The sequence below is a fragment of the Xenopus laevis genome, chromosome 1S (assembly GCF_017654675.1).
Source record: "Xenopus laevis strain J_2021 chromosome 1S, Xenopus_laevis_v10.1, whole genome shotgun sequence".
NCBI classification, from domain to species: domain Eukaryota; kingdom Metazoa; phylum Chordata; class Amphibia; order Anura; family Pipidae; genus Xenopus; species Xenopus laevis.
In genome coordinates, this window is record NC_054372.1 from 172,374,656 (window position 1) to 172,437,291 (window position 62,636).

Sequence of the window (62,636 nt, forward strand, 5' to 3'; positions counted from 1 at the left end):
CACTTAGTGAATTTGCCCCTATGATGGAGCATAGTGGGCTCAAGATGGTGCAACATGCTGCAGAGAAACACTACTGGCTACAAGGGTAAACAAAAATTTAAGCTTGTTTCATTTTATCCTTAAAGGAGAAGGAAAGCTGCCAAAGTAGATTATTGACAATAGATTAGCCACAATAGTGAAAGCTATAACACTATATTTATTCTGCAAAATGCTTTACCATACCTCAATAAACATCACTAGAAGCCCTCTCTCTGTTTGTTTAGGATAGCAGCTGCAATATTAGCTTGGTGTGACATCACTTCCTGCCTGAGTATCTCCCTGCTCACACATAGCTTTGCGATTACAGCAGGGAAGAGAGGAGGGAGGGGGGAAAAGGGAAGGGGGAGAGAGGAGCAAACTGAGCATGCTCAAGCCCTAGCCCTGGAGGTTTATGCTGAAAACATGGTCTGATACAGAAACCCATGTGTACACAATAGAAGGAAAGAAATGCAGTGTTCCTTTTGACAGAGGACTCAGAGCAGCATTAATTTGAGGGTTTACTGATGTATTTACTGTATATAGACCTTTCTCATAAAGCTTACTTAAAGTGGACCCATCACCCAGACATAAAATTCTGTATAATAAAAGTCCTTTTTAAATTAAATATGAAATCCAATTTCTTTTTTTTATTAAAGCATTCATAGCTGTTGTAAACGCATTTAAAAATATCAGCTGTCAATCAAATATTGTCTGCCCCTCCTCTATGCCAGTGGCATAGAGGCGGGGCAGACAATTACTTTCACTTTCCATTCAGCACTTCCTAGATGTCACTGCTCTCCCTGCATTCCCCCAGCTCTCTTAACGATTTAATTGTGTAACCAGGGCATGGGGATGGACATTGGGTCCCTGTCCCCTCGTGCACAAACAAGATTCTGAGATGATACAAGGCTTCTCTTAATAACAAGTTCCACAAAATGGCTCCTTCCTGGTTGCTATATTTATGAGTTCCCAGACTGATGGAAACAATATTCAAATAATTTATACAGTGTAATTAAAGTTCATTTTGCTTGACTAACATGATAAAATAGGATTTGGAATAATTTTGTTTGGGTGACGGGTCCCCTTTAATTCGAACCTTTCTTTCTCCTTCTAAGAATACAATTCTATTTATAAATGCAATACAGAACACTACGCTATATCTTTATCTTAAAAGGTCACTACCTGTATTTTGAACTCTAAGACGTTTTCTCCTGGCTTCAATGTTCCAGCATTTATAAGCTTTTTTAAGTGAATTTTTCTAATCCTTCCTTTTGATGCTCCCCTTGCATGACTGCTTGCAGCTGATAGGTTCTCAGATCTCTGAGAAGGAGTGTTTTGGATAGATGCAACATGGCTTGTGGGTGCTTTATCCATCATCCTTTGATGCGGTTTCCCTATGCTTGTTAAGTTGTCCACAGAAGACACTGATGTATTTTCTTTCTGCTGGGAGACCATGTCAGTATAATAAATCTTTGAATGTTGGCCTGCATGAGGCATCTGGCAACTATCTCTGACTGAAGGAGGATCATTGTTTTGGACAACAGTTCTGCCTGTGCTGGTTAAAGGTCCAGGATTAGGAGACATGGATACTGTATTTGTAAAATCTAAATGCTCATTTGTCTCATTCTGCGGGTTGGCAGTGTTGTGGTTAGAAGATGAGTACTCTAGACCTAAAAAGGCTGGCTTTTCTTTGAATGCTAATTTTGAAATGCAGTTTTCTGTTCTTCTTTCTGCAGTGAAAACATTGGCAGGATTGCCTCCTGCATCACTTATCTCTGGATTCCCAGTGAATCTCATAAATATGTCTTGGACTGTGCTATTTTCCAAGTCTGGTGATCCAGATATAGCTGGTACCACACTAGTCATGGAGCTTCCATTAGCAATGTTGGCTTTCGGCCCTGCACTAACTGAACATACTGCAGGGATCTGATTCCTTCCAGGAGACAGATTACAGGAATGCAGACATGAGCTTTCCTCTGATCTATATACAACTGATTTCTTACTTTGCTTATGGGCAGTTATTTTTTGATCCACTTCCTTTTGCTGGCAAACAACTTGCTGAAGTATCTTCTGCCTCCCTGCCAGATTTGTTACCTTCTCTGTTAAGATCCCTTGTTTAAATGAATCAACAGAAGCCCTTATGGAGAGAAAAACAGATGCCAATATTAATAGAGTGTTGTTACTATCTTTTTCATACATCTATGACAATATCCTTTTCTGTCTAAAGTAAAATATTTACTTCAAAATGTACTGTATGTGTTTTTCTGCATAATCCGCATAATATTTAATAATACCCAATCCCTACACCTTTCAGTTGATCAACATATATGTCCATTAATATTTTACTAATGTAACATCCTACCTGGATTTGAACCAGCGACCTGCTGGTTACTACGCAGTCTGTTGTACCTCTGCACTATAGTAATAGAAAAGAAGCCTTTGGTATCCTTGCATTTTCCATGGCTGATTTCATCTGCTGTTAATTTGGCAACAGTTGCTTAGTGTTTACCATCAACCAGCCTATATAACCCCTGCTCTGTACTCACCCACTGCCTGTTATAAGTCAAGCTTGCTTGTTTATAGGTGCTCTGAATCCTGTTGTTGTTTCCTGCTTCCCTGGTCCTGTTCGCTGTGTTGTTTCTTGGTTTTAACCCTGAGTTGTTCCTGACTTAAAATTTTTAACAATTCTGTCTAACTATGCGGTAGATTTATCAAAGAGTGAAGTTAGAGATTTCCACAGTCCGCAGAGTGAAATACCGCCTCTCTCCATTCATTTCTATGGGATTTTTAAAGGCGTATTTATCCAATGGTGAACTTTCACTATCACCTTTTGATAAATACGCTGGTTTATTAAAATTTCTTTAGAAAGTGAGAACATCCTTCATTCTGAATTCTAACAATTAAAAGGCAAAAATGAATGGTAATAGTTGCTTAGAATAGTCCCATCGATACTATTCCATTCCAAGACATAATGAATTAATTTAAACATAAACTTTAATTACCTAAATTTCTTGATGTAGCTTATTATCAGACATGAATGAGACAAATATTTCAGGGTCCCATTCTAAAGAATGGTTTACTTAGAGCAGCGATCCCCAACCTTTTGGACCCGCGGGCAACATTCAGAAGTAAAAGGAGTTGGGGAGCAACACTAGCATGAAAAATGTTCTTGGGGTGCCAAAGAAAGTGCTGTGATTGGCCATTTGGTAGCCCCTATGTGGATTGTCAACCTACATTGAGGCTCTGTTTGGCAGTACACCTGGTATTTATACAACCAAAACTTGCCTCCAAGCCTGGAATTCAAAAATAAGCACCTGCTTTGAGGCCAGTGTTAGCAACATCCAAGGGGTTGGAGAGCAACATGTTGCTCATGAGCTACTGCTTGGGGATCACTGTACTGTATGTACAAGTGGCACATATTGGTGTTTACTGTCAGATCTCTTCATCAAACACCAAAAAGAATCTTCATGTTAATTCACTAAAAGGAATAATTCCTGGTTTTTAATAGCACGGGTGACCATGCTATTAACACAAATGTGTTAATACAAATTAACACAAATGTCTTCTCCAATGGTTTTCACCCTGTACTATACAATTGCATGTTTTCCTTTTACAGTTAGTAGGAATGCACCTAATTTAAGAATCGGTTTGGGGTTTGGCCTTTTTCAGCAGGATTAGGATTCAGAAGAATCAAAGTGCTGGGCTGAATCCTTAGAATCGCGTGACTTTCTGCCACACAAACAAGCACATGCTTCTCTTTAACCCTTCCTAGTCTTGATTTGCATATTCAAATTAGGGTTCAGATTTGGTGCAGTATTTGGCTGAATCTTTCATGAAGTATTCAGGATTTGTACCAGAAATGTGTATTCAGTGCATCCCTAGCACAGAAGACGCAGATGTTTTGTGTTGACCTTTAAGTAAGAATAAATTAAATTAAAAGTGACCACCAAAGATGGTTTACCTGTACTTTTTTGCAAGAATATCCCTTTCATCCTTCTGCATGGTAACTACATCATTCAAAATATCTTGAATAAGGCACATTTCTTCTGTAAATAGATAGCAGAATTCATTATTATTGTGCTCATTGTTTTAATTCCACCGGATCTAGCCAGTTTGAATTCTGGCAAAAGTATAGGTATTATTAAATCCAATGTCATTATCATGTAGTCAAGTATTGTAAATACATTATCACTACTATCTATCACTACTAGGAACACTATCACTATTTCTTATTTAAGTACAGTTAGTTGTATCCTTTATTTCACATATATTTGAAAACTTTACACATAGCACTCAAGCATTAAATTTATATTGGATATCAACTCCAACTATAAAGCCAATAACAAATTACCTTTCTATAGAAATAAAGAGCCAATGTAATAATACTGGAGGGGACAAAACAACCAGTGGGAAACCTAGTTGGGGAACCACAGATGAGCTATACAAACAGTGAAGTGGAAAATCTGGACAACCCATAGTCACATATTTCTTGAGCCTAAAACATAGACTGACTCAGTCTATGACTGGGTGCATTGCCATCTAGACTAGATAGTTATTGCATAACATTAGGTTATGTATACCAGTCAACAAAATATGAATGAAAAATTTAACCATCAGATAATTTATATGAGAATAATGTTCCTATTAAAGAATTGTACCCAATTGTCATATACAGATCAATAAAAATATTGCCCTTTTACATCTTTTTCACCATTATGTGATGTTCACTCACTGATACTTGGACAAACTAAAAGAAAAAGACAGAAATCTGTCCCAACGTTGGTTGGTGTAACCCAGGGGTCCCCAAACTTTATTAACTATGAGCAACATTCTGATGTAAAAAGAGTTGGGGAGCAACATGAAAAATGTTCCTGGGGTGCCAAACAAGGACTGTGATTGGTTATTTGGTAGCCCCTATGTGGACTGGCAGCCTACAGGAGGCTCTATTTGGCAGTACACATCATTTTTTATGCAACTAAAACTTGCCTTCACGCCTGGAATTCAGAAATGATCACCTGCTTTGGGGCCACTGGGAGCAACATCCTAGGGGTTGGTGAGCAACATGTTGCTCACAAACTGCTGGTTGGGGACCACTGGTGTAACCTACCTTGTATTTGTGTGTGTGCGTATATCAGTAAATGGATTTACCAAATCAGTAGAAAATTATTTGTGCCCTAATAAAGTAATCAAGAGTCATGGTTGGGCAAAATACGACAAAGAAAAAGTTTGTTTTTGAGTTGGTCAGATCTGCTAGGTCTATCGCCCTTCCTGTTTTTTCATATCCCTGTCAATGATAAATCCCATGAGATCCTGGTAAATTAGGGGGAAACCAGGTTATCCACTTGTGTTATTGGTAGTTAATATAGCTATTGGACTATAAGTAATGAAGAATTGGAGATCTTTACCATCCTTTTGTATTAATGTTACACGCAAATTGAATATTGATTGGGGGCTCTTTCAAGAATCTTGTTAAAAACATTGATAATAATTTACAGGAGTTTTCATGTATAAAGAAGAGGCATTTGTTTAAACAGTCTGATGCTCCACTTGACTTAATTTATCAGTTTAGTGGAGAGTCATGTCAGACTGTGGTAGCCATGTCAGAGTGTTCGACCTTTAAGCGCTGCTAGGATGGCGGGATTAAAAAAATAATGCACCCCTTCTTTACTAGGGGTCATACTAGGACACAATGCTAAAAGTGAGGGACAACACGAGACTCCATAAATGTTTTATAATAGAGGTATATAAGGCCATCGGGCCCAAAGCATTTGGACCTGATAAAAAACATTTACAGCACTTCTTCCGCCTCAATCTAGTTAGGAAGTCTCTTTTCTCCAGCAACTGAGAGGGTAGATGATGAAATAAAGTTGCATCTCAGTATTAGAGCTGCTTATGTGTAAAAGCTGCTGTAATAATTTTAAAACACTCATCTCCTTCTCAAAAAACAATATTAACTTCAAATATGATAAAATAACATATTTATTGCACTTAAAGAGTATTAGGCCACATTCGATGAGATAACTTTATTTTATGGTTTATCACGTGAAAACTTAAAGGGGTGGTTCATCTTTAAGGTAACTTTTATTATGTTATAGAATGGTAAATTTGATGCATCTTTTCAATCCGTTTTCATTTTTTTTATAGTTTAATAGTTATTTGCCTTTTTCTTCTAACTCTTTGCAGCTTTCAAATGCCAAAAGCCTTATAAAAACAAATGCTCTCTAAAGCTACAAATGTAGTTATTGTTACTTTTTATTACTGATCCTTCGATTCAGGCCTCTCCTATTCATATTCCAGTCTTTTATTCAAATCAATGCATGGTTGCTAGGGTAATTTAGACCCTAGTTACCAGATTGATTAAGATGCAAATTGAAGAGCTGCTGAATAAAAAGCTAAATAACTCAAAAACCAATTGCAAATTGTCTCAGAATATCACTCTCTACATCATACTTAAAGTTATCCCAAAGGTGAACAACCCCTTTAAGGCAGAGATCCAATTTGAGGAAAAATGTTTTCCAAATTAAGTTCCATTTTTTCCCCATAAACTTTAATAGAATTTTCATATGAGCTTTTCTTATTAAATTAATTCTGGCCCAGTATGTACTAAGTATTTTAGTTCATATTTGGACCAAGCAACCTCCTTGTGCACAAAGTTGTGTGAAATCTCTCAAAAAAGATTGTGTAGCTAAATAAGGAATTAAATGCAAGGTGATATTGATGCACCTCCAGGACATTTCCTTCCATTAATTCATAATATCTGGGTAACATTTTCCAAGATTCTTGGTACCATAATTCTACTACTGAGCAGGAACAATAACTAAAGAGGGGTACAGTGGCCAAGATCTATGTGAATTCCACTTTACCTGCATCTAATGGTGTCATACTTTCTTTCAACAAGAGTTTTCTTTGTCTGTTTTTTGTGTCTTCTAAAGTGTCCAGGACAGACTGCTACTAAAAAAAAGAGCAAACATTCTGTATATACCATAACAATATGGCTCTGCTTGCTAACACACTAAAACAAATTTTTTTGGACTTTATGTAGCAAATAATATTGATTAATTGACAAAAAAAAATCATACCCATATTTTAGCCTAACCATGCTGACTAAAATAAGTGTGCACTCTACAAATGTGTGTGTTTGTAAGGCAGGAAAAAGGAATAGCACTTTAAATATATATATTAAAATATCTGACCATCAGATAGATTATAACATGATAACTCTATAAAGCTTCTGATTTTTTGGTTTATACAAATCAGTGTGATATGAGTACAGCATACCTTTAAGGGGCACATTTACTAAGGGTCGAATATCAAGGGTTAATTAACCCTCGATATTCGACCGTTGAAGTAAAATCCTTCAACTTTGAATATCGAAGTCAAAGGATTTACCGCAATTCCTGCGAAGGATCGAAATCCATCGAACAAATGATTTTCCTTTGATCCCAAATTAGCTAGAAAGCCTATGGGGACCTTCCCCATAGGCTAACATTGATGTTCGGTAGATTTTAGATGGCGAAGTAGGTGGTCAAAGTTTTTTTTTAAAGAGACAGTACTTCGACTATAGAATGGTCGAATAGTCGAACGATTTTTAGTTCGAATTGTTCGATTCGAAGTCGTAGTTGAAGGTCGAAGTAGCCAATTTGATGGTCGAAGTAGCCAAAAAAATACTTTGAAATTCGAAGTATTTTTTATTCTATTCCTTCACTCGAGCTAAGTAAATGTGCCCCTTAATGTATAATACAATTATAACTTATTGATAAATAATGAAAATAAACACCATAGTTGTTAGTCCTTTTTTAAAATTGTTAAACTTTAATTACTAAATACTATGAGATATTGAGATAAGTTGTACTTTGAAAAAAAATCAAAACAAATTGTGATAAATAACAAAATACACAATTATTCTATACCTTTGCACAGTTTTCTCTAGTTGGAGAGGTAACTGAAGAAGCATTAGAGTTTGCTTTATGTTGTATATTATCTTCATCTGGAAGAAATCACAGGACAGATCAGTTTTATACTTCTGAGCTTGTTTACGCTAGCTGTTGTAACAGTTGTATAGGTGCTCTAAAACATCTCCCATTTATCACATGAAATAGGTTCCTTTTTTATGACATTTGATCCAGTGCTACAAATATAAGTATACTTGGGCACATTTACAAATGAAGGGCTTCTCCATCTTTTTTGACAGTTTACCCACATGCTGGACTCTGGTGAGGCCACTATAGAGAAACACATAACTGTGGTATGCCACCACACTAGTGTCTTATCCACTATGGGCCTAGGGTCAATAGAAGTCACTATACAGGTCCATCCTAAAAATAATTTTCCATGTTAGACACGGGGCACAGGGATAAGTGTCACAGGGAACATTAAAGTATTTGTAAAAACACCTTATGTCATGCTTGCCAATACTGTGTTCAAAGGTGCAGCTGTAACCCGTTAAAATGTCTTACTTAATAATTATTTGTATTATTAAAATAATAAAATCATATAAGGATATTAGAATTCACCAAGGAGTTCCATAGCCATATGCAAGGACAAGTGTTTATATACAAGTTGTGGAAAGCCGAAGTGCCGATATCCTCATATTTACACAACAGGTGTACATTATACTCCATAGTTGAAAGTAAACAACTATAATCAGTGAGGGTGACAGTAAGAACACCCCCAAGCCAACAGGTATATTTTAAAGGGGAACTATCGTGAAAATGAAAATTTAATATAAGCTTCATCATACTGACATAAGAAACTTTCTAAATATGATCAACTAAAAATTCTATACTGTTTCTGAAATAATCAAGTTCATGTTCACTATCCCTCTCTCAGCATCTGTTTCTCTTCAGTCTCTCTTCATTCAGGAGTTGGGTGTCAGATATTCATTGACCGTTAGATCCAATATATCTTATAGGGGGCTCCTTTTGCCCTATAAGATGTATTAGAGCTGACTCTATTAAAATCACCAGACATCATGTCTCTCTACATGCAGAATTTGTGCAAAAGGCAGTTATTTTTTTAGATTTTGTTTGTACAGGAATCAGTTTGAGTGAGCTCTAAAACATCTGCTAGGAAAGGAAGCCCCCCTATAAGATACATTGGATCTAACTGTCAATGATTATCTGACACCCAACTACTGCATAAAGACAGAATGACGAGAAACAGATGCTGAGAGAGGGATTGTGAACATAACTTTATGCAGAATATTAAATTGATTGTATTTAGAAAGATTCTTATTTCAGTATGCTAAAGCTTATATTAAATTTTCATTTTCGCAATAGTTCCCCTTTAAGTAAGGGCACAGGGAAATACATCACACAGAGCAATTCTGGATATATTTCCTATGGTAAATCTCTGTTGTATAGCTGTGGTAGATCTATGGTATGGTATAAAAATGTGGGTAGCAAAGATTTCCCAGCTCTGCACAATTTGTTTTCCCATCAATGGCCCAATTTAAATGGTAATTTTGAGAGATATGCAGCAACATTCTTATCACCCATTTGAAATATTTTAAGTTTTAGAATTTATGTTCAATCTAAACATTATAATAAAAGACAACAGTGCAATAGGTTCAATCCTAATCCAAGTCCTTCACATACCAGATATCATTTCTTGGAAGGAGTCCTGCAGTTTACGGCTGTAAGATGTTAACAGTTTGGTCATTCTGGTATTGCAGGATTTGTCAAAAGCATTTTTGTGATTTTCATCTTTCTCAAAAGGATCTGCCCCAAAGTCAAGTAAAATCTTTGCAGCCTAGAAACAAACACAAACAGAAAACCTGACTTTTGTAAAGCATTTGACCAGATTAACTAACACAAAGTAACTATTTAGTGCTGTTGATTTTATTATAATACACAAAAGCCATGAACATCTTGTAAATTATATCCTTATGTTGCAAAATATGAGAATATTAGAAGCTACCTCGGAGTTCCATGACCTGTATAAAAATATGGTCATGAAACTCCTCGACAACATATAATATCCTTATAATTTACAAGAGGGGGTACTTTATTCAATATATAATACACAAAAGCCATGAATATCTTGTCAATTATATCCTTATAAACGTTGACTAGTGATGTCATCAGTTATAAATGGTAAGTAGTGATGTCATTTTGTCACATGACTCACTAAAACTTGTGTATTATAATAAATAAAGTACCCCTTGTTGAAAATATGAGGATATTAGAAGTAACCTCGGAGTTCCATGACCTGTATAAAAGCACTCGGCCTTCGTCCTCTTGCTTTTATATGGTCACGGAACTCTGCGTTGACTTATAATATCCTTATATTTTACAATAGGGGATACTTTAGAAAAAATGAAATGTAAAAAAAAAACTTTGGCTAAAAAAACCACTGTCACAGAAAAATGCAATTGAAACAAAGGGGCACATTTATTTAGGGTCGAATATCGAGGGTTAATTAACTGTCTAAGTAAAATCCTTCGGCTTCGAATATCGAAGTCGAAGGATTTACAGCATTTCCTACGATCGATCGGTCGAAGGAAAAATCGTTAGATCGAAATCAAACGATTTTCCTTCGATCAGAAAATTGTTAACATTGATGTTCGGTAGGTTTTAGGTGGCAAAGTACTTGGTCGAAGTTTTTTTTAAAGAGACAGTACTTCGACTATCGAATGGTCTAATAGTCAAATGATTTTTAGTTTGAATTGTTCGATTCGAAGTGGTAGTCGAAGGTCGAAGTAGCCAATTCGATGGTCGAAGTAGCCAAAAAAAACAATTCGAAATTAGACATTTTTTTTCTTCTATTCCTTCACTCGAGCTAAGTAAATGTGCCCCAAAATGTGATTGCGATTTACAGGTTACTGATAAGATACTGTAAGGATTATTCCTCATTTTGCTATACTGATTGACTTACTGGCCAGTATCCTATGATTGGATGGAAGAAGAATAAAATATAGCTCCAAATGTACCTTTAAAAAAGTATTCTCTATTAATGCTACATTTTCATCTTTAGAAAATACACAGAAATCTTTAGAAATACACAATAATGCATAGATCAATGACTTTCATTGCTCCATAAACAGAAAATTCACCTTGTAATGGTTTCCTACGACTGCATCATGAATGGGCAAAATTCCATCTGTTGCTTTACTGTTTACATCAGCACCTGCATGAAGTAACTCAAGGATAATATCTGTAAACCCTTTACATGAAGCCTCGTGTATTGCTGTCCAGCCTATAAGAAGTAACAAGACAATAACATGACATATGTCCAAATAACAGCATTGACAAGATTAAATAAATACGGTTTATTCAGCAATTATTTATTTATATTTTAATTGTTACATTAAAAAAGTGAAAATATAGAATTTTGATTCAGTTATCTGCAATGATATTTTTATGTAATTTTTATCCTGTCTTAAAATTTGCTATGGTTAAACCAGATCTTCCACAGCTCAACTTCATTTGAAGGCAACATCGGCTGTTATATCATAAAACTGGTTTGTAAATTGATGGGGCACTGTCTCTTTATCACTGCTAGTAAGAGTTACTTCAATTCATATACTGTATATAAACAGTCATGAAAAAGTTTCGGAACCCCTCTCAGCCTGCATAATAATTTACTCCACTTTCAACAAAAAAGATAACAGTGGTATGTCTTTCATTTCCCAGGAACATCTGAATACTGGGGTGTTTTCTGAACAAAGATTTTTAGTGAAGCAGTATTCAGTTGTATGCAATTAAATCAAATGTGAAAAACTGGCTATGCAAAAATTTGGGTACCCTGGTAATTTTGTTAATTTGAATGCATGTAACTGCTGAATACTGATTATTGGCAACACCAAATTGGTTGGATCAGCTCATTAAGCCTTGAACTTCATAGGCAGGTGTGTCCAATCATGGGAAAAGGTATTTAAGGTGGCCAATTGCAAGTTGACTCTCCTCTGAAGAGTGACAGCATGGGATCCTCAAAGCAACTCACAAAACAAAGATTGTTCAGTATCATGGTTTAGGGGAAGGCAACAAAGCTATCTCAGAGGTTTAAACTGTCCGTTTCAACTGTAAGGAATGTAATCAGGAAATGGAAGGCCACAGGCACAGTTGCTGTAAAACCCTGGTCTGGCAGGCCAAGATAAATACAGGAGCAGCATATGCGGAGGATTGTGAGAATGGTTACAGACAACCCAAAGATCACCTCCAAAGACCTGCAAGTACTGCAGATGGTGTATCTGTACATCGTTCTACAATTCAGCGCAATTTGCACAAAGAACATCTGTATGGCAGGGTGATGAGAAAGAAGCCCTTTCTGCACTCACACCACAAATAGAGAAGCTTGTTGTATGCAAAATCTCCATTAGACAAGTCACAGTCATTTTGGAACAAAGTTCTTTGGACTGATGAGACATTAAATTGAGTTACTTGGTCATAACAAAAAGCCTTTGCATGGCGGAAGAAGAACACCGCATTAAAAGAAAAACACCTGCTACCTTTGGTGGAGGTTCCATCTTGCTGGACTGTGTGGCAAGTTCAGGGAATGGGGCCCTTGTTAAAGTCGAGGGTCGGATTAATTCAACCTAATATCAACAAATTCTTCAGGATAATGTTCAAGCATCAGTCACAAAGTTTAAGTTACGCAGGGGTTGGTTATTTCAACAAGACTATGACCCTAAACTTCAATTCATTAATATATATACTGTATAACGCAGCCTATAACCTAATATACAGTACATATTAATATTGCACCTTATGGCTGGAGTTCAAAACACATGAGCAAAACTATTAAAGGAAAACTATACCCCCCAAACAATGTAGGTCTCTATAAAAAGATATTGCATAAAACAGCTCTTATGTAAAATCCTGCTTCATGTAAATAGACCATTTTCATAATAATATACTTTTCTAGTAGTATGTGCCATTGGGTAATCATAAATAGAAAATTGCCATTTAAAAAAAATAAGGGTCGCCCCCTGGGATCGTAGGATTCACTGTACTCACAAACATACCAACAAACCATACATGTTAGGTCACATGAGCCAATTAACAGACAGAGTTGTGTCTTTTGCTTCCACACTTCTTCCTGTTACAGTTAGAGTTGAAGTATTTCTGGTCAGGTGATCTCTGAGACAGCACACAGACCATCATGAAATGGTGGCTCAAGGCAAGAGATGTAAAAGGGCAAGATTTACTTAAATATATATTCCAGTTTGGTAAGCTTCTTTAATATGCCACTTAATATGATATGAATTATTGTTGCCTAAGTGTTCATTTTGGGGGTATAGTTTTCCTTTAAGGCATTTACTTCACTTTTGATATGCGAATACAAAAAATACTCAAAAGTGAATATGAGAAAATAACTTGAGGTTAGTAAATCCATCCATATGTGTAAATATGCTGTACTTTTAGAGTATTTTGATTTGTCTTCCTGGGTCTTTGAGATGGAGTCTTCTGAACATCATCATTTATTTATCTAGTACTAGTAAGTAATTCTATCCTATACTTTCATTTAACAAACTAGGGTTACAGAATAAAAAGAGATCAGAGAGCTCTGCAAGATCAGAGAGCCCGCACAAGAGCTTACAATCTAGATGTTTATGGATGATGAAAACTATTGGTGTTTTTGATCAGATACATTGAATTTACTTCATTAACATGTGTGTCTTTAGGGAGAATTTGAGCATTTTAAATTTCTAATCTGTGAGTCTCCTCTTGTTCTTCAAGTGCACACCGCATTAAAGGGGATCCATTCATTTTCAAATTTTAGCAGATAATTGCAGTTTTAGACTGCTAATACCACATCACTTTGGCTCCAGTGTCAGGCTGGGATTCCTGGGTCCACTGAAGAGCACACCCAAACTCCTCACATGAAAACAGAGCAACCACATGGCAGGAGAAGACAGGTATAATGGCAAAAGTACTCAGATACCCAGTCTAAATATGTTTACATTGATTAATTTTGGGGGGTTTAGATAACCTTTAAGTACAGTGTGACAAAAAGCAGAGGGATGTGACAGATGAACCAGGATGATAAGTAATGGAAGGGGGGGGGTGCTGCTCAGGAGTGCAGGCCTTTTGGAGAATCACAGTAGCATCTAAAAGTTTTCCTCAGCCCTTTAGAACTTAAATGCAGAGAAAAGTACATCCTACCTGCATTATCTTTTTGGTTTACATTTATACCAGCTTTAAGAAGAATTTTCACAGAGGCTAAATCTCCTTTTTGGGCTGACTTATGGAGCTGCGTCTCTCCCATATGGTTTCTTTTGTGTATATTACGGCTGGTCTTATTGAATATACGGTGTCCAGTAGATACTGGGAAAAAAAAGAAATTGGAAAGGTAAGTTCCAACACAGCACATAAAGATCATTATTACAGGTATACATCATTATTATAAATCACTGCTGACACCTTATGGCTGAAAATAGAACTTCAAGTATGGTTAGGAACAATATTTCAACGTAAAGGCAAATTAACATAAAAGGAAATGGCTTGATATACTGAAAGCTTCGTATGATATTCGGTGCATGTATGGCGGGAGATGAGCCGACTGATATCGTAAAAGACTTGGATATCATTCAGCTTGCTGATTGGCCAGGTCTGAAAATTTTTATTGGTGCCTTTGAAGTTGCCTAAACATCAGGCAGTGTTTATTGCTAAATTGTAAGATACAGATAGAATTCTATTGTTTCTATCTGTATTTCTGACTATTCAGGTCTAAAGTGTCTGTATTCATAATCGTTACGTCTATGGCCACCTTAATGTGTAGAAAAGTCGAATTTTTCGGGATTTATTATACCCCGAGGATGGAAAAAGTCCTTATCCAAAAATCCATCTTCTCAGACCTACCGAGGCTGTATATAAGTCAATGGGCAAAAATCCGAAAAAATCTGGGTTTTTGGACCGAAAATTTGTACAATTCTAATTTTCGTACCATTTTCACAATTTTTTCAATTATTTTCCCGCACTGCAATTTTTCGCGAAAAAGGTATTGCTAAATAAGTGCGGATTTGGTAGGAGTGTATTTCAGTAAATAGTGAGATAAATTCGGAATTTAATAAATAACCCTCTCAGTGTTCAATTGAAGAGGTGGGGCCGGTTCATACCAAACAGATGAGTGTTATAGACCCCATATTTTCCAAAACTGAATTTGTCTGCAAAATAAGTTTTTTGTTAATTAAAATCCAATTAAATGTATTTTTAAGTTGTTGAATTGTAACTATAAAGAATTCCCTAGTTTGCTTTTGAATCTGAGCTGAGTGCTGGGGATAAATTACAAACTCACTGAACAGTTATGTCCCATGTGGCCCCTACTTAAAGTCACTGACTAACTCTTAAAATTTGCTATGGTTAAACCAGATCTTCCACAGCTCAACTTCATTTGAAGGCAACATCGGCTGTTATATCATAAAACTGGTTTGTAAATTGATGGGGCACTGTCTCTTTATCACTGCTAGTAAGAGTTACTTCAATTCATATACTGTATATAAACAGTCATGAAAACATTTCGGAACCCCTCTCAGCCTGCATAATAATTTACTCCACTTTCAACAAAAAAGATAACAGTGGTATGTCTTTCATTTCCCAGGAACATCTGAATACTGGGGTGTTTTCTGAACAAAGATTTTTTAGTGAAGCAGTATTCAGTTGTATGCAATTAAATCAAATGTGAAAATTTGTACAATTCTAATTTTCGTACCATTTTCACAATTTTTTCAATTATTTTCCCGCACTGCAATTTTTCGCGAAAAGGTATTGCTAAATAAGTGCGGATTTGGTAGGAGTGTATTTCAGTAAATAGTGAGATAAATTCGGAATTTAATAAATAACCCTCTCAGTGTTCAATTGAAGAGGTGGGGCCGGTTCATACCAAACAGATGAGTGTTATAGAACCCATATTTTCCAAAACTGAATTTGTCTGCAAAATAAGTTTTTTGTTAATTAAAATCCAATTAAATGTATTTTTAAGTTGTTGAATTGTAACTATAAAGAATTCCCTAGTTTGCTTTTGAATCTGAGCTGAGTGCTGGGGATAAATTACAAACTCACTGAACAGTTATGTCCCATGTGGCCCCTACTTAAAGTCACTGACTAACTCAGAGTTATAGAGCTGAAAAGCAGGAAGTAGTGTTCTGGCTATTATGTTACACATCCAATCACTCCAGCCTTTATACATTACATTTTTACCTAACCATATTAGAAACATTTTTTATTTTGCACAGTCTTTCTATTTATCCAGTTTTAATTTTTACACTGAACTGTAATGTAATTTAAGCTTTAAAAGGACCATAGTATTGACAAATGATTCTGTAAACAACATCATGCTCATTATCTAAGGTGGATTCAAAAATACAATGATTAGTAACATGGAATGAATGATTTGCATGTATTGGTGCACTTACCTATTCAGAAATACATTGTCTATTTGCACTTACCTATTCAGAAGTACATTGTCTATTTAAAGATACAAAATACATTGGTTGCTGGTGTCAGGGCTGCTAGCCTTGGGAAGTAAGGACTGAGGAGGAAGCAGGTACTGGCACATACACAAAGTGCTAGACAGGCACTGAAGCAAGCAGGACAGTCAGGATATACAAGATATCAGAAAGATTTATATATATATATATATATATATATGCGTCCTGTGGGTATCAGCACTCGATACTTGTATGAGTTTGAGGTGCAGGATCAAATTAATGATACAGATAATGCAAGGATCAGCACACTCGTTTGTAGAAAAGCAAAGTGTATTTTATTTCAACACAGCATTGTGTCCAACGTTTCGGTTCCTCCTGGGAACCTTTATCAAGGATGCAGTGCCTTACAGTGCAAAGGTTTAAATACCCACCCCCACATGTGGATTTTGGCGCCCTGGTGACGTCATTAGTCCATATACAGATGTTGTTTACCAAAAAACAAAGTCTTTCCTGTGTATAGAGTGTCCTTTTGTTCCTACACCACTAGGTGTCAGCATAGTGCCTTGTGTCAAATCTTCTGTGCGCATGTGTCCAATTGGTAACATGGTTACACGATTAAAACAGTGTTACAATAAAGCAAAAAAAGGAAAAACAAATTACTTACAGATCAAAGGAAGAATACTTTGTATGCATTTCAGATCAAGAGGAGAATATTTTGTATGCATTTCCTGAGGAGCAAAAAAAAGTTTCAATCAATATTAGGTGTATATTAAGAAAGTTATTTAACATGTATATTGTTCATGCCAGGAAACAATTCAATGCTAACTGTCCATTGAGTCCCTTGGGTGTAACGCAGTCCAGTTCATGTATCCAATACGCCTCACGTTTCAGCAACAAATTGTCAATATCACCGCCTCTGGGCGGTTTCTGTATACAATCTATGGGCATACATTTAAACGTGGTAGGGTCATGTCTGGCCTCTTTCCAATGTTTGGCAACTGGCTGTTGCGCTATGTCCTGTTTATTGGCATCGACCTTTCTGTCCGTATCCAATGCTGCCCTTATAGTGGCCCTGTGCATATTTATCCTCTCTTTCAATTGTCTAGTGGTTTTACCACAGTAAATTAGTCCACAGGGGCACTTAATCACGTATATTACTCTGGTTGAGGTGCAAGTGAGCCTATGTTTGATCTCATATCTCTTTCCAGTTCTAGGGTGTCTAAATTCTTTTCCTAGTATGAGAGTGTTGCACATCACGCATCCCGTGCATTTATATACCCCGGGCGGTTGGATAAAAAATGTTGGACCTTGGGTTGCGAATATTTACTTACTGGGTCGGCGGGACTCAAGTGTTCTTTTAAGTTGGTGTTCCTCGCGAAACTGAATTTCGGTCTTTTGGGAATCCTAGGGGCTAGCGCTTCATCTTTGGCCACTATATCCCAATGTTTGAGTACAGCTTCTTTGGTGGCCTTACTGTGGGGATTAAATTTACTGACGTAATAAATGTCATTGATATCGTTGTCTTTACTGTTCGTGGTGGCCGTGGTGCTTTGTAACAATTGTTCCCGTGACATAGCTGCTACTACTTTTGTAGTGTCTTTGATCAAATTAGTTGGATAGCCCCTGGCCAGGAATTTTTTCCCCATTATTGTTAAATTCCTCCTTACACTGTGCTGGATCGCTGTCGATTCTAATGACTCGCATCATTTGCGATTTGGGAAGTGATTCTAGGAGATGCCTGGGGTGATTACTTTTGTAGTGTAGCAGGGTATTTCTGTCAGTGGTTTTTGTATATATTCTTGTGTGTAAGGCCCCATTTGCTTTGTAGACTTGAACGTCCAGAAATTTATTTGTTGTACGCTGTAACTCAAGGTTAGCCTGATTGGAGAGTCTAGAGAATTTAGACTATTCACATATCCCTCCAGTGATTCTGATGTACCTGTCCATATGAAGAACAGGTCATCTATATAGCCCTGTAAAAACTGCAGAATTTTTGAAAAAGTTTATTGCCATAGATATGCTTATTCTCATAGCTGTGCATGTATGCATTGGCATATACTGGTGCCACTTTAGAGCCCATGGCGGTGCCCGTACGCTGTAGGTAGAATTGGGTCTCAAATTTGAAATAGTTGTTGGTTAATATGAAGCCCAGTAGCTGCTTCATATATTCAATAGGTGGGCCAGTGTATAGGAGGTTGTTTGTTAGTAATTGCTCCATTGCCTGTAAACCTGCCTCATGGGGTATACAGGTATAGAGGCTTTGGACATCCATCGTAACTAGTATTAAGCTGTCCACTGGCATCTTCACACTCCCAATTACTTTTAGGAAATCTGTGGTGTCTTTTAAATAACTACTGGTGGCTACTATACTGGGCTGTAACAACATGTCCAAATATTGTGCCGCTTTTTCATTTAGTGAGCCCGTAGATGAGATTATTGGCCTTCCTGGTGGTCTCTCAGGGTTCTTGTGTATTTTAGGTAATGTGTATATCACGGGCACTACTGGGTGTTTGGGTACAAGGTAACCCGCCAGTTCCTTGTTTAGCCAACCCTGTGTTACCCCCATCTGTATTAGTGTCATTAATTCTCTTTTAAACTTCTCAGTTGGGTCATATGTAAGTTTACAGTAGTTGTTGGTGTCCGATAATTGGGATAAAATTTCCATTTTGTAGTATGAGTAGTCCATTATTACTATGGCCCCACCTTTATCCGCATTCTTGATAATAATATCAGTATTGTCTTTAAGGCTTTTTATGGCCGATTTCTCTTCGGGGGTCAGGTTACTACGCCATGTATGCCTATCTGGTGCATCATGTGTGGTATTGCTATTGAGTAAGCGATGGTATATTTTAATTGAGGCGCTATTGCTGGGGGGGTCATATGTGCTTTTGGGTTTTAGGGCTCGGATGTGTGGGTCTCCTTCTCCTTTTGTGGACCAGTTACTCTCTTCGGTGTTCCCACTAACTGCAGCAATGGCCATGTCTCCCTCACTATACTTCTCTTTAATCTTAAGAAGGCGCGTGAATTTAAAATTGTCAATTATACTTTCAAAGGGTGATTACTCACTGTGGGGACATAGCTCAGTCCTTTGCGCAGTAATGATGTCTCCGCTGGAGTGAGCTGGTATGCTGAGAGATTGAAAATCATCTCTTCCTGGTCTGTCGCTTCTCCGTGCTGTAGGATCTTGTTTTGGCTGGAGTGCTTCCTGCCGGCCCTGCGGGTGGTTTTCCGGGGTCTTTGGGGGATGAAGCCCGTCCTAAAAAAGGAGTGGAGAGTGTGGCAGTCGAGGCTGAAGATGTGGAAGCCGGGTCTGTTGGTTCCGCTCCTCCGGCAGCGCGGATCTCGCGGTCACTGTCGGAGCCTTCGCTGCTTGAGTGGTATCCCAGCGGTCTTTGCGGTCGGCGCGTCACAGGTCTTCTCTTAAAGGAACCTCCGCCCTGTAGCCAGCGATATACTCTGGTTTCTTTGTAATCTTGGGAAACCCTCAATCGCTTGGAGTTTTTGAAGGCAAGTATATCGGCTTTGTATTTCGATACTTGCTCTTGTAATCTATTTAGCCAGTCAGTTTCTTTGTCAGCATAGATCGTTGGCAGGTTTGCAGATTCAAATGCTTCTAGATCGCTGCGAAGTACTTTCAGCTCCCTTCCCACTTCTTCGGTTACCAGTAAGATTAGATCTAAGGAGCACCGATCTAAAATCTTACACCAGCGTTTGCAGAAGTCTGGGTTGGCTCTGCCTATGGTCGGTATATTGTTTATACGGAATCCCCTTGGGATTTTCTGCTCACGGTAATAGTCAGATAATGAAATACCATGCAGAAGTAGCTCAACCTCCTTCTTCTTTAGCCGCAAAAGCTCATAGTATGCCTCCTTAGCACCGAGGCTCCCAAAAGTATCTGTGAATGTTTCCTTGAACAGTATACTCTGTATTTCCTCAGGAGTGAAGTTTTCCTTTGTGTCTGTCTGTACTGAACCTTGACTGCCGTTATCCATATCCACGATGTGGGCAGAAGTAATTCACATCAGTATGACAATCTTGCGGTGCAGGATACCAATCTGTGGTTATATATGCGTCCTGTGGGTATCAGCACTCGATACTTGTATGAGTTTGAGGTGCAGGATCAAATTAATGATACAGATAATGCAAGGATCAGCACACTCGTTTGTAGAAAAGCAAAGTGTATTTTATTTCAACACAGCATTGTGTCCAACGTTTCGGTTCCTCCTGGGAACCTTTATCAAGGATGCAGTGCCTTACAGTGCAAAGGTTTAAATACCCACCCCCACATGTGGATTTTGGCGCCCTGGTGACGTCATTAGTCCATATACAGATGTTGTTTACCAAAAAACAAAGTCTTTCCTGTGTATAGAGTGTCCTTTTGTTCCTACACCACTAGACAATTGAAAGAGAGGATAAATATGCACAGGGCCACTATAAGGGCAGCATTGGATACGGACAGAAAGGTCGATGCCAATAAACAGGACATAGCGCAACAGCCAGTTGCCAAACATTGGAAAGAGGCCAGACATGACCCTACCACGTTTAAATGTATGCCCATAGATTGTATACAGAAACCGCCCAGAGGCGGTGATATTGACAATTTGTTGCTGAAACGTGAGGCGTATTGGATACATGAACTGGACTGCGTTACACCCAAGGGACTCAATGGACAGTTAGCATTGAATTGTTTCCTGGCATGAACAATATACATGTTAAATAACTTTCTTAATATACACCTAATATTGATTGAAACTTTTTTTTGCTCCTCAGGAAATGCATACAAAATATTCTCCTCTTGATCTGAAATGCATACAAAGTATTCTTCCTTTGATCTGTAAGTAATTTGTTTTTCCTTTTTTTGCTTTATTGTAACACTGTTTTAATCGTGTAACCATGTTACCAATTGGACACATGCGCACAGAAGATTTGACACAAGGCACTATGCTGACACCTAGTGGTGTAGGAACAAAAGGACACTCTATACACAGGAAAGACTTTGTTTTTTGGTAAACAACATCTGTATATGGACTAATGACGTCACCAGGGCGCCAAAATCCACATGTGGGGGTGGGTATTTAAACCTTTGCACTGTAAGGCACTGCATCCTTGATAAAGGTTCCCAGGAGGAACCGAAACGTTGGACACAATGCTGTGTTGAAATAAAATACACTTTGCTTTTCTACAAACGAGTGTGCTGATCCTTGCATTATCTGTATCATTAATTTGATCCTGCACCTCAAACTCATACAAGTATCGAGTGCTGATACCCACAGGACGCATATATAACCACAGATTGGTATCCTGCACCGCAAGATTGTCATACTGATGTGAATTACTTCTGCCCACATCGTGGATATGGATAACGGCAGTCAAGGTTCAGTACAGACAGACACAAAGGAAAACTTCACTCCTGAGGAAATACAGAGTATACTGTTCAAGGAAACATTCACAGATACTTTTGGGAGCCTCGGTGCTAAGGAGGCATACTATGAGCTTTTGCGGCTAAAGAAGAAGGAGGTTGAGCTACTTCTGCATGGTATTTCATTATCTGACTATTACCGTGAGCAGAAAATCCCAAGGGGATTCCGTATAAACAATATACCGACCATAGGCAGAGCCAACCCAGACTTCTGCAAACGCTGGTGTAAGATTTTAGATCGGTGCTCCTTAGATCTAATCTTACTGGTAACCGAAGAAGTGGGAAGGGAGCTGAAAGTACTTCGCAGCGATCTAGAAGCATTTGAATCTGCAAACCTGCCAACGATCTATGCTGACAAAGAAACTGACTGGCTAAATAGATTACAAGAGCAAGTATCGAAATACAAAGCCGATATACTTGCCTTCAAAAACTCCAAGCGATTGAGGGTTTCCCAAGATTACAAAGAAACCAGAGTATATCGCTGGCTACAGGGCGGAGGTTCCTTTAAGAGAAGACCTGTGACGCGCCGACCGCAAAGACCGCTGGGATACCACTCAAGCAGCGAAGGCTCCGACAGTGACCGCGAGATCCGCGCTGCCGGAGGAGCGGAACCAACAGACCCGGCTTCCACATCTTCAGCCTCGACTGCCACACTCTCCACTCCTTTTTTAGGACGGGCTTCATCCCCCAAAGACCCCGGAAAACCACCCGCAGGGCCGGCAGGAAGCACTCCAGCCAAAACAAGATCCTACAGCACGGAGAAGCGACAGACCAGGAAGAGATGATTTTCAATCTCTCAGCATACCAGCTCACTCCAGCGGAGACATCATTACTGCGCAAAGGACTGAGCTATGTCCCCACAGTGAGTAATCACCCTTTTGAAAGTATAATTGACAATTTTAAATTCACGCGCCTTCTTAAGATTAAAGAGAAGTATAGTGAGGGAGACATGGCCATTGCTGCAGTTAGTGGGAACACCGAAGAGAGTAACTGGTCCACAAAAGGAGAAGGAGACCCACACATCCGAGCCCTAAAACCCAAAAGCACATATGACCCCCCCAGCAATAGCGCCTCAATTAAAATATACCATCGCTTACTCAATAGCAATACCACACATGATGCACCAGATAGGCATACATGGCGTAGTAACCTGACCCCCGAAGAGAAATCGGCCATAAAAAGCCTTAAAGACAATACTGATATTATTATCAAGAATGCGGATAAAGGTGGGGCCATAGTAATAATGGACTACTCATACTACAAAATGGAAATTTTATCCCAATTATCGGACACCAACAACTACTGTAAACTTACATATGACCCAACTGAGAAGTTTAAAAGAGAATTAATGACACTAATACAGATGGGGGTAACACAGGGTTGGCTAAACAAGGAACTGGCGGGTTACCTTGTACCCAAACACCCAGTAGTGCCCGTGATATACACATTACCTAAAATACACAAGAACCCTGAGAGACCACCAGGAAGGCCAATAATCTCATCTACGGGCTCACTAAATGAAAAAGCGGCACAATATTTGGACATGTTGTTACAGCCCAGTATAGTAGCCACCAGTAGTTATTTAAAAGACACCACAGATTTCCTAAAAGTAATTGGGAGTGTGAAGATGCCAGTGGACAGCTTAATACTAGTTACGATGGATGTCCAAAGCCTCTATACCTGTATACCCCATGAGGCAGGTTTACAGGCAATGGAGCAATTACTAACAAACAACCTCCTATACACTGGCCCACCTATTGAATATATGAAGCAGCTACTGGGCTTCATATTAACCAACAACTATTTCAAATTTGAGACCCAATTCTACCTACAGCGTACGGGCACCGCCATGGGCTCTAAAGTGGCACCAGTATATGCCAATGCATACATGCACAGCTATGAGAATAAGCATATCTATGGCAATAAACTTTTTCAAAAATTCGGCAGTTTTTACAGGCGCTATATAGAGGACCTGTTCTTCATATGGACAGGTACATCAGAATCACTGGAGGGATATGTGAATAGTCTAAATTCTCTAGACTCTCCAATCAGGCTAACCTTGAGTTACAGCGTACAACAAATAAATTTTCTGGACGTTCAAGTCTACAAAGCAAATGGGGCCTTACACACAAGAATATATACAAAAACCACTGACAGAAATACCCTGCTACACTACAAAAGTAATCACCCCAGGCATCTCCTAGAATCACTTCCCAAATCGCAAATGATGCGAGTCATTAGAATCGACAGCGATCCAGCACAGTGTAAGGAGGATTTAACAATAATGGGGAAAAAATTCCTGGCCAGGGGCTATCCAACTAATTTGATCAAAGACACTACAAAAGTAGTAGCAGCTATGTCACGGGAACAATTGTTACAAAGCACCACGGCCACCACGAACAGTAAAGACAACGATATCAATGACATTTATTACGTCAGTAAATTTAATCCCCACAGTAAGGCCACCAAAGAAGCTGTACTCAAACATTGGGATATAGTGGCCAAAGATGAAGCGCTAGCCCCTAGGATTCCCAAAAGACCGAAATTCAGTTTCGCGAGGAACACCAACTTAAAAGAACACTTGAGTCCCGCCGACCCAGTAAGTAAATATTCGCAACCCAAGGTCCAACATTTTTTATCCAACCGCCCGGGGGTATATAAATGCACGGGATGCGTGATGTGCAACACTCTCATACTAGGAAAAGAATTTAGACACCCTAGAACTGGAAAGAGATATGAGATCAAACATAGGCTCACTTGCACCTCAACCAGAGTAATATACGTGATTAAGTGCCCCTGTGGACTAATTTACTGTGGTAAAACCACTAGACAATTGAAAGAGAGGATAAATATGCACAGGGCCACTATAAGGGCAGCATTGGATACGGACAGAAAGGTCGATGCCAATAAACAGGACATAGCGCAACAGCCAGTTGCCAAACATTGGAAAGAGGCCAGACATGACCCTACCACGTTTAAATGTATGCCCATAGATTGTATACAGAAACCGCCCAGAGGCGGTGATATTGACAATTTGTTGCTGAAACGTGAGGCGTATTGGATACATGAACTGGACTGCGTTACACCCAAGGGACTCAATGGACAGTTAGCATTGAATTGTTTCCTGGCATGAACAATATACATGTTAAATAACTTTCTTAATATACACCTAATATTGATTGAAACTTTTTTTTGCTCCTCAGGAAATGCATACAAAATATTCTCCTCTTGATCTGAAATGCATACAAAGTATTCTTCCTTTGATCTGTAAGTAATTTGTTTTTCCTTTTTTTGCTTTATTGTAACACTGTTTTAATCGTGTAACCATGTTACCAATTGGACACATGCGCACAGAAGATTTGACACAAGGCACTATGCTGACACCTAGTGGTGTAGGAACAAAAGGACACTCTATACACAGGAAAGACTTTGTTTTTTGGTAAACAACATCTGTATATGGACTAATGACGTCACCAGGGCGCCAAAATCCACATGTGGGGGTGGGTATTTAAACCTTTGCACTGTAAGGCACTGCATCCTTGATAAAGGTTCCCAGGAGGAACCGAAACGTTGGACACAATGCTGTGTTGAAATAAAATACACTTTGCTTTTCTACAAACGAGTGTGCTGATCCTTGCATTATCTATATATATATATATATATATATATATATATATATATATATATATATCAAAACATTGTTGTTTGTTATTGTCCCACTTTCCAAATAATTTGTCATTTTCAAACAATAGCCCAAAATTTAGTTACTTACTTCTGCTCTTAGACATTCTTTGGCCTTTTCTTGTACTTATAGGGTAGCATATTCTACCTTTTCTTGGCAAAGTATTGTCATTTGTTTTGGTGCTGTCATGCACATTCCATTTCTCTGGTCTTGCATCCATAGTTTGCATGTCTTCTTCACTGTGTGTAGGCATCTTCCTGCATGATAAATATATATATATATATTATCTAGTTTCTCTATTTACAGACATAAACATTTTGTATCTCAGTACAGAAATTGAATCTATTACCTAGAATTACTACTAAATTAGGGATTGACCTGGGCCAGCAAGTCTCTAATTTTAAAAACTATTCGTCTGGGGTACTTTCCTAAAGAGTATGGCCTCCAAGAGTAAAGTTGTAGGAGTGCCACCACAAGAGTTCTGGGTCCATGAAAAATGTATCCACATACCATCTGTGTGTGGATCTTTCCATAATTTGGATCAGCATACCATAAGTCTACTTGAAAATCATATAAACATTAAATAACCCCAATAGGCTGGTTTTGCCTACATTAAGGATTAATTATATCTTAGTTTGGATCAAGTACAAGGTACTGTTTTATTATTACAGAGAAAATGGAAATCATTTTTAAAAATTTGTATTATTTGGATAAAATGGAGTCTATGGGAGACGGCTTTCCTGTAATTCTGAGCTTTCTGGATAACAGATCCCATACACATTGGCATACATTAATACAATAGTTGCCAATTCTCCACAGATGCTTCTGAGAAATGTATCAACTAAATGTAGCAAATTGCAACAGTTCAGATGCTCCTGGATCACTGAGCTGCCAAACTCAAAATTTTGGGAAAACAGCAAAATATTAAAGATGGAAAACAATAGGAAAAAGTCTTTGTTTATGGTGAATAATCTGAAAACAACTCAACATAAGTGTTTGGAAGGTGAACAACCCCTTTAAGGAATTAAAGTGATGTATTTTTAACTTTTTGGGTCCAAACCCTCTTACTTTGCTCCAACAATTGGGTAAGAACCTCTTTAACATGAACCATATTTGATATTTCTAAAAGAGGTATCATTATATAATTTATTCCTAGAATGTCTAAAAGAACAAATATGCAATCGCCAAAGAAGTTCACTCGAACGTACTTCACCCATTTCTCTGGGTTGCAACAGCGCAGACTTTGGAAACCATGTACCTGTGTTCTTGCTCACAGAGCCCTCTCTTCCTTTTGAATGTTACTGTTTGTATTTCTCTGCTCCCACTAATAAGCATCGCTATTAGAAAATCCCTGGTAATTTTTCAATACTATTTATAATTGCTTTTGCATTCATACTGCTTAAAGGGCATGTAAAGTCTAAAATGGAATAAGGCTAGAAATGCTGTATTTTGTATACTAAATATAAACATGAACTTACTGCACCACAAGCCTAATCAAACAAATAATTTATGCTTTCAAAGTTGGCTACAGGGGGTCACCATCTTGTAACATTGTTAAACATATTTGCAAGACTAAGACTGTGCACATGCTCAGTGTGGTCTGGGCTGCTTAGGGATCGTCATAAACAAAGCTGCTTGAGTTCTGCATGGCTGGGAAGTAAGGCGGGGGCTCCCCCTGCTGTTCATAAGTATGATTGTTTCCCTGCTCAGCAGTTAGGGACTGTCTGACAATTACTATCCACAGCAGTAAATGAAGGGAGAATTTCACTGCATACAGTCAGGTTTCTTATAAAAACGGTACACATATTTTTTAATTAAAGTATATTGGAGATGGGTTACTTTTTCATTATAGAAAGTAAAAAATGGGATTTTATTTTTTTGCCTTTACATGCCCTTTAATAGAAATTATACATATATTTAAAATATTTTAGCAACATTTTTGCCCTGCCAACCTGGCATAGTCTGATGGAATATGGGTCCGTAAGGACTTCTCTCCTTTAATCTCTGAATTTAAAATGTTACTTTCTGTGCATGGCGCTTGCCCCACAGCATTACTTTTTTCTTCCTCTGGAACGCTTTTTAAATACTTTTGTACATTGTTATCAGATTTTAGGTTTTCTGAAACCTGCAAAACAGAATAAAAATGTATTGCACATGCATGTACAGTATACTTGTTGATTCCAGTGCACTGTATTATGTACCAAATAAACTTTCTTTGGAGTATTCTACATTAAAACATTACATATATTTATATTTTGGAATTGGATGAATGTCTTGTTGAACTGTTCAATACCTTCTTCCTGTTGGTGTTAGTTACCAAGTTCCACAGAGGGTCTGAAAAGTTACTTGTCTCTTCTTCTGTAAGAAGAACAATATAGCTATATACCAGCAGAGAAATGCATCCTACATTATGGGGGTTCTTTACTAAACTCATGCAAAAATCACAAAAAAAAGTGATTTTTTTTTATATAAAATCGAACTTTTAAAAAATCACGAATTTTTAGGAATTTTTTTAACCCCGAGGATGGAAAAGTCTGAATCAGAAAATCCGGCATCTCAGACCTGTTAAGGCTGCATATAAGTCAATGGGAGAAGTCTCAATGATTTTTTTTTTGTGTGGTGGTTTTAGTGCAATACCCTGAATTTTTCAGCGTTTTCGGGCAAAAAAACATAAGAAATCTGAGTTTTCGGGTGAAGAATCTGAAAAAATCTTAAAAATCTGATGAAAGGTCCAAAAAAAACGTGGAAATCGGATTTTTCACAATTTTTTCGGATTTTTCCCTGGAAAGCGTATTAATAAATAAGCCGAAAACATTTGGTGAGAGTTTTTTTCAGAAAATATTGAGATAAATTCGGACTTTGATAAATAACCCCCTACATGTGTTATTCACAAGAAGCATACTGCCATCTTGTGTCTGTATATTATGCAGCAAAATGTGTCTTATTGGTTCTGATTCTACAGCATACCCTAATGCCTGCCTGATGTTTGCTGTCTTCCCAGACCCCACTATGTTGTCTTCTCTAACCCTGACCCATAAGCAACATCTGACAGCAAGAACTCTTCTTCCAACTATACCTGTGTATTGGTTTCCAGCCATAATCACTAACAAGATTTAAAGGGGCATTATCTGGAAAAGTAAAATGTAATATAGGCTTCAGCATACTGAAATAAGAAACTTTCTCGATTCGGTTATTTGAGTGAGTTCTAATTCAGGAAAGGAAACTCCCCCTATAAGATATATTGGATCTAACTGTCAATAAATATCCTAACTGCTGCATGAAGACAGAATGAAGAGAAACAGTTGCTGAGAGAGGGATAGTGAAGATAAACTTGATTATTTCAGAAACGATGCAGAATATTTAATTGATTGTAATTAGAAAGTTTCTTATTTCAGTATGCTGAAGATTTCTTGAAACACATTTACAAGGACAGTGTTTTGGGTCTCATTTAATAAGGCAAATGCAAAAGCGGGGCTTTAGGTTTTCTTGCACCCAACACCATTGCTCCATTTGCACATATTCATACAAATAGAGTAAAAAGAGTTGTAAAGTACAGCACCTCTTGTTCTTTAGTCCTACGTTTTTGCATCCACAATTTCAACCAAATATTTTTTCTGATTTTTGTAACCAATAACTATATTCAAAATCTACAGGAAAAAAACTATTTTTGACAATTTGTTGAATTTTTCATCTGCTGATGAGTCCCAGGGCTTGATTTCAAAGTCATGTTTAGCTATGTGCAATAAAGGATGAAAGCAACTATTTTTTTGCCAGCAGCATTTTGTGTTTCCAAGAAATCCAATTATCACCAAAATGAATAGGCAAATAGGACTAATAACGCAAGGCTCAGTGCCTTTATTTAACTTAGGCCTACAAAGTATGGTGGTAGTGTTATGGAACAGAGCCCTGTACTTACTGTATCTTCTATTGAACCCACCAGTGTTATGCTCTACACCTACGACAGTGCAGTGCAAGGTACAAAGGGGGTTGTGTAATAAAAGGCACTAAGTTTGCCCTGGGGCAGTAACCAATAGCAACCAATAAGCAGGTAGAATATACTGGTCACCTATTTAAATGCAAACATCTTATTGGTTGCTATGGGTTACTGCTCCTGGGCAAACTTATATTACATATGGGGGAAAGTGTGAAACTGCATTTTGCACCCATTTATTGTACTTTATATCCAGCCCAATACATATTGGCTTTCCTAGTTTATACATGAAACATAATAGATTGCAACTAGGGTTGCCACGTTTCCAGAAAATTTTTACTGGTTAGTGGTGGGGGTGGGAATAAAAGGGGCAGACCATGATGTAAAGGGGTGGTCGTGATACAAAAGGGGTCGAGCCACGGGGTGACTGTGCCACAAAAGGGGCGGAGCCACATTGCGCAATGTTCAGAAGATGGAGAAAAGGTATGTTTCCAGCGGAGGGCCAAAGGCTTTTGTTAAGGGAATTACAAATTTACTGGCAACTACATTGCCAGTAAATTTGTAATACCGGCACCGAACTTGCCAGGTGTTTTACCGGCTAGACCAGGTGGCAACCCTAATTGCAACTTGTGACTTATTTGGCTATATTCCTCAGCATGCCCATTATGTATCTAATAAGGGGATGCCATTTGTTTATTTTTATTAGGTATGCACCGAATCCAATATTTGGGATTCGGCCGAATCCCCAAATCCTTTGTGAATTTGCATATGCAGTAAAGGAAAAAAAATATTTTGTGATGAAAAATCACGTGATTTCCCTACCTGCCCCTAATTTACATATGCAAATTAGGATTCGGTTCGGCCAGACACAAGGATTCGGCCGAATCTGAATCCTGCTGAAAAAGCCAGAAGCTGAATCCCGAACCGAATCCTGGATTCGGTGCATCCCTAATTTTTATAGCTCTCCTTACTTACTTCTTGGCTACTTTTACAGTTATGATCCCATAAAAGACTGTTGATTTCTATAAAGGCTTCATCCAGTTTACCCAGTACCGCAGGGTTTGCCTTGTCCACCTCAGGCCCTTCTGGCCAATGATCTGTACATGCTTCAGTTTCTAACAAGTTTATAGCTGCCATAAGTTCGGAAGCAGCATTACTGTCCTCTGTTGCAGTATTGATACATGAGAGGTAATGTTCGATCTCCATTTCTGTCAGTAGGGTTAATTCACTTCCTCCAGGGGATTTGAGCAAATCAGAAATATGTAATTCCTCAAAAGAACTGGGGGTTAAGGTGCTGGTTTGTGGGACTGTTTTGTCTCTCACTGCTTCTTCTTTAGCAGTTTCATCAGTATTATGACGCAGATATGCCTTCTCCAGTGTCACTATCATTTCCTTTTCTTTATTTATATATGTTGTGACATTGCTACAAGGAAAATTCAACCCCAAGGATATAGTGTCAGGGCTGGCCTCCTGCATCCAATACAAAGTAACAGAAATAATGTTATTTTATACATCTGACAGACAACTGAATCGATTAGAATTTACTAGTAAACAGTTGTTGCTATAAAGTGAGGATTTTATCTTGAAATCAGTTCATTCACACGTTAGTGTGCTTCTCATGTCTACAACCCATGTTAACAAAGACTGGATCATATTAGAATGTACAAAGTTCTTTGTCTCTCTTAGAGACACCCTGAACTATCCTTTAGTTCTTTAACTTAAAGGACTTGTTCAGTATAAAAATAAAAACTGGGTAAATTGATAGGCTATGCAAAATAAAAAAATGTTTTCAATATAGTTAGTTAGCCAAAAATGTAATGTATAAAGGCTGGAGTGACTGGATGTCTAACATAATAGCCAGAACACTACTTCCTGCTTTTAAGCTCTCCAGGCAGTAACCAATCAGTTACTTGAGGGGGGTCACATGGGTCATAACTGTTGCTTTTGAATCTGAGCTGAATGCTGAGGATCAATTACAAACTCACTAAACAGTTATGTCCCATGTGACCCCCCTTCAAGTCGCTGACTGACTCAGAGTTAGAGTTGGGTTCTATTATGTTAGACATCCAGTCACTCCAGGCTTTATACATTACATTTTTGGCTAAATATATAAAAAAAAAATATTTTGCACAACCTATCTATTTATCTAGTTTTTATTTTTACACTGAACTGTTCCTTTAACATGGAAATCAATACCTGCAGTCTATGGGTTGTTAATTTACAGGCTTTATTTGGACTATAATTTGGACTGGAAGTGACTTTGGACAAAAAAATATTAACATCTTAATAATATCATCTTAAAGGAATTGTTCAGTATAAAAAATGTAATATATAAAGGCTGGAGTGACTGAATGTCTAACATAACAGCCAGAACACTACTTCCTGCTTTGCAGCTCACTTGGTTTTCACTTATTGGTTACCAGGCAGTAACCAATCAGTGACTTGAGAGGGGCCACATGGGTCATAACTGTTGCTTTTGAATCTCAGCTAAATGCTTAGGATCAATTGCAACTGAACAGATATGTCCCTTGTGGCCCCCCCATAAAGTCACTGACTAACTCAGAGTTAGAGAGCTGCAAAGCAGGAAGTAGTGTTCTGGCTATTATGTAACACATCCAATCACTCCAGCCTTTATACATTACATTATTGCCTATCTAACTATATTAGAAACATTTTGCACAGCCTATCTATTTGGCCAGTTTTCATTTTTACATGAACTGTTCCTTTAATAACGTCTTAATAATGATGGAGTATTACAGAAATGTATATGAATTACTCACGTCATAGGTGGGTAGTGATAAATGTTCAACATCTTTTGCATTAAAACCTAGAGAAATGTAAACTTTATTTAGAACGTACAATAATGTATTTGGCCTGCACTGTTGAACTCATCCAGCAAGTGTTTAAAATGCGGGGTTAGAAGCACATGTATGTAATGGATTCAACTTTATACTATAATGCCAATAGCATTAGAGCTTAAAGGTATATACATAGAAAATGGTACAGTAGCCCTATGCATAACTGCTAACTAATACAAGTTATGTTGCCCAAATTTACCCTTGCATATATGTTATTTGTATTATTATTATTATGTTATTCAGTTGCTGGGTGTGCTGATCTATAATAGGGGGCTCTCACCCCCTATAATAGATCAGAGAAACGGCGTTGATGCATTACAAGAGTGCTATAGGGGAGAAACCAAGCATATCCATGACAGTAGATTGCTAGGGGGAGAGTTGTTTTGAGCTGATCCATTAGAGGGCTTCTAAGAAAGAAGCTATGTGATCTACTACAGGTGGTGCAGAGAACACATGAAGCTTTGGACATGGACAAACATGCTATGTGGATTTATTTTTAATGGAGAACTAAAGCCTAAAAATAAATAATGCAGTTTACTTCTGCACCAGCCTAAAGGTTAATCAGCTCTATAACAACAATAATTCAAGCCTTCATGTATATTATTAAGAGACATATCTTGTCTGCAAGAAAATATGAAAAATTATTTTGTTTGGAGACTCATTTTCTTGTGCCTATGGAGCAAAACAGGTACATCCCTGTACTTTAATAATCTTCAGAGCCTTCTCCACCAATTCTATACCCAGCAAAGCCAAAGGAATAGAAAACGGCACACTAAATGCTATTGTCAGTGATATCTTTGCAAAAATCCTTAATTATTGTAGCTGAAATATTCTGTGAAATAGTGATTCTGACATAGGAGTCTGTAACTTGAATCAAAATTGGGCTGAGGTTATGTAAACATGCAACATGCTGGATTGAATATCTATTGCCCTTTAGGTCTTTGCCCTTGTTCCACGCTCTATTTGGTTCCAGTGTGGGTGTATAACGAAGGGCTCTGGAGAGGGCAAGGGCACCAAGATGGGAATGTCTGTAAGCAATACTAAACTATTTATTTTAAGCACTTTTTGTGGCTAATAAGAGGGGTTAAACCCCCTTTTCACTTCACAGTGTGAACAGCTCCTGTGTTAATATTTACTCACAATTGACAGAAAGTCATTGATCAGCATTTATACTTACTGCTGCTTAGCTGTCTAAAGCTCCCCATAGACGCAAAGATTTCTCTTGCCAAACGACCGATTTTTGGCGAAGTCCGACCAATCCGTCAAATTATCATGCGGTTAGTGGGATTCGAACTATCGTTCATCTTACGATTTTTCATCCGACATCTGTCCGAAAATTGATCGGCCAGGTTAAAAAATCTTTATAGGTCCCAGTGCAATCTATCTATGTTTGCAGGGACAAGCATGCAGCTCCCCTTTGTTTTCCTGGCAAATGGTCTTTTTAGTTGATGGACAATTCGTACAACCGTTTCGAGATTATCGTGGTCTCACGATGACGATCGGATCTTTTAAAAATCTTTACATCTATGGCCAGCTTTAGGCTAGTGGATCTCGGCCTGCTTTTCTCCACAGGCCGAGAATCCACTTTTTGCTCGATATGCCTGCACCCGGATAAATTACCTCTGCTCGGGTGCAGGCACTAGCCTTAAGTACTGATACCCATAGAAAATAAATGTGTTCAAATGATTAAAGCAGTTGCAATTATCCATTTTCAGCGACAGATTAACTCACCTTGATTTGTTTCCAACCAAAGTAACAGCACGGTCACCCAATTGTTATTTACCCACCACCACTGAAATGAATCAGAATTTCACAAAAATAAGCTGTGCAGGGAACATGGTTGGGGGCATGTCTGTGGTGGAACAGGGGTGTTTCTATGGACTGAAAGGATATGGCTTGGGGGGGATAGGGCATGGCTAAGATGTACCTGGTTATCAATACAACTGTGTTGCCATGTCTGTACTCAAAAGCTAAACCTGTATAATCATGAGGTATTAGAGTATTTCCATATAAAATCTGTGCCATGGACATGCCATCGACTTTAGATTTTTGCTTCCCATCAAAGTCTCTTGAATGGAAGTATAAAATGATACAAGCAGGGTTGCTACATAAAAATATCCATATACTGGTATGGGACCTGGGGTCTTCCGGATAACGGATCTTTCTGTAATTTGGATCTTTATACCTTAAGTCTACTATAAAATCCTTCAAACATTAAATAAACCCATTAGGCTGGTTTTGCTTTCAATAAGGATTAATTATATCTTAGTTTGGATCAAGTACAAGGTACTGATTTATTATTACAGAGAAAAAGAAAATAATTTTTAAAATTTGGATTATTTGGATAAAATGGAGTCTACGGGAGACGACCGATCTGTAATTCGGAGCTTTCTGGATAACGGGTTTCCGGATAATTGATACCATACCTGTATTAACAATGTCTTTTTATACCTGTTTTTGGTGTCAGCAAACCGTCGTCCTTATAACATAACCTTTAAAAGATAGAGAGAATCAGTTTACTTTTAGTCAGAGTGACCTTGTTTCTGGAAGTCTGAGCTCAACATGTTATTTTTATAGGGTAACCACAAAATAAAAAAAAGCAGTGGCCCAAGACTGGATCAAATAATTAATATGACAGAGATTACGGTGTTTAGTTTACTTGTCCTTTCACATGGGGCACTTTATTGCCTGGGGGAAGATCATCTCTCCCAAAAATATCAGGCCCTTTATATTAGTTGGAATCAACACACATCAAACATATTACATGTGGCAATCCTGGGTAATCAACCGAAACTGCCCAAAAAACCATTTTTAAGTGATTACCCAGGATCGCCGCATGTAATATGTAAGTGGGCAGGTATTGGCTGATGTGTCAATTTTCCACAACAACTGTATATGAGGAAGGGTGTAGCAGCCCATTAAAAGATACCGATTATTACTTTCTATAGATATATTTTATAACGAAAATTCAATGATATGAAGGGTATTACCTATTGGGATATGCATCTTCTTTATCATCATTTCCAGAAATGTAACCATCTATGAGAGTTTCATCACTGTCATAGCTTTCAGGCTCATGCCTCTCCACTGAATGACAAGAACTTTGCTCTATTTGCTGTGGAATGTTCAGAGACATTTTCATCTATAACAACAAAACATTTTGAGGTTTACTGTGTAAATGGTAAACATTTAATTGAATAAAGAACATTTTGGATACATATCATTTACAATACAATATGGCAGAGATTCCATAGCAAATGCTTATCCTGTGCACTCCCCCGACAGTCAGGAGTGGCAGTTCCTGCTTCTTCTGCAATCTGGCAACTTTCTGATAGGTAACCATTGCTTAAGCCACTATTCCCGTTGTGAATATACATGGAATTGTCCTTGTTGTCTTGGGTGTGGGGGCACCACATTGAGAATGGGGAGGCCGAAGAAGGTCTAAAGACAAAAATATTATCCCCCAACGAAAGAGTTGGAGGAGTGTTTAAACTAGGCAAGCGGGGTGGGTGAGATAAAGAATTATGGGGAAGCTAGGGTAGATGGGGCAGTGGGATTAGTAAGGGGTCATGGAGGAGGAGTGAGGGAGGCATACCATTTACCAGCTAAGGAGGTCCCTCTGTTACAAGGAAAACAAACTAATACTAACTTAAGATATCATTTTCCACTAAGTAATGTAAATTTCAAAAGAAAAAGTAGTAACCTCCGCTGTATGCAGACAAATGCAAAATTTTATTGTCATGTAAAATGGGAAAGTTAATTGCATGCTCCAAAAACTATGATATAATTGGTATCGCTGAGACCTGGTGGGATGAAACAAATGACTGAATTTTTAGGAGGATGAGAGGGATTAAAAAATGTGGAGGAGTGTGTTTGTATGTAAAGCCAAGAAATAACTATTGCTGGCACTGGTGAGGGAGTGGAATCCTTCTGGGTAGAGATTTTGACTGGGCAAAAGGTTACAAAGAAAATTATCATTGGTGTGTGCTATAAACCACCTCATATAAGTGAAGAGTATGAAGCCCAGCTAGTCTTACAAATAGAAGCGGCTTTACAACTAGGTCAAGTTATTACTATGGGTGACTTCAATTATCGGGGGGTTGCCAAGACAGAAAAAGATAGTAGGTTTGTAAATATGCTGAATGACAACTTTTTATTCCTGCACGTTCAAGAACCTACTAGGAATAACTCTCTTTTGGATCTTGTAATATCTTCTAAACTGAACTCAACTCTAGCATTTGTGTGGGTGAGCATTTAGGGAATAGTGATCATAACATGGTCTCCTTTGAGATTCTGTTGCAGAAGCAATTCTATAAGGGAGTAACTAAATCACTAAATTTCGTGCAAAAACGTGCAAACTTTGACAGTATAAGGACATCTCTCAAAGAGTGGTGGTAAATGGAACATTTTCTAATTGGACCAGTGTTGTTAGTGGAGTACCGCAGGGCTCTGGACTAGGTCCCTTGCTTTTCAACTTGTTTATTAATGACCTGGAGGTGGGCATTGAAAGTACTGTTTCTATTTTTGCAGATTATACTAAATTGTGCAGAACTATAGGTTCCATGCAGGATGCTGCCACAGTGCAGAGTGATTTGTCTAAGTTGGAAAACTGGGCAGCAAACTGGAAAATGAGGTTCAATGTTGATAAATGCAGGTTATGCACTTTTTCAAAAATAATATAAATGCAAGTTATACACTAGATGGCAGTGTGTTGGGAGTTTCCTTAAATGAGAAGGATCTAGGGGTTTTTTGTAGATAACACGTTGTCTAATTCTGGGCAGTGTCATTCTGTGGCTACTAAAGCAAATAAAGTTCTGTCTTGCATAAAAAAAGGGCATTAACTCAAGGAATGAAAACATAATTATGCCTCTTTATAGGTCCCTGGTAAGGCCTCATCTGGAGTATGCAGTGCAGTTTTGGACTCCAGTCCTTAAGAGGGATATAAATGAGCTGGAGAGAGTGCAGAGACTAAGTGCAACTAAACTGGTTAGAGGGATGGAAACCTTAAATTATGAGGGGAGACTGTCAAGGTTGGGGTTGTTTTCTCTGGAAAAAAGGCGCTTGCGAGGGGACATGATTACACTTTACAAGTACATTAGAGGACATTATAGACAAATAGCAGGGGACCTTTTTACCCATAAAGTGGATCACCGTACCAGAGGCCACCCCTTTAGACTAGAAGAAAAGAACTTTCATTTGAAGCAACGTAGTTGGTTCTTCACAGTCAGGACAGTGAGGTTGTGGAATGCACTGCCGGATGATGTTGTGATGGCAATTAGATTCATATATTTTTTTATTATTTGTGGTTTTTGAGTTAATTAGCTTTTATTTCAACAGCTCTCCAGTTTGCAATTTCAGCAATCTGGTTGCTAGGGTCTAAATAACCATAGCAACCATGCACTGATTTGAATAAGAGACTGGAATATGAGAAGTCTGAATAGAAAGATGAGTAATAAAAAGTAGCAATAATATTATTCCTTTGTAGCCTTGCAGAGCTTTCGTTTTTTAGATGGGGTCAGTGACCCCCATTTGAAAGCTGGAAAGAGTCAAAAGATAAAAGGCAAATAATTAAAAAAAACTCTAAAAAATAAATAATGATAACCAGTTCTAAAGTTGCTTATAATTGCCCATTCTATAACATACTAAATGTTAACTTAAAGGTGAACCACCCCTTTAAGTTATCCAGCAGATGGCAGCAAACCATATGGTTGGTCCTGTAATAGATTTCACTATTTTGGGTTTAGGAAGACCCTCTTTCTCATGAACATCTGGCGACAGTACAGACCTATAATAAAGCAGGTGTTTCCTCAGCTCATGCCCAAGTGGGTACACTGTTCTTGGTATATGTGGTAGCTATAGGTTAGGACACAATCCAATAGCCTGATTCAGCTTTATTAGCCATCAAGGTTGGCTTGTAGCCCCACTGGAGGCTATTATTCAGTACTTGATATTATTTAGTACTTGATATTAATGTTTAGGTTTATGTTAGTGAGAAAGAACCTACGGGAACTGCCAGTAAGGACAGCTGGGAGCAAAGACTGGGAGGTCTAGGGCCCACAAAGACTGGGGGGTCTACATCTAGGATCCCCCACACACCCCCCCTCTACATCCCCCTTCTGGCACTCTGCCCCAACTCAGGAGGCAGCAGGTCTGGGCCCATTGGGTTGTTCCCCGGTGTCCAGTAAGCCAAGTCTGACCCTGGCTGGAAGTAGTTGCAGTGCTGGACACAACAGAGGAGTAGGGAGAATAGTACTTATCAGATGGCACCCTCTAATGATTCTATGAACTCTGTCTGTGTATTCCCATGCTGCACCACTGTAAGATCCAAGATAAGAGGATGTGTTTGTGTGTCTCTCAGGAGTGTAACATTTGCCAGTAAGGTCCATCAGTGATAGTGTGTGAGGCTGTACTGCAGTTCACTCATATTGTGCTGTGATGAGTGATGGACACATTTATTCACCAGGCATGGATATGCAGCAAATTTCCACAGTTTGTGTGTCAAAATTGCCGCGCGTCAAAATGATTCAGACGCCCATTGACTTTAATGCATTTGGACAAAAGAGTCGCGCATGTAAAATTGTCAATAGGCAATTTTTTCACCGTTTCGCGAATGTTTTCGGAGTTTCGCTAATTTTTTGGTGAAGCGAAACGGGACAGATTCGCTCATCACTAGCTGTGACAAATAAAAGATCTTCCTTGGTTCATTGCACATCTCTGTATGTGTCATTTTCACAGTAAAAGATTCTTTCACGGTATGTACTGTGATGGAAGTTTACTAACCTAGGTGAACCTATTCCATACCCCACAGTTTGGAAACCAATGCTCTAGTCCCAAAGGCCAAAACAAAGTAAGGTGGCAAAGATGTGGTGTGTGACTGGTGGTGGCGGCACCCTTACCTCATGGGTTCCAATGAATCTACTAATAACTTGTGACATTAGGGGAACAAGTAATCCAATGTTTCTGCTAGTTTGTTTCTCAGACATAGAGAGTGTCTGATTGCATGTGCAGGCAAGGCAGGGGTTGCCACATATTTACAATATGCCCAGCACTTATATTTCCTCTCATCGTACAGGCTGTATTAATTACACAAAAATAACATCTTACACTGTATTGACATCTGTGCGGTTTTGCTCTGCACTTCTGAAGCTGCATGGAAGCAGTTACACTAAATGATTTTGCAAAGGTATTAACTCACCAAGTATTGGAAGAGGTCCAGGTGCACTGCCCCAAAACTTCAGCTAACCAGGCGGATCAGAACCGTAGTGCAGTAGAGCAGGCACTCAGGGAACAGTCTTCCAGACAGACGTGTAAAAAGATTGTAGTTCATTTGCTACACTAAGGAGCAGATTTACAAGTTTTGTATCTCACAGACACTTAATCATAGTGTCTGTGAGATACGAAATGTGTAAGGCTTTGCCTTGGTGTAACAATTCTACTACAATCTTTTTACACGCCTGCCTGAGCAGAGTCGGACTGGGGGGCCCACCGAGACTGCTGACTTAGGGCGCCCACGTCTCCCGTCCCTGTCGCTAAACCCCCTAGGGCCCCCTGGCAATAGAGCAACTCCAGCTGCCCCCGCCAGGGCATGTAGCTTTCTGGTGCAGGAGAAGAGGTGGGACAGCGGGGACACATTGCAGCAGGGACTGGGTCCGACCCTGTCTCCTGCCTGCTCTACTGTACCACTGTTCTGCATAGTAGCAGTATCAGACTGGGGAGTTCAGGGCCCACCAGGGTTGCCATCTCAAAGCTCCCACACCATGGGGTGCAGTGGTTCTCCTATGTCCCTCGGTTGTCTGGGGTAGGTAAATTTTTTGGAACCCGTACCCGACATGTACCTGCAACCTGCAATCTGCAACCCGCACTCGCAACCCGCATTCTTACCTGCTTGGACCTGCAACCCACTATTGAGAAGACCCGCGACCTGCAAACCCGCACCCGGAACTTTTACCCGCAGGTTTTTGCGTGTAACCCGCGGGTACTCGATCCGCTGCAGGACTCTAGTCTGGGGCCCACTTGGACTGCAACTGAAGGGCCCTTTTCAGTCATCCAACCTAGCCCCAATCACCCATGTGAATTTGCAGGTAGCAGGTCAGTGCAGGGGAGATGCTATGTTCTTGGAGGGGGCAGGACCAAACTGACAATGTGTGGATTCTGGCAAATGCTGCTGTAAGATGCCACAAACAGTCACTATTTAGTGGGCTGGTGCAGTGTTGGACTGGGACACTAGGGGCCCACCCAAAAACCTTTGACTAGGGGCCCACCAATTCATTTTAAACAAGGGGCCCACTCTTAGTACTATTATTCTTCCTCTCCTCACTCAACCTCTCCTAGTCTCTTTTCTTTTCACACTATAATCTATTATTCAATATTATTCAATCTATTTAGCCTCTTTGTTCTTATAGAAATAGGGAATGAGCATGAAATAGGCCAAATGTTTAGCAACATGAGGGCCACTGACACCTGGGCCCACGGGGAGTTTTTCTGGTATCCCTGTGGGCCAGTCCGACACTGGGCTGGTGTTTGGTAGGGATGCACTGAATCCACTATTTTGGATTCGGCCGAACCTCCGATTCCTTTGGCCGAATACCGAACCGAATCCTAATTAGTATATGCAAATTAGGGGTGGGAAGGGGAAAACCTTTTTTACTTCCTGGCTTTGTTACAAAAAGTCACGCAATTTCCCTCCCTGGCCATAATTTGCATATGCAAATTAGGATTCGGATTGGGCTTGGCCGGGCAGAAGAATTCGGCCGAGTCCTGCTGATAAAGGCCGAATCCTGGCCAAATCCTGAAACGAATCCTGGATTCGGTGCATCCATACTGTTTGGGCCTATGTGTATTTGAAATGCCAGGACATATTTTGACTCCCAGACCCAGTCCAGACCATGGCGGGGGAGTGAGATGGATCCACCAGGTTTTTTCCCAGCGCCCCACTCTGACACTGAAGTCAGCTGATTAACAGACCTGGAGGAGAACAGACTTGAGCCAGATTTAATGAACTAGTCATGAGCAGAAAAGATAAACTGACACTCCTGGAAATACCAATTACAACTAGGAATACCTGTGACAATGTTAAATTACTGTATACAACAGAACCCCCATTTTATGTTTTTCAGGGGACCAGAAACAAAATGGCGTAAAATGTAAAATAAGGGAAATGTATTATATGCATAATATATATAGGTGGGACCACAGAACAACAATGTGAAATGAGGGAAAACATAAAATCAGGGGATGTAAAATTGAGGTTTCACTGTATTGACATTTGCTCAGAATTACATTTTCCTTCTGGCAAAAAAAAATAAATAAACGTTTTTTGAGTGGAAGCGCCCCTCTGAATGGAAACACTGAGTGATGAAAAAGTTTGGTTTTAAAAAAGCCGCATTTGAAAAGGAAGAGAGTAATATCACCAGCAGCCACTTTGCCATTAGGTCGCGGCCTATTTGCTCTAGTCTCTGCTCGTGCCATATTCTCCATCATCTCACCTCTCCCTCCGCATCCCCTAGTTACCCATCCGCTGCACTCATTGGCTCTCAGGCAGTGAGGAGAGATCGTGTGTTCTCCTGCAAGCCTTTACATAGATTCGCGTTGCTACGGCAACTGGAGTGACGAGACACGAGTCATAAACGCCCATTGGCTCTTAGATCAGACCACAGGCAGTTTCGTATTACACGGCCCCGCCCTTAATGCGTCTGTCATTTGGCTTAACAGCTGACACCATCTTTCACTCGCTCAGCGGCGGCGGGAGGTAGAACATCTGTGTGTGTCATCTCCGTATCCTTGTGGTATTTCTGCTGCCGCCGCCGGGTCAGTCACCAGCCAGCATCGGCCAAAGTGAGTTATTTTTACAAAGACTCGTAAGACGACGCGAAATATATATATTTTTAATCAGGCATTGTGAGGGGCAGCCTTTTGAATGGGGTCCTTTAATTGACGCCGTCTTCCTGTTACCGAGTGATGAGGTCACTGTTTGGGCACAGCAGTGTATGATGGGCTCGAGAAGGTTTCGACTCTTCCTTAGTGAGTTCTTGTTAAAGATTGGGCGCTGCTTTCATGTTCTCGGTGTTCTGGCGTTATAGGCCTAAGATCCTTTTGTAGAATAAGCAAACACGGTGGGTGGGTCTTTTAAACGAATAGGTTCTTATAAATATTAGTGATGTTTTCACGTAAATGGGTGATTCACCTTTAAATTAACTCTTAGTAGATTATAGAATGGCTAAGGCTAAGCAACTTTTCAATTGACATCCTTGTTTATTTTTTTATTGCTTCTGTTTTTTTTTCCAGCTTTCAAATGGGGGTCACTGACCCCATGTAAAAAACAAATGTATTGTTATTGCTCCTTTTTATTACTCATCTTTCTATTCAGGCCTCTCCTATTCATATTCCAGTCTCTTATTCATACCAATGCATTGTTGCTAGGGTAATTTGGACCCTAGCAACCAGATTGCCGATACTGCAAACAAGAAAACCGCTGAATAAAAAGCAAAATAACTCAAAAAATAATAAAAAATGAAAACCAACATCAAACTGTCTCAGAATATCACTCTCTACGTCATACTAACAGTTAACTCAAAAGTGAACAACCCCTTTAAATCCTTTATTTATATACTTTATTTTAGAGGAGGGAGCAAAAACTAGATTGCATTGTTATTGTCTGTTACTGGAAGGAATATAAATATAATATAATTGGCTGGATGAGGGTAAGGGGCTTCTGTACTGGAGTTATTTTTCATGGATTGTAAAGATGTTATTTACATAGATCTGTGCCATGTTACAGGACATTGGTGGGCCTGGTCATTTATTGGTTGGAGAAGGGTATTGTTGGAGCTGTAATATTTGAATGTTTGATTGTAGCCCCCTGCTTATACAGTTCTTATATACCCTTCTATAAGTGGCTAATATTACCACCTCTGAGGGAATGAATTCAGAGGGTATCTGTCACTTCTGCACTTTGCCCTACAACTCATACAACTTATCTGTTCCTTACAATGACAGCCTAGCTTTTCCCTATTGCTTTTCTACATATTTGGCCTTGAATATTTATTTCACATAACCCAGTGATACATGGTATACAAAAGCATTTTTACATGTGAACACGTCTCTGTATCATTGTATGTTTCAGTGAAGCGTTTGGAAATTAAACGAAAACTCCACACAAACATAATATATATATATATATATATATATATATATAAATAATTTCAAGCAACTTTGCAATATACATCAATTAAAAAATATGCAGACTTTTCATGATTTGTAATGGTTTGGAACAGTTCCGTAAGCCTAGCCCCCTAATCTGTCTGACTACTTTGCTGAGCTGGCTGACTACTGTTACTTTGTATCAACAGCCATCTGTCCTCAGCCTGCATCCTCCAAACCCCACAATTCCCAGCACACGTGATTTCAATAAGGAAAGGAACATCACAGTGCAATGCATTGTGGGGTATGTAGTTCCTGCATGCTGTCTGTAAGCTGCGGAGAAGTTGTTACAATTTGTAACATCAGTGTTTAGTCCCTCCTTCCCTGCCAGGATTTCAAATGATGCAGAAAGAGAAGAACTGTTAAACAGCTGGATTTCAGCATAGAAAATTACATTTATTCATTCTTTTTAAAGAAACAGGTAACTGTGATGGATATATTAGGGGTTTCTGTGTTATGTGGGCCTCTTTATCAAATTTTGGCTTGGAAGCTGCAGTTCCCCTGTAAAAACAAAAAAAAAAATTTCTGATGTTGTTGAGATGTTACTTTATATAGATAGCAATGTAACAGTTATGGCTGTAAACTAGTTGTTAGAATTTTATTTTCTTTCACTTTTCCAAAAATAAATTAAAAAAAAAAAATGTTGGGTGGTGCTCCCCTTTGAATGGAATCCAGGAACACTGAATGTGAAAAACAGTGTTAGGAAACTTTTGTGTTCTATATCATTTTGCTGTTGCCCTATATTAAAGCAGATAGAAAAGAATGCTACAGATTTTACATAGTCTTAACAGTTGATGTGGTTGACAAAGTACAAACCCATCCTCTTGATTTCCGCTAACTTCCTAGTATGCACCGGGCAGCTCTCTTCTCTGAGACAGTGTGCATTTTATCAGTACTAGGCTAAGCAGGGTCGGACTGGATCATTGGGGCCCACCTGGTTCCAGACCTTTGGGGCCCAGTGCACATGCCCGAACTCCGTGGCCCTGAGCGCATGTGTGAACGCCAGGGCCCCGAGTCACAGCATATTATTTTTTGGGCTAGCCGATGGGGGAACTGGGCTGGGCCGGCGGGGGCCCACTGGGTTTTTCTCCGGTGTCCTGCCGGCCCAGTACGCCCCTGAGAGTGAGAGTAACAGCTGACAGCACACATACTTCATAATACCACAGAACAGAAGGCTTATTTGCTGTACATTTGTGTTATGATTTGGCCCTATTGTCGGCTGCTGAATTGACACTTGTTAGGGTGTCACTGTAGTTATAGAAATATCGGTGATTTAGGGGCACATTTACTTAGCTCGAGTGAAGGATTAGAAGGAAAAAAACTTCGAATTTTGAATGTTTTTTTTGGCTACTTCGACCTTCGACTACGACTTCAAATCGAACGATTCGAACTAAAAATCGTTCGACTATTCGACCATTCGATAGTCGAAGTACTGTCTCTTTAAAAAAAACTTCAACCACCTACTTCGCCACCAAAACCTACCGAGCATCAATGTTAGCCTATGGGGAAGGTCCCCGTAGGCTTTCTAGGCAATTTCTGATCGAAGGAAAATCCTTCGATCAATGGATTAAAATCCTTTGAATCGTTCGATTCGAAGGATTTAATTGTTCGAACGAACGAATTGCGGTAAATCCTTTGACTTCGATAGTCGAAGGATTTTACTTCGACCAATAGTAAATGTGTAGGCTTGGTTAAATCTTACCAGTGTTTTCTGGGAACATGTGTGATTTATAGATTGTGATTATACTGTATAGCAACATTGCCACTATTCACACTTTACAGTCAGCAGATAATGGGGCTACAGTCAATTAGCTGCCCATAATATTCTGTCTTTCTAATGCAGAAGGAATTATATTTCCCAGTCGTTTGTACTATTTCCAGTGGATACTGTCATATCTGTAGATATGTAAATATGTTTCTTTTTCAGTCTATATGCTAACAGACACCTGTATGTCAAGTTATATATATATATATATATATATATATATATATATATATATATATATATATATATATATATATATATATATATATATATATATATATATATATATATATATATATATATATATATATTATGAATGCTATACATTTTCTTAAAAGTTTGTAGTTCTAAATGGCTGAACAGAAAAGTTATTAACTATTATTTTAAGATGATTACTATATTTTTAAGGGCATCTTAACCCTGCCTTTTAATTACAGGCCATCCCAATGTAACTCCTGTTTTACTTGATTTACTTTGCCCAATTCTTACCTATCCATATCCCACAGAGCACCCTATATTTCTGCACCCGAACACTCAGCTATACGTAAGTAGTTAATGGGTTTTTTCACCTTTGCTCTAACTTTTAGTATGAAGTAGAGCGTGATATCCTGAGACAATTTGCAGTTGGCTTTTATTTTTTTATGTGTTTTTTTTAAGTTAGTTAGCTTTTAATTCAGTTTGCAATTTCAGCCATCTGGTTGCTAGGGTCCTAATTACCATTCATTTGAATAAGTGACTGAAATATGAATAGGAGAGGCCTGAATAGAAAGATGAGTAAAGCAAAGTAGCAATAACAATACATCTGTAGCTTTACAGAATATTTGTTTTTCGATGGGGTCAGTGACCCCCATTTGAAAGCTGGAAAGAGTCAGAAGTAGAAAGCAAATAATTAAAAAAAAACTATAAAAAACAAACAATGGGAAAAGTTGCTAGAATTAACCATTTTATAACATACTAAAATGTAACTGAAAGGTGAACCACCCCTATAATCTGTCCCATTCTCCTAGATGGTATAATCATCAGTCAGTTTGTTCCTATGTGTTGCACGGCTCACCTTGTTGCTCCGTATGACAAATTGCAGTGTGATGCAATGGCTTATAACGATTCCTTTCTGGTACATTTTATTAATGCCTCTCCTATTTGACAGCTATAAAAAGGGTCAGTGAAAGGATTGTGTCAATTGTAATTCTAGAGAGCAATAGTTATTAGTGCAATTGACTGTGTCCTCTTTCATAACACCAATGCTTCAGACAGTTCATTTTTAACGTACAGTAGTGTGGGCTTGTGCTTAAGCTTCTTTATTTTCCATTGCTCATTATTCTTGTCTTCAAAATTTGAATTTGTGTTTATATAGATTTTTTAATCATGTGCATATTTATGATGGATATCAGTACATGTAATAGAGTTAATGAACTGCATTTTCTTATGTACCACTAGGTCTAACCAAACTCTTTATTTTTATTAGTATATTAGATTGATGATGTATTGTGTAAATGCTAGGAAAAAAAAAATATAAAAAATAAAAAGAATGTTGGATTTATTGGTAGAAACCTGGATATAAAATGTAAGAGTCTTGCAATAATTAATCCCTAGCCTCTATAGCTAAGTCTGCTGCATGAAGGTTAAATCCGTTTGCTTTTAATTACTTGTCTCTTGACAGACCCTGGTTTACAACCTGGGTGTGTCTTATTTTACATAATCTGTCCAGAATTGGCCACAGTTTCTAATTCCCTTACATAAATTTCTCATTCTCGTTTTTTTGCTCAGCAAATCCTTAGTAAATTTCCTGATATCCTGGTAATTATTATCCGCTTCACCTTATTCTTTTGAGTTATTGATTCCTTTATGGCTTTCATTTGCAAACCTGTCCTGTCATATAAAGTTTTTCTGCCCGTAGAATTTAATACTTACCTAACATTTAAAGGAACAGTAATGTCAAAAAATTTAATTGTTTAATAAAAAATAAAAATTGTGTAATAAAAATATAATGTAGTGCTGCCCTGGTAAAACTGCTGTGTTTGCTTCAGAAACTCTTATTGTTTATATAAATAAGCTGCTGTGAAGCAATGGGGGCAGCCATTTAAAGGAGAAAAGGCTCAGGTTACACAGCAGATAAGCTCTGTAGAACATAAGGGTGTTATCTGTTATCCACTATTTAAAGGGGTTGTTCACCTTCAAACAACTAGTTGTTTTCCGATAGATCACCAGAAATAACGACTTTTTCCAATTACTTTCTATTTTTTATGTGTCACTGTTTTTCTAATATTGAAGTGTAAAGTGTCTTTTCACCTTCTAAAGCAGCTGGGGGGTCGCCGACCCTGTAAACTGTTCTAAATTGATACATTTAACCAATAAATTTCTTATCTTTGTCCCCGCTGAGCAGAATCTCTGGGTTTCATTACAGGCAGCTGTTAGAATTGATACAATAGTTGCTAATACTCCAGAGATGTTGCTCAGAAATGTATCCACTAAATGTTGCAAAATGTAACAGGTTTAGATTCTGCAGCTGAATTACTGAGCTGCCAGACTGAAACATCAGAGACTGGAACATTTAACTTTAATGAATAATGAAAAGTAATTGAAAAAAAGTCTTTATTTCTGGGCAACAATCTGGAAACAACCGAACTGAAAAAAGTGTTTGGAAGGTGAACAACCCCTTTAACCTGTGCCATATAGCCTTTTTTTGAATTTCCGCCATTGCTCCACAGCAGCTTGTTTATATGAACTATAGTAGTGTTTCTGAAGCAAACACATCAGTTTTACCAGTGCAGGTCAACACTGCCTGATATTATCATTACTTTAAAGCACTTTCATTTTGTTGCTGTTTCTGTTCCTGATCACTAAAAGCTTGGAGGGGAAGAACAGAATTGTCCTACTAGATGATTTCTAACATTTTTATGTGGCCATTTTTAGGTGGGTTTCTGTTACCTGCTGGGTATGGTGAAATATGTATGAAATGTTTGTGATAATATGTAACGTAAGTGAAAATATTACAAGAATTCCTTTTTCTTTCACAGGATATCCTTAATAGAGCCAACATGCTGTCCAGACTATTTCGCATGCATGGGCAGTTTGTGGCCTCTCATCCCTGGGAGGTCATCGTTGGGACTGTGACTCTCACAATCTGCATGATGTCAATGAACATGTTCACTGGGAATGACAAAATCTGTGGCTGGAATTATGCTTGCCCCAAGTTTGAAGAAGTGAGTTTTGCAATAGATGTCCATTAAATATAGTTTTTATCGGTGCCACAGTTGTATTTATTGTTCTCCTATGTGTTACAGGATGTTCTGAGCAGTGACATCATCATCCTGACAATCACAAGATGCATCGCCATCCTTTACATTTATTTCCAGTTCCAGAACCTCAGACAGCTCGGCTCAAAATACATTTTAGGTGACTTTTTTTTTTTTTTGTTTTGTTTTTTTAAACTTCAGACAACGGATATTATTATAATAAGCTATAACACTAATTTTCTTTTCTACTTATTCTTTTAGGGATTGCTGGGCTTTTCACCATCTTCTCAAGCTTTGTTTTTAGCACAGTGGTTATTCACTTCCTGGATAAAGAACTGACAGGCCTAAAGTGAGTATTGTGTGCCTTTGTTGTCCTGTTGTAGCATTTTGTGTCTCCAAATATTAATGAAATGCCACTTTTTATTTCAGCGAAGCTCTTCCATTTTTCCTGCTTTTGATCGATCTTTCCAAGGCTAGTGCTTTAGCCAAATTTGCTCTAAGTTCCAACTCACAGGTATGCATAACTTTTACTACAAATATGTAATTAGGGATGCACCGAATCCAGGATTGAGTTCGGGATTAGGACAGGATTCAGCCTTTTTCAGCAGGATCCGGCCAAATCCTTGTGCCTGGTAAAACCAAATCCGAATTTGCATATGTAAATTAGGGGCAGTAGGGAAATAACATTACTTTTCGTCACAAAAGAAGAATTATTTCCACTTTTTCCTTTCCTGCAAGGATTCGGTTCGGTGTTCTGCCAAATATTTCACCAAGGAGTCGAGGATTCGGCCGACTCCCAAATAGTGGATTTGGTGCATCCCTATATGTAATAAACTTGCAAAATTCATTACGAAGAACATTATTCTGTTGTATATTCTATCTTAAAGGGAAACTGTTGTAATTAAAAAAAACTGCAGGATTTCAACAAATTTTGTTCAAAAAATCTCTTCCATTCCTGACTAACCCAATGAATAACTTTATTTATGAAGAGCTAGCCCTTATAATGTAGGAAAGTACACAGGGAGGAGAAGTGTTATACAACTATTGGACCAGTTATGCAGAATGCTTGAGACCTGGGGTTTTCCAGATAATGGATCTTTCCGTAATTTGGATCTTCATACCTTAGGTCTACTAGAAAACCATGTAAATATTAAATAAACCCAATCGGCTGGTTTTGCTTCCAATAAGGATTAATTATATCTTAGTTGGGATTAAGTACAAGGTACTGTTTAACTATTACAGAGAAAAAGGAAATCAATTTTAAAAAATCTGGATTTTTTTGACTATAATGGAGTCTATGGGAGACGGTCTTTCCGTAATTCAGAGCTTTCTGGATAATGGGTTTCCAGTTAACGGATCCCATGCCTGTAATATGTACAGAGATTAAATGCCATGTGGTGTATACACAATAGGAAGGCAGTCCCTGTCGAGTAGAGTTTAAAAAAATAAAGCTTGAGCTGTTGACTCAAATAAATGGAACAGTTTAGTTTGCATTTTTGTATCAGCATGAGGTTAGCAGTTGAGAGGACATGTAAAATCATTTTCATTGTTTTTCTAATTGGGACCTGTAATATTCCTCTCTTTTTAGGATGAAGTCCGAGACAATATTGCCCGTGGCATGGCAATTCTAGGACCTACCTTTACCCTTGATGCGCTTGTAGAATGTCTTGTGATTGGAGTCGGTACAATGTCAGGTTAGCTTTATATGCCTTGTTATATATGAAAGACATTCATTCATATGTTTATGTACTGTATATTATGCGGCTGTTTTCCACAAATCTTATTTATCATGTATTATTTATTTTTGTGTGTGTGTGTGTGTATATAATTTATGACTGTACAACATATTTGTGGGATAGTCACCTGGCTTCATGGGGGAACTCCTAGGTTGTTAAAATTAATGTGGGGTTACTCCAAGCTCTTTGTTGCCTAACCACAGAGATGGAAATCACTCAAACAGTTCATACATTCCATACTGTTCTTAAGTCTTACACAAGCTTGTGGGGATTTGAAATTCAAATGATTATACTGAGACTGCGTGAATTCAATATAGAATGCAATGTTGCACAGCTGTAAAATAAATGATCATTTAAAGTGTTTTATTTTCTTTTACGTTTTGCAGGTGTGCGGCAGTTAGAAATCATGTGTTGCTTCGGCTGCATGTCTGTCCTTGCCAATTATTTTGCCTTCATGACCTTCTTTCCAGCTTGTGTTTCATTAGTGTTAGAGGTAAGGACTGTGATATCATTGACTTCAAGCAGATATCTTGATGCCACCATATAGATTAAACTCTTTACTTGAATTTTTTTTAAATTTATTTTTCAAAAACTTTTAGCTTTCTAGAGAGAGCCGAGAGGGCCGTCCAATCTGGCAGCTTGGTCAGTTTTCTAGTGTACTAGAAGAAGAGGAGGATAATAAACCAAATCCTGTTACTCAGAGAGTGAAAATGATTATGGTATGTATCACTTATTTCAGGAATTTGTTTTTTTTCCGTTTTGTTTTCTTCATGTTCTCTCATTTAGAGGCAAGGGTCGAATTTCGAATTCATGTGAGATTTTTTTTTTTTTAACTCAAATGAATTTGATTTTACTCGAAATTCGATTATGTATTAATAAAATCGAATATGTAAAACTGGGATGAATTTTACTGTCTCAAAAACCCTAATCAAATTCGGCCAAGCTTGAGTCGAGTTTTTTCTCAAAAAAAAAAAAACAAACCCTCAAATGTCAGGAAGGCTACAAACAACTCCAAATTGATCCCTGGAACTCTCCCATTGACAGGAAAACAGGAATTCAGCAGGTTTTAGGTTGCGAATAGTCGAATTCTTAAAGGGCCCGAGTAAAAATCGAATTTTCATTTTTTTAATGGATAATTCCCTAGTTGAATTTGACAGTTTTGACCATAAAAAAAAAAAGAATTTTCAATTGGACCCTTAATAAATCTTCCCCTTAGTGTGGCATGACATTAGTGGCCTGGGAGCAGAGGGTTAATTATGTCATATCTTTCAATAGGCTGGAGTACTGCTTATATTTGTTCTCCAGCCTGTGAAAGGATCAAATTGTCCCCAGTCCAACATATCTCTCACCTAATTCCTGCATGAGAATTGCAATTTGTAAATACCATTGGGCAGGGGGTTGCATAAGGGCAGTTCTGTAGAATAAAGTAGAATGTGAATTTTTATCCCTAGTGTTATTGACAAGTCCCTGTCTGTTTTCATAAGAACATGGCTGTGTTAATTAAGTAAAATATAATTGATGTGTTCAGTACATAATGACTGACAGTGTGATTACGCTCCACATTCTTCATTTTCTTTTGTTCTTTGCAGTCTCTGGGGTTGGTCCTGGTTCATGCTCATAGTCGGTGGATAAGTGAACCCTTTTCCCAAAACAACACTTCAATCAGTGACCATGAAGTTACCACCATGCTGGATGATATGATGCCAAAGAGAGTTGAGCCTAGCATGCCTCTCTGGCAGTTCTATCTTTCTAGGTAGATATTGGTTGGTTTCTGCTGCTCTCTAGAGGGAACCAGCTATACATGTCTTTACTTTTGTTATGTTTAAAGTAATACTGATATCTCTTGCAAATATAAACCTGTATTATCTCCTCCTCTTGATTTCCTGGAGACTACATTTTTTGTTCACAACAAGGGATTTTTGTCTGTACATCCACCTTAATTTCCACATACCATTTAACTTAACACATGCTGTTTCTGGTTACTACCTATTGATATGAGGAAATGTGATCAGCATGTAAATGCCAAGTCCTGACATCTCCAACAGATATCTATACTGCAAAAAAAATCCTTTTTTTACCAAAAACTCTCATCGCCAAGAAATTGGGTCCTCGTGTATCTTTTTAAGTTACAGTCAAGACTTAAACATTCTAGCTGTGATGCACAGCTGTAGATATATCATGAGAATATCATGCCTTCTTTATGATTTACTTCATAAATTCCTGTACAAATTATGTAGGCAACAGACTACTATCATGTTCCTGAATAGCCACGGTTTAATTTTCCTCTCCATTTTATAACAGAATGGTGACCATGGATGTAGAACAGATCATTACTCTTGGTCTTGCTCTCCTCCTTGCCGTGAAGTACATATTCTTTGAGCAAACAGAGACAGAATCAACCTTCTCTATGAAGAACCCGATAATCTCCCCCGTAGCGGTGCAAAAGAAGCAAGTAGAGAGTTGCTACAGACGGGAACAGGAAAAACCAGTCAACGTTTCCACAACAGAAGAAGCTTCATCAAAGGCGGAAAAGGGTATAATTCCACTGTTATAAACCAGAGATAGAGGCACAGAGACAGCAAAGTACCTTATTTGTGTTTTTACCGCTTTGTAGTTAAGTAAAATAATGTTTAAAGTCATTTCTATCCATTAGGTTTGTTTTTTCCTTTACTGATTCTATAATGTAATCAAAGCGATGTCAAATAAGTAAATAATAAGTGACGATGGACAGATAAAATGGCGTATGCCTTTGAATTGACATAAGCATATTGGAATGTGTGGCATGTTTTAATTATGAACTCTAATTTGTCTTTTATACTTACAGAGGCAGTTATAAAGCCATTACCCCTTGAGACATCACCCAAAGCCAAGTTTATAGTGGGAGATTCTTCTCCAATAGAATTGTCTCCAGAGGATAAAAATTCCATGTTTAATCTACCAGAGGAACCGCGTCCACTTGAGGAATGTGTTCGTATTCTTAAGAATCCAGATGTAAGTTTAATGAATTAGATAAATATTCAATGGTTAGAATGGGAGAAAAGTTGGAAAGGCAGATTTTTTCTAACCAATATACTTGCAACGTATTCCGTGTTTTCTACAGAAAGGAGCACAGTATCTGACTGATGCAGAAGTCATTAGCCTTGTGAATGCCAAGCATATCCCTGCCTATAAACTGGAAACCATGATGGAATCCCCCGAGAGGGGTGTGGCTGTTCGCAGGCAAATGTTAGCTGATAAGCTCCCCCAACCATCAGCACTGCAGAGTTTGCCTTATAAGAACTACAACTACTCTTTAGTAAGTCACGGATATGTTAATAGATAGGCCATTGTATCATTACAATGACTATTTGTATGCGTCCATGCACTTTTGTTTATACATATGCAGTTTTATCTACTCAGCAGAGTAGTATCAATGTTTCTGTTCTCTCTAGGTAATGGGTGCTTGTTGCGAGAATGTCATCGGGTACATGCCCATCCCTGTAGGTGTAGCCGGACCTCTCTTGCTGAACAACAAAGAGTATCAGGTGCCCATGGCAACGACTGAAGGGTGTCTTGTGGCCAGCACAAACAGAGGCTGCAGAGCCATAATGGTGAGCTTAGTGTATTCCAACATTTAAGATAATCAAAGTAGCAACAAGCCACAATTGTTAATCTTGCCTTCTGTGTAAAATATGCAGTAGCTTAGGAAGCACCCATATATATGTATGTGACTTAGACATTTGTTTCATTGTTTATGGATATATCTATTTTTTTAAAGGGTTAATTTGCTGCATTATTGCTGAACACACGGTGATTGCCTTTGTCTCTTTCAGCTGGGAGGAGGTGCCAGAAGTCGTGTTCTGGCTGATGGGATGACTCGTGGTCCCGTTGTTAGGTTACCAACTGCCTGTGATGCAGCAGAAGTAAAGGCCTGGCTAGACAGTACAGAGGGATTCAAAGTCATAAAGGATGCTTTTGATAGCACAAGCAGGTAGTGTTTATGCAGTGCCTATAATGGAAAGTTAGCGGTAAAACAATTGCTCTAATAATAAAAAAAAAATGTTCATAAATGAAAAGGTTTCTACCTTTTTAAAGAAACAGTTCAGTGTAAAAATAAAATAATAAAACTGGGTAAATAGATAGGCTGTGCAAAATAAAAAAATTCTAATATAGTTAGTAAGCCAAAAATGTAATGTATAAAGGCTGGAGTGACTGGATGTCATTGTTTCCACTGATTGGTTACAGGTAGTAACTTGAGGGGGGCCCACATGGGCGATAACTGTCGCTTTTGAATCTGAGCTGAATCCTGACGATCGATTGCAAACTCACTGAACCGTTATGTCCCATGTGGTCCGCCTTAAAGTCGCAGACTAACTCAGAGTTAGAGAGCTGAAAAGCAGGAAGTAGTGTTCTGTTCTGTTAGACATCCAGTCACTCCAGCCTTTATACATTACATTTTTGCTTAACTAACTATATTAGAAACATTTTTTATCTATTTATCTATTTACCCAGTTTTTATTTTTACACTGAACTGTTCCTTTAAGATATGAGTTCTGTTTATTAGAATATAGATGAGGAAGATGTTTCCATTAGCATTGCATGAGGAAGAGTAACGAGTACTTTAACAACCAGAAGGTTGCTTTGCTTTGGCCAGTCTGTCAATCACGAGATGCTAAATAAATAAAAACGGGTGCATCATGATTATATTTTATTGTAAGTCAGAATTAACACAGAATATTTCTCTTAGATTTGCTCGACTCGGGAGACTACAAACCAGTGTTGCTGGAAGGAACCTGTACATCCGTTTCCAGTCTAAAACAGGAGATGCCATGGGAATGAACATGATTTCAAAAGTACGTTTGTTATAAAGGAAATGTGTATTTCTTAACTGGGAGACATCATCTTTACCTTGGCATGAAATAATATAGAATGCAATTCTCTAGGTCAGTGATCCCCAACCAGTAGCTCGTGACCAACAAGTTGCTCCCCAACCCCTTGGATCAGGGGTGCTTCGCCAATGAGGCAAGTTGAGGCTGTCGCCTCAGGCGGCAGCGCCCCACTAGGTACCAGGGGCAGCAAAAATGCTGCTCCTGGTACTTTAAGAGTGAATTTCCGGGGGAGGAGGGGCAGCAGCAACTGCTGCTGCCTCAGGCGGCGGAGGGGCCAGGATCGCCCCTGCCTTGGATGTTGCTCTCCGTGGCCTCAAAGCAGATGCTTATTTTTGAATTCCAGGCTTGGTTGCATAAAAACCAGTAGTACTTCTAAACAGATCCTCCTCTAGGCTGCCTGTCCACATAGGGGCTAATAATAGCCAATCACAACCCTTATTGGCACCACCCAGGAAAACTTTTCATGCTTGTGTTGCTCCCCAACTCTTTTGACATCTGAATGTTGCTCACGGGTGAAAAAGGTTGGGGACCCCTTCTCTAGGTGCACCAGCCCATTGTTCTGCCCTTCTAGTTATACTTTGTGCACAAGCCTAGTGAATGCTCCAGTATTAGTTTTGGATGCTGTTACATGTCTTGAGTTTTTGGGCCCTGAGCTTTGGGTCTGGTCAACTTTTTAAACAAAAGATCTAATGTCTCATTCAAATAGTGCCCCTTCTTAATTTTATTGCATTTAGTACTGGTGACTGTTTTGGAACTTGCCACCTTCCCTGCTGCATAACAGCATAGCATATACCCTCAACATTCTATCTATCTATCTATCTATCTATCTATCTATCTATCTATCTATCTATCTAATATCATTCATTACTACAAGTAAGGCCTTCTGCTGTTGTAATAGATTTTTATTAAATAATTAATAAGCAAATAATGTTTCTTTATTCATTTGCAACAGCTTACAGTTTCAGTTTAATACCGTATCAAAATTGTGTCTATATAACAGGGCACTGAAAAGGCTCTTGCTAGACTACAAGAAGAGTTCCCTGATCTCCATGTTTTAGCTGTCAGTGGCAACTACTGTACGGATAAGAAGCCGGCTGCTATTAACTGGATAGAGGGTAGAGGAAAGTCTGTGGTTTGTGAGGCCATCATTCCAGCCAAAGTTGTACGGGAGGTAAGGCATTTTATTCCCCTTTTAGTCGTGTGTGTGTGTGTGTGTGTATCTCTATATATCTATCTATATCTCTATATATCTATCTATATATCTATATATAGATATCTATCTATCTATCTCTATCAATCTATATCTATATCTATCTCTATATCTATATCTATCTCTATCTCTATATCTATCTCTATATCTATCAATCTATATCTATATCTATCAATCTATATCTATCAATCTATATCTATCTGTGTGTGTGTGTATATATCTATATCTATCTGTGTGTGTGTATATATATCTATCTATATCTATCTATATCTATATAAAATCTATCTATATCTATATAAAATCTATCTATATCTATATAAAATCTATCTATATCTATATAAAATCTATCTATATCTATATAAAATCTATCTATATCTATATAAAATCTATCTATATCTATATAAAATCTATATATATATATATATATCTATATATCTATCTATCAATAAATGATGGGGTGGTTGTAAATAAGGTAGGAAAGGAAATAACGGAATCTAATATTTAGGGATTCACCGAATCTACTATTTTGAATTCGGCTGAACCCCCGAAATCCTTCACAAAAGATTTGCGAAGGGATGGGAAGGGGAAAACATTTTTTACTTCCTTGTTTTGTGACAAAACGTCACGCGATTTCCCTTCCCCGCTCCTAATTTGCATATGCAAATTGGTATTTGGTTCGACCAGGCAGAAGGATTCGGCTGAATCCGAATCCGGGATTCGGTGCATCCCTAATAATATTGAGGCTTTAATGGAAATATGTTTCTCCTTAGGTTCTAAAGAGCTCAACAGAAGCATTAGTTGAAGTGAATATCAATAAGAATTTGATTGGTTCTGCTATGGCGGGAAGCATTGGAGGCTACAATGCACATGCTGCAAACATTGTGACGGCCATTTACATTGCTTGCGGACAGGTAAGTGATTAGTATCAATCTCTACAACAGACTTTTCAACATTTTCAGTGTTCTATTGTGGGGATCCCCCTCGTTGCCCCAACTATGCTTTCTTCATAAAGGTTCTTCCTCCCAGTATTTCAGCTGTAATTGTTTCAGTTTCTTCTTTGTTTTCATTTGATAAATCTGCTTTATTGATTCATCTCCCCTTTTTATTAGGATGCTGCTCAGAATGTCGGGAGCTCCAACTGCATCACAATAATGGAGGCTACTGGTCCTATGAATGAAGATTTGTACATCAGCTGCACAATGCCCTCTATAGAAATTGGAACAGTAGGAGGTGGAACCACCTTGGCTCCCCAGCAAGCTTGCTTACAGGTATGAGACAAACAAAGTTTTAAAACAATAGTGTCGCTTGTTTGGTAAGTGGGGAAGATAATTGTAAGAAATGTAAATATGATGTGGCTAGCTGCAAAGAACAGAAGGACAAATGTGCATGGGGTGTGAGGAACAATTATGCTTGACAATTGAATTAAAGGAACAGTAAAACCAAAAAATTAAAGTGTTTTAAAGGAGTGATAATATAATGTACTGGTGCCCTGCACTGGTAAAACTGGTGTATTTGCTTTAGAAAATCTACTATAGTTTATATAAAGAAGCTGCTGTGTAGCCATGGGGGCAGCCATTCAAAGCTGAAAAGGGAGAAAAGGCACAGGATACACAGCAGATAACAGATAAGCTCTGTAGCATACAATGGGATTCTTCCAAAATGATCTGCTATCTACTGTGTATCCTGTGCTTGAATGGCTGCCCCCATGGCTACACAGCAGCTTGTTTATATAAACTATAGTAGAGTTTCTGAAGCAAATACAACAGTTTAACCAGTGCAAGGCAACACTACATTATATTGTCTTTCCTTTAAAACGTTCCTTTAAAACGTTTTTTTTTTTTTTTTTTAAATTTTTTGGTGTATTTTTTTTGGAATAAAACCTACTTACAGGTGCAATGTACATCTATATACAGATTTGTTGACCTGAGCAAAGTAATTTGTGTTGGCACTGGAAATGTTTTCTGCCTATTGCTTTAATTAAAACGGAAAAAAACATACTATCATTATTTCTTATATTAAAGGACCATTGTTCTGTTTTCACCCATGCTTCCTTCCCCCCACCACTCTGTAATGAGAAGAGTTTAAAGGGGAAGTAAATTCTAAAATAGAATAAAGCTAGAAATGCTGTATTTTGTATACTAAACATAAATATCTGCCAGAAACCGATATAGCAAAACTGATGATTAATCATAAATATTTGCTGTTTTGTTCTAGATGCTGGGGGTGCAAGGAGCAAGTACAGAGGCACCAGGGAAAAATGCCCGCCAGCTTGCTCAGATAGTGTGTGGCACAGTAATGGCCGGGGAGCTTTCACTAATGGCAGCTTTGGCTGCGGGTCATCTAGTCAAGAGTCACATGATCCATAACAGGTAAGCCGCATATATTGTTTTTTTTCATTGTTGTGATCTCATTAGAATACTGCTATCCAAAAACAAGGGGGGGGGCAAACCTTTTTAGATTGTAAGCTCCACTGGAGCATGGACTGATTGGAATGGTGAATAATCTCTGTATAGTATTATGGAAAAATGCCAGTGCTTATAAATGAAATAGTAAATGAATTCATTGTAAAATACAGAGGTACAGCAAAGTACTCACTAATAACTCATTGTGAAGTCGTTAATGACTTGTAATTCTCTTTCAGGTCAAAAATGAACCTTCAGGACCTGCCAGGCACATGCACAAAGAAAGCTGCCTGATCGGCCGCGGGAAGAGCTGAGAGTTAAAATGAACTTGTCGGAGAAATGGTGCTTTATCACATGACAACAATAGGTGGCGCCACGTCTACCTGAGAAAGTAACTTGTCTCATCTAGAAATGGATTCCCAGGCTGGAGGCCCACAGTGCAGCAACCTACTGTCTTTGTGATTGGGCCCTAAGAGCCTCACAATCACCATGTTAATCCAGTCATTAATTGAATTTTAAAGGGCACCAATCATAACTGAAATAATTTAGTAAATAAACTATGTGAAAGTTCAAGAAATCCGATTTTTAAAACAGAATTGTTTGTATAATGTAAATGATCAGCTCACTATACGTTCTGCAAGATCTCCCCTATCTCCACTGCAGTTCTAGCTAAGGCAGCCATCTTGGATTTCACTGGCTCCTCCTACCTATATCTTCCCAGCTCTGAAATCTCGCACATGCTCAGTAGAAGTTCCTTCTAAGCTATTTTCAAATCTCTGTGTTAGCTGCTGTTCAGTAGTGCTGCCACCTGCTGGAAGTTACTGTGTGCCCTTCATTTGCATAATGACATCACCAGCAGGGGACAAGAAAAGGAAATCTCCTGATACTTCTAGTGGAGGAGTTTACTAAGGCATTCTGGGTAGAATACTCAAGGCAGTGCTACATTCTGAGCATGCTCTTGAAATTTGCATGTTATAGTCTCAGTATGGACTCCCACAAAGTAAGGGATTTTTTAAAACCTGCAGGTTTTTTTCCAAAAATGATATATGTAGTTTGATTAAACGTGTTTAGCTTGTACTGGTCAGATTGTTAATATGTGTTTGATTTTGGTTATGCTAGGTGCCCTTTAAAAAGAAACTTACATAATTAACACAATGGTCTGTGTTGTTTTTTTTACCTGGCGTTGTTTATAAGGCTGTTTGTATTATTGAATCAGGTCAGTAATTGTAATATACATTGATTTTGATGGATAGAAAAGTAATTTATTTGGGGGGGGGAATGCTATTGTATATATCGGTTTAATATACATCATATGTGATCATTTTTACTGCCCGTCTGGTCATTTATCATTTAGTTACAAATTGCAGCGCTGTGATTGTGGAATCCACAGAATTTGCTGGTGCCAAAAGATTCCACATTTCTACTCATTCCTTTGGTCTGGGCCTGCACATTTATTTACTTGTCAACACACAGTATAGAGCAAAGAGCTGGCTGCAGCACTGAAAGGGTTAAAGTCTTAATAATGAAGTTCTGCTTAAGCAACAGTAAAGCCTTTAGTACGACGTTGCTTCCCCATGTAAGAGCAAAGCTACAATTTAATGTGAGGGGCAATGTTCTAAGGCTTCCCCACACCATAACTTTACTACTTTGCTACTAGTCGGCTCCTTCTCACCCGCTAAGTGACGGCCACGTTGCCTGTGTCCTCATTATGAACTTGCTATAAATTAAGCATGAATGTCTGGGGTTTTTTTTCCCTTCTTGCTGTTTTCTTTCTTATTAAAGGTCAACCAAAACTGTCTTTATAAGATTTTTCAAAATACTGAACACTAAACACTGCAATAAAAGTCGCCTATTTTTCTATAAGTGCTGTCTGTCCTTACTAGATTTAATTACCGACAAGTCTTGGCTGCATGGAAAAAGAATTGTTGGAAATAGGGATGCACTGAATCCACTATTCGGCCGAACCCCCGAATCCTTCGTGGAAGATTCGGCCGAATACCAAACTGAATCCTAATGTGGTGGAAAGGGGAATTCCTTTTTTTTTACTTCCTTGTTTTGTGACAAACAATCATGCAATATCCCTCCCCGCCCCTAATTGCATATGCAAATTAGGATTCGGATTTGGTTTCGGCCGTGCAGAAGGATTCAGCCAAATACTGCTGAAAAATCCAGAACCGAATCCTGGATTCGGTGCATCCCTAGTTAGAAAACCAGAGACCTGTAGGTGATTACAGGAAATCTCAGCCTCTCCCAGGAACCGGATATGTGCCTGGGGGTCAACTATAAAATCTAGGAATGAATTATGACACTAATCTCAATCCAGAGATTTGTTGTAGGGCAGTTTTACAAGTGATCATGTAAATGTACCCCCCAAACAATGGGGCCAATGGATTACAAATTTCTGTTCTGGAAACTATTTAAAGGAGTAGTAACACCAAAAAAAAAGTGTCCTAAAGTAACACAAATATAGTTTATATAAACACGCTTCTGTGTAGCCATGGGGGCAGCCATTCAAAGCCGAAAAAGGATAAAAAGGCACAGGATACACAGCAGATAACAGATAAACCCTGTAGTATATAATGGGATTCTTCAGAACTTATCTGTTATCTACTGTATATCCTGTGCTTGAATGGCTGCCCCCATGGCTACACAGCAGCTTGTTTATATAAACTATAGTTGTTATTCTCAAGCAAACACACCAGTTTTTGCAGGGCAACACTACATTATATTGTCTTTCCTTTAAAACACTTTTAACAATTTGTTGGTGTTACTGTTCCTTTAAAGATCTTTAACCCCTTGAGTGCCAGTGACTATCATCTGCTGTGTCGCTTGTTGCCTGTAAGAATCAGCACAGCGGGGCTCAGAGGTGAGTAGAAACATAGAATATACAGCCCTGGCCCTGTGGTTTTTTAGAGCCTGACCAACAATATCATTTACTTACACGTTGGCAGCTGAGACAAGTAGATCCTGAGTAGATTTAACGTATGTCAGAATCTCTTTAAAGGGGTTGTTCACCTTCCAAACACTTTTTTTCAGTTAAGTTCTTTTCAGATTGTTCCCCAGAAATCGACTTTTTTTCAATTACTTTATAATTTTACCATTTTTCCAAATTCGAAGTTTAACGTTTACGTTTCCTGTATCTGGTGTTTGAGTCTGGCAGCTCAGTAATTCAGCAGCAGATTCTGAACTGTTATAATTTTGCAACATTGAGTTGATACATTTCTCAGCAGCATCTCTGGAGTATTAGTAACTATTGTATCAATTCTTACAGCTGCCTGTAATGAAACCCAGAGATTCTGCTCATTAGTGATTTGTGGGCCGTCCTGATACCCGCAGGTTACGACCTTTCAAATGCAGACTTCCAGGTTGTTTTTATAGACGTGCCTCTCACCCCGCCCCTTTTGGGATGTCATCGGCGGGGGTGGGTCGGCGCGGACCTATAAAAGAGACCCAGAAGTCGGTTGCGGTTTGTGGGAGGTCGGGTTGCGGGCGGGTGTGGGTTGGGAAAAGACTGACCCGCACATCAGTACTGCTCAGCAGATACAAAGATAACAAATGCAACAAATAAAATGTATCAATTTAGATCAGTTTACAGGGTCGGCGACCCCCCCTCCCAGAGCTGCTTTAAAAAGTGAAAAATTAAACTTTACACTTAAATATTAGAAAAATGTCACAAATAGAATAAGAGTACTTGGAAAAAGTCTTTATTTCTGGGGAATAATTTGAAACCAACTGAACTGGAAAAAGAGTTGGAAGGTGAACAACCCCTTTAATAGAGTATAAGATAGATACACACATTATTTTCTCTGATAATGTAAAAACAGCTGCACCCCCACCCATGCCCCTTGCTGGTATTGACCTCAATAGTGACTGGCAAAGTTTGGGCCAATCCTGCATTCACGCCAGTAGGAGGCTGCATGGGCAAGTGGTTCTCTACGTTGGC

General features: G+C 38.5%; 2 protein-coding genes and 1 long non-coding RNA gene across 8 annotated transcripts; 1 reads left to right on the forward strand and 2 right to left on the reverse strand.

Annotated features, from left to right (window-relative positions):
• Window positions 1-1,131: 1,131 nt before the first annotated feature.
• LOC121399513 (ankyrin repeat domain-containing protein 31-like) lies at window positions 1,132-31,123 on the reverse strand. Its single transcript, XM_041580506.1, has 10 exons — window positions 30,395-31,123; window positions 27,441-27,613; window positions 25,579-25,745; window positions 14,124-14,285; window positions 11,072-11,214; window positions 9,615-9,768; window positions 7,929-8,005; window positions 6,882-6,966; window positions 3,980-4,064; window positions 1,132-2,155 (listed from the first exon to the last, which is right to left on the reverse strand). The coding sequence occupies exons 1-10, from the start codon at window positions 30,893-30,895 to the stop codon at window positions 1,186-1,188; spliced, it is 2,517 nt and encodes an 838-aa protein (XP_041436440.1). The 5' UTR covers window positions 30,896-31,123; the 3' UTR covers window positions 1,132-1,185.
• Window positions 31,124-32,132: 1,009 nt separating this feature from the next.
• On the reverse strand, window positions 32,133-41,860 carry LOC108707263. Its single transcript, XR_001934258.2, has 4 exons — window positions 41,763-41,860; window positions 35,268-35,419; window positions 34,729-34,769; window positions 32,133-32,246 (listed from the first exon to the last, which is right to left on the reverse strand). It is a non-coding gene; the product is annotated as an uncharacterized LOC108707263 (long non-coding RNA).
• Window positions 41,861-41,980: 120 nt separating this feature from the next.
• hmgcr.S (3-hydroxy-3-methylglutaryl-CoA reductase S homeolog) lies at window positions 41,981-59,332 on the forward strand. 6 transcript variants are annotated; one of them, XM_041580508.1, is made up of 21 exons: window positions 41,995-42,111; window positions 45,748-45,785; window positions 48,259-48,444; window positions 48,526-48,637; window positions 48,739-48,826; window positions 48,907-48,991; window positions 50,066-50,171; window positions 50,600-50,706; window positions 50,813-50,932; window positions 51,803-51,966; window positions 52,515-52,747; window positions 53,038-53,204; window positions 53,314-53,508; window positions 53,645-53,803; window positions 54,026-54,183; window positions 54,940-55,045; window positions 56,082-56,252; window positions 57,062-57,202; window positions 57,401-57,559; window positions 58,506-58,660; window positions 58,933-59,332. In XM_041580508.1, exons 3-21 carry the CDS (start codon window positions 48,280-48,282, stop codon window positions 58,985-58,987), a joined length of 2,646 nt encoding a protein of 881 aa, XP_041436442.1. In that variant the 5' UTR covers window positions 41,995-42,111; window positions 45,748-45,785; window positions 48,259-48,279; the 3' UTR covers window positions 58,988-59,332. The 6 variants fall into 6 exon arrangements, with proteins under 6 accessions (XP_018099921.1, XP_041436442.1, XP_018099922.1 ...); XM_018244431.2 differs by lacking the exon at window positions 41,995-42,111 and adding an exon at window positions 42,175-42,297; XM_041580507.1 differs by lacking the exon at window positions 41,995-42,111 and adding an exon at window positions 42,252-42,297 and having other exon boundaries at window positions 45,679-45,785.
• Window positions 59,333-62,636: the final 3,304 nt, after the last annotated feature.

Coding starts and splice junctions, on each gene's coding strand:
- hmgcr.S (XM_041580507.1), top strand. CDS start 42,264: ATGATGGGCTCGAGAAGGTTTCGACTCTTCCTTA. Junction 48,638..48,738: donor CGGCTCAAAATACATTTTAG/GTGACTTTTTTT, acceptor TTATTCTTTTAG/GGATTGCTGGGCTTTTCACC. Junction 48,827..48,906: donor AAAGAACTGACAGGCCTAAA/GTGAGTATTGTG, acceptor TTTTTATTTCAG/CGAAGCTCTTCCATTTTTCC.
- LOC121399513 (XM_041580506.1), bottom strand. CDS start 30,895: ATGCAGGAGGCCAGCCCTGACACTATATCCTTGGGGTTGAATTTTCCT. Junction 27,614..30,394: donor ACTGTAAAAGTAGCCAAGAA/GTAAGTAAGGAG, acceptor TCTGTTTTGCAG/GTTTCAGAAAACCTAAAATC. Junction 9,769..11,071: donor TCGTAGGAAACCATTACAAG/GTGAATTTTCTG, acceptor GTTTGTTTCTAG/GCTGCAAAGATTTTACTTGA.